This window comes from Panicum virgatum, chromosome 3N, assembly GCF_016808335.1.
Source record: "Panicum virgatum strain AP13 chromosome 3N, P.virgatum_v5, whole genome shotgun sequence".
Lineage (NCBI taxonomy): Eukaryota > Viridiplantae > Streptophyta > Magnoliopsida > Poales > Poaceae > Panicum > Panicum virgatum.
Genome location: NC_053147.1, coordinates 38,571,181 through 38,641,603, shown reverse-complemented (window position 1 = coordinate 38,641,603; position 70,423 = coordinate 38,571,181). Strand labels below are relative to the sequence as shown.

The 70,423-nt window shown below is 47.6% G+C and overlaps 4 protein-coding genes, 3 long non-coding RNA genes and 1 pseudogene across 10 annotated transcripts; 4 read left to right on the top strand and 4 right to left on the bottom strand.

Moving 5' to 3' along the window:
• Positions 1–27,953: 27,953 nt before the first annotated feature.
• Positions 27,954–30,444, bottom strand: LOC120665920. Of its 2 annotated transcripts, XR_005671439.1 has the most exons (3): positions 30,171–30,436; positions 29,416–29,553; positions 27,954–28,232 (listed from the first exon to the last, which is right to left on the bottom strand). It is a non-coding gene; the product is annotated as an uncharacterized LOC120665920 (long non-coding RNA). The 2 variants fall into 2 exon arrangements; XR_005671438.1 differs by having other exon boundaries at positions 29,416–30,444.
• Positions 30,445–31,389: 945 nt separating this feature from the next.
• On the top strand, positions 31,390–33,180 carry LOC120665918. Its single transcript, XM_039945639.1, has 3 exons — positions 31,390–31,944; positions 32,050–32,061; positions 32,888–33,180. The coding sequence occupies exons 1-3, from the start codon at positions 31,422–31,424 to the stop codon at positions 32,941–32,943; spliced, it is 591 nt and encodes a 196-aa protein (XP_039801573.1). The 5' UTR covers positions 31,390–31,421; the 3' UTR covers positions 32,944–33,180.
• Positions 33,181–34,849: 1,669 nt separating this feature from the next.
• LOC120665919 lies at positions 34,850–37,781 on the top strand. The gene is made up of 4 exons (XM_039945640.1): positions 34,850–35,287; positions 36,400–36,614; positions 36,693–36,753; positions 37,351–37,781. Exons 2-4 carry the CDS (start codon positions 36,402–36,404, stop codon positions 37,623–37,625), a joined length of 549 nt encoding a protein of 182 aa, XP_039801574.1. The 5' UTR covers positions 34,850–35,287; positions 36,400–36,401; the 3' UTR covers positions 37,626–37,781.
• Positions 37,782–38,466: 685 nt separating this feature from the next.
• LOC120665917 lies at positions 38,467–41,297 on the bottom strand. The gene is made up of 4 exons (XR_005671437.1): positions 40,850–41,297; positions 40,633–40,777; positions 38,994–39,145; positions 38,467–38,870 (listed from the first exon to the last, which is right to left on the bottom strand). It is a non-coding gene; the product is annotated as an uncharacterized LOC120665917 (long non-coding RNA).
• A 1,589-nt stretch (positions 41,298–42,886) lies between these two features.
• LOC120665915 (anthocyanin 3'-O-beta-glucosyltransferase-like) lies at positions 42,887–56,904 on the top strand. Of its 2 annotated transcripts, XM_039945637.1 has the most exons (3): positions 42,888–43,048; positions 43,125–43,135; positions 56,158–56,904. In XM_039945637.1, exon 3 carries the CDS (start codon positions 56,260–56,262, stop codon positions 56,770–56,772), a length of 513 nt encoding a protein of 170 aa, XP_039801571.1. In that variant the 5' UTR covers positions 42,888–43,048; positions 43,125–43,135; positions 56,158–56,259; the 3' UTR covers positions 56,773–56,904. The 2 variants fall into 2 exon arrangements, with proteins under 2 accessions (XP_039801572.1, XP_039801571.1); XM_039945638.1 differs by having other exon boundaries at positions 42,887–43,135.
• Positions 43,592–44,983, bottom strand: LOC120665916. Of its 2 annotated transcripts, none has more exons than XR_005671435.1 (5): positions 44,928–44,983; positions 44,778–44,852; positions 44,158–44,707; positions 43,841–44,080; positions 43,592–43,763 (listed from the first exon to the last, which is right to left on the bottom strand). It is a non-coding gene; the product is annotated as an uncharacterized LOC120665916 (long non-coding RNA). The 2 variants fall into 2 exon arrangements; XR_005671436.1 differs by having other exon boundaries at positions 44,778–44,849; positions 44,928–44,976.
• Positions 51,036–53,442, bottom strand: LOC120665914. The gene is made up of 5 exons (XM_039945636.1): positions 52,810–53,442; positions 52,403–52,723; positions 52,222–52,327; positions 51,439–52,150; positions 51,036–51,339 (listed from the first exon to the last, which is right to left on the bottom strand). Exons 1-4 carry the CDS (start codon positions 53,409–53,411, stop codon positions 51,458–51,460), a joined length of 1,722 nt encoding a protein of 573 aa, XP_039801570.1. The 5' UTR covers positions 53,412–53,442; the 3' UTR covers positions 51,036–51,339; positions 51,439–51,457.
• Positions 56,905–64,648: 7,744 nt separating the features above from the next.
• On the top strand, positions 64,649–65,712 carry LOC120667801 (annotated as a pseudogene).
• The last annotated feature ends 4,711 nt before the right edge of the window (positions 65,713–70,423 follow it).

Sequence of the window (70,423 nt, the reverse complement as noted above, 5' to 3'; positions counted from 1 at the left end):
TTCCGGAACGTTGCACAAACTGAACAACAACTGAAGAAGCTCAAAAAGAATTCCAGATCAACGTGATGAAAATACATCAATCTATTATGCCAAAATTAGGCCATATAATGGGCAATTGTAAGCAAACAAATTTGCCTCCACCCTATGGTAAATTCAAAATACAACATTGTAAGCTTGACTGAACAATATTCATGGGACTACACAGGCATCTCACTAGCATATTATCACAAATAATAATGCACATTATTGTACTTCAAACTTGCATGATTGATAAGCTTGCTTTTACAACTTGCCATACAATAAAAAAAGAAGACCAAATCATTATGCATAACAAAAGTTGGCTAGCCACATGTAATACATGATAGGAGAGAGAGTAGTATAGTTAATTTTTTTTCTCTCAGCTAAGCTAATAGCTTGTTGGGGACGCCCAAAGCATTTTCGATCAAACCAGGAAAAGAAAATAACAGAACTGGTAGTACTCTCGTTCATTGGATGGAAGTAGGAACTAAGGGTAGCAACTTTTCAGCACAAACAAATTAGGGTTCCCAGCCACCCTAACAAGAACATTAGACAGCTAGAGAGCTATCTTGTGTATCCTAATAATCAACAGAGGCACTCCAAAAACAAAAGGTCATCAGAAATTGGCTAAGCAAATGCATTATTTTGCTTATTTGTAACAAAAATTTTGGTAGTACTAACAGCAAATTTAACAGTTATTATCTAAGAATGATACTTTGACTTATTGAGAACAGAACCTTGCTTGACAAAGAATAGCATTTTTCCAAAAATGAGAGCAAGACTTTTGCTTAGCTAGAAATAACATCATTAACTAAAGAAAATAAAGTTATTGCCTAACATGAATTGTAAAATACTCAAATAAAAATTCTAATAAAATATATTGCTATGCCTAGATAGAACAATATTATTGCTTATTGGGAACTAATAATACTGCCCCTATTGGACAATTTTATTGGGAATCAACATTACTGCCTATATAGAACAACATTATTGCCTGATTCCTCCTATATTATTTCTTAGTTTAGAGTTATTGCCTAATGAAAAATGGAATGGAAAGATATCCATTGTTGTTCAATTTCTCCAACCGAAGTCAAGCTGATTTGAGAAGCCCAAACAAACAAGCCCTAAAAGAAGAGCTACAATGATCCGTGCACTTGCAGTTCGAAATTGGTGTGCGTTTGCGCCGCCAATAGACGCCGCCGGACAGGAGCACGGGCGGATGCATGCGATGCACCCAAACGCGAGGGCATCTAGGAGGTTCGAGCCGCAGGGGCACCGCCACAAGCACTATGACAGGCTTAGGGATAGGCATAGCACTATGATCGAGCCGGCATCCATGGCCAGGCAAACGTGGGATGCCGCTATGAACATCGCACCAGATTGTGTTGGTGGACGGCAAGTAGGAAGAAGGGGAGGAGAGGAAGGTGAAGGGTGGTGGGCTCCATAAGGACAAAAGTATCTTTTCACATGGCATTTAGCAGTTCTCAGAGGGAAAATCTAACTGGATGTCATGTGGGGAACAAAATTTAAACTCAGGTGCCAAATATGGTAAAAAATATAACGCCAAAATAGGAACCACGCATTTTTCTAGAGTCAAATAGAATTTAAACTAAAATATATGCATGTCTCTTCATATTTTGAAAACCTATTTATAAGGACAACGATTCAATGGGATTTTTATTTGAACATGGGCGAGAAATAGCATTTTAAATTTAATATGATGTCGCATGAAGTCCTGTCGTTTTCAATCTTTTTTTTTAGAAAAATTTCATTTTCAGTTTTAAGTAAGCTAGCCTACCAGACAGCCTCCATCAGTAACAAAGCCGCAGCCGAACTCGGGCGATGGAGTATTTGGGCTGGACCCGAAGTGAAATGGAAAAGTGCGAAAGAGATGGGCCGGGTCAGAGGATATCATGCGTTTGGGCCTTTTCTGTACAGCCCACCCGTGGCTTTATCATCATCCGTCGAATCGAATGAAGATGAGTAAACCCTACCATTCTCGATTCCCCTAGTCCCTAGCCATTACTAAGGATGAAAACGGACGGGAACAGCGGGGAAAACCCTTCAATCATTTCCGTTTTTGTATTTTATTATATGAAATGGGAGCGGTAGCGGAAATGAGATATACAGGTTACGAAAGCGGGCGAGAACTGAAAAATTTACCAGAATATATTATTTAATCATCATTCACTTTGCATGAATACGACACTAGACACTCTTTTACACAAGCTATTTTTAAAAAATATGATCAAAATTTCTTATTTTCTACTATTAAAACTTTAAAGTACACCTATTGATGATGAGGAACATAAGAGGTTATATGGTGTGCCTATTATTTATTCTCCGGATTTTATAAATGCGGGACAAATATGGGATCATCCCGACTAAAAACGGGATCCCCAAATACAGATAGGATATACCTCTTCCCACTTCCGTCCTATTTTTATATTTTTTCTATAAATACGGAAACGAGCGGAATATATATAGAAATACGGATGGAACGGGACAAGATTTTTTCCGTCGTTTTCATCCTTAGCCATTACCCCCTCCCCTTCCGGCGGCGCCGCCATCTGCTCTTCCTTCTGAGGGGATCCCCGCACATAGCCACAGCGGGCTGGGGCAGGCTGCCTATTCTCATCGAAACCATGTATACGAACACTACTGTCATGCAGCCATCATCCCGACGGTGTCCGCATCGAGGATCCTGACATCCCGCGCGTGAGCCCATCCTGGTATCGTTATGCCTCAAGTGCCCGCCTCAGCCGTCTACACTCTTCGTGCACAGCTCAGATCTGAACCACAATGTGCTCCCGGACATCGTCTGTTCACTGGTGTTGGATATATGTCGAATATGTGTACAGTTCGGTTATGATTGGAGTTGAGTTGTAATTTTGGTAGGTTAAGAATAGAGTTTGGGTCGTACTGTGTATCCCTAGGGCCCATAAATATGAGGGCACTACCGTTGTCGGTGCCCTGACCGGGGTGGTCCGGATCCCAACTAGTAAATGTTGCGTATTTCCTCGTCCTAAATGTTGACGCAAGAGGCAACACAGTAACGCACGGGTTTATCCTGGTTCCGGCCGCGGGGCTGTACATCTAGCAAAGGGGGTGTGCGAGGGCACTGTATTATCTTGCACCCTGAGTGCTTGTAGTAGGGGGTACAAGCGTGGCGAGAGAGGGAGGGAGGCTCCCATGTCTCTGCTAGAAAGGGAGTTGTGCGTAGCGAGTAGCGATGTCGGAGTTAGAAGCGAGTGCGTGCGCTCTGTGTGCGGTGTAATGCCTAGAGAGCCGACCGACCCCCTTAAGGGAAGCCCGCTTCCTCCTTTTTATAGACTCAAGGAGGGACGGGTACATGTACAGGGGATCGCGGAAGTCGTCGTGTTCTCCTCGAGCTGTGGGGATACGACAGTCGAGTACTGTGGGAAGTACACTATGGGGTAAGGCATCGGGCGTGGTGGTCGTCCTTGTCCTCGCGGAGATTGCGCCGACGTCTTGCCAACCCCAGTAGGCGGTGTGGTCCTCGCTGTAGGATGTTCAGTCCTCCAGATGTGGCGTTCCGTGGATCCTGCAGGTCTGGATCCTGCGTGCTCCAGTGGTGGCGGGGCACGCGGTGGTCCCGGACCCTCCTTAAGGGAAGCCCGAGGGTTGCGTGGAGGTCCCGGATCCCTCGAGGGGCAGGTCCGGGACTCCGGCTGCGTGTGCTATGCGTCCCTCTTGGAGGGACACATGGCGTCGCCGAATCCCTTCCCAAGCAGGAGGCGGGTCCGGGGCCATACGTGTGATGAGGTGGAGTCTGGACGGCCGGAGTTGCAGAATAGTACGAGAGCAGTGCCGAGCACGCTGCGTCATGCGTCGTAGGTCCCACAGTGCTGCCACAGCGCCCGGGATGGCGGAACAGTGACCGGAGTTGGCGGATGGGACTCCGGTCACATCCACTGTGGGGAATGGCGGCCTGACGCCGTCTGTCCTGAGTGCTGTGGAGGAGTGGTTGGCATTCAATGCCTCCGTACGACGGGTGGTTGAGCGGCAGGGCTGTTTGTCCCTTATGCCGAGGGGTGGCCTCGAGTGAGGCGGAGATGAGTTACCTGCTCGAGGGAGGTTCGCTGCCCTCGAGTGAGGCGGAGATGATTTGCTCGCTCGAGGGTAGATTCGCTACCCTCAAGCGAGGCGGAGATGCGGGGCGCAGTCGAGGGTCCCGATGGGAGCCCTCGAGCGAGGCGAAGATCGTCCCGCGGGCCCGAGAGGGGTGCGAATGGGCCGCATGCTGGGCTTCTTTGAGGCCTTTCCTTTCTTCCAGATTGGAAGGAGGCCGTGGGTCTTCGTGGGCCCAGTTGCCTTAACACTTGTTTGCATTTTTTAAAGTGATCTTAGTACCTCGATTAGGGTGTCCCTAATCGTGGTACCCGACAGTAGCCCCAGAGGCTTTGGTCCAGTCAAGGGATTCGACCAAAGGGTAATTCGGCAATTTCCCCCATGACGTGATCGATCAATGCCGTGCACCCGCCAGGCGCGCCTGAGCGCCAGCCCAGCGGATGTGACAACTTGTCGGTCGGGGTAGTGCGCCTGCGGGGAGAGTACTTTGAGGCGCGTGCCTTTTTTGTTTTGTTTGTTCCAGGAACAAGACGTGTTAGTGTGCTGAGCGGGCTAGGGCGATGATGGCGCCTGCTGCTCAGCAGCTGGTGCTTTCGTCATGTTGTCCCGCGCTCAGGGTTTTGGCCCCGCTTTCCCTAGTTGTCTTGTGGTGCGCCGTTCGAGGGCGGTCAGCCTGGGCTGATGCTGTGCCGCTTAGCGTCCAGGGACTCGGCTTTATTTCATCGCGTCGCGTCTCGGCACAGTGACCGAGGATATCTTTCGCTCGTGAAGGGTAGCGCCATCATGGGAGGTCCAAGCCCTTGTCCTTCGACAGGCTTGAAGCTTGGCGCCTGACGCAACTATAAATAGAGATCGTGGGGTTCCCTTTCCTTTCCAACTTCCCTGCTCTTTCTTCCAGCATTGCCTAAGTCTTGTAATCTTTTCCTTTGCCTTTCATGACCTGCCCCCAGATGGGGTGGCCTGGCTTTTTTAGGTTTTGGTGCTAGAAGAATGCTTGTGAGCGGCGGGGGAAAGCTGGAGATGGCATGCGCACCATCCCTCAGTTTCAGTGGGATCAGCAGAAGAGCATTGGGCCCAAGGGGTCCTGCTCCTGCGATGCCCCCTAGCTTGAAGGGGATGGAGACGCGTCGTTAATGCCAGGTTTGGTGGCTGTTCTTCGCATCGTCCCCTCCCCGGCAACAAAGTTGCCCTCGGGGAGACAGTGTGGAGGGTGCTGTCCGCCAGCTAGACCCCCCCGCATAGTCTTCGGTGGAGGGGATGCTAGAAGAAAGCTTGCGAGGAGAACACCCCGCTGGACCCGTGCGGCCTGGGGGCTGTTCCTCGCATCCCTAGCAGCCTGGCCGTCGTGTCAGCCAGGGGCTCGGTGCTTTTCTTCATTACTCGCTCCTCCCCAAGACAGGGAAAATTGCCACACAGGTGGCAACGTGTTTGTACTTTTCGACGGCTTCACGCTGGTAAACCTTTGTAATCTTTATTTGAATGGAGCAATAAAGTCCCCTTTCTCCTTTACGGGGAGGATGTCCGAGGATATGGGGATATACAGAGGGTTACAGGCCTCAAATATGTGTGAAGTTTCCTCCGTGGGGGCGCGTCAGCGCACCCGCGGGTGTAGCCCCCGAGGCCTTGGAGGAGTGTTTGTACTCGTCCAAGGGATATAAACGTCGCCCCGCTGGGTTGCTTCACTAGGGTGGCCGTTCAGCGTCTTTTTCAGCCGGCATCGGCATTCTCAGTGCTGGTACAGGGTGCGCGTTAATAGTGGGTGGCCGTTCAACGTCTTTTTCAGCCGCCCTCGGCATTCTCAGTGCTGGTATAGGGTGCGCGTTAATAGTGGGTGGCCGTTCAGCGTCTTTTTCAGCCGCCCACAACATTCTCAGTGCTGGTACAGGGTGCGCGCTAATAGTGGGGGACTTGGTTAGACACGCGGACCTTCACAATTGACGGTCGTCGACTTATTCGAGGGTGCGGTCTGAACCGTGGTGTGCGAGGAGCCCCAAAGCCTAGGCCTATGTGAAGGCGGTCAGGGGAACCCTCATCTTTGATTACGACCCTCGTCGCCCTTTCGCAGGGAGGAGGGGTGAAGCGCACCATGCTACCCATGCCCGGGCCGCGAGCTATGGCTGCTTCTGTGAGCTATTAGCGGGTAGTTCAAGCGGACGTCCGTGCCCCGTTCGATAAGGGTCGGCTCGTGGTCCATGGACACGTCTCATAGAGCGCTCACGAGGGTTCGCTAGGCGGGGCTCGGATCCATTCGATAGGATCCGAGGGCTCGATGCTCTCCCTCGATGGGATCCCCCTTCTATGCACCCTCGACTGGCCTTGAACACTGTGTAGGATGTCTCGAACTCCGCGTTCGAGGGTAGCTTGTATGGCACATCCAGGCAGTCCCTGACTCTGGCGATCTGGGGTGCCTGTCGAACCCCCGACGGGCCAGGCTTCGAAACCCTAATCAGTAAGGCCTCGGAATGCGATTCCTTCAAGGGTAAAGAGCCCCCGGGAGGAATATTCTATCACGATTCGAAAATGATGCGGAGTCACGAGTCACGCGCGCGGGTCTTCCGTTGGTTGTGGGCGACGTGGCCCGATTCGTTTGGTGCGGTGCGGGTGCGCCTTTTCAGGCAGCACCCTTGGGCAGACGAAGCGGCGTGGGCGGCGGGTAACGGATGGGACAGTGCAACAGTCGCGCCACACCCGCCGGTTACCGTGCCGCAGTTATTGCTACGTGCGCGCGTGGGAGACTCATCGGTCGTGGTGCCTAGCCGCCAGCGACAGCGAAATCTACCGCATTCAATGCGGTAGATTCGGGCTGTGGTGGTGGACCCGTTCGTCGTGGTGAATAAAAACAAAGAGAAAGGGGTTGTTTTGGGCTCACCTGGCTATTTGCCTTCGTCTCACTTTGCCTTCTCCGCTTCCACTGCATCCTGAGCCCGCAGCCAAGAGCGAAAGGAGGAAGAGGAAGGAGAGTGAGAGTGCACCTTAACCATCCCGGAGCCCATATTCCCACATCCCCCCGCGACTCGAAGAGATGTCGGATGTCTAGGAGCCATTGCCGTGGGGGAGGTCCTTCGCCACCGTGGCGGTTCTGGAGCAGTTGGTCGCCGACCGGCTGTTGCCACTGAACCCCAATTCGGGGGCGCCGGCGTGGATCTCCCCGCGGCCAGAGGAGACCAAGCTGAAGCCCCCCAGGGCTACGTTGTGAATTTCATGCGTCTTCATGAGCGGGGCTTCGGCGTCCCCGTCTGCAGGTTGATGCGGGCGTTGTGCGAGTACTATGGAGCGGAGCTCAATAACTTCAACCCCAACTCCATCTCGCAGGCGGCGGTCTTTGTCGCCGTCTGCGAGGGGTACCTCGGGATCGAAGGTCACTGGGATCTATGGATCCACCTATTCCACGGCAAGCTCTTCGTCGAGAATGCACGGGGCCAGTCGAAGCGGTTCGCGCGCGCCGGTGGCCTAATGCTCCATGTGCGCCCGTACCGGAAGAACTTGTACATCCCGAGTAAGATGACGACGAACAACGCCGGGTGGTGTCGACGGTGGTTCTACCTACGGAACTACAGCGGCATGCTCCCGGCGTTCACCAACAGGGTACTCCGGGAGCGACCACCGAAGTGGGACTGGGGGGTATCGCCCCCAGCGCAACAAGCCAAGCTCGGAGTCCTCACCGATGCGCTGACGCACCTGGCGAAGAAGGGGTTGACGGCAGCGGCCGTCATCGCAAACTTTCACCGGCAGAGGGTGATCCCTCTCATGGAGAGGGCCCTGCCGATCTTCAAGCTCACCCCCGGGACCCAGGCTTCGGGTTCGAGGACGGCGGTTGAACTGCTTCCCCACAACATCGCTGCCCGGAGGGCGAGGTACGTGGTGGCGGAGTTCCCCAACGACCCCACGGATCTTTGGAGGATCAAGATGCGCCCCGAGCCGGGGTACATTTCTCTGGTGAGTCTCGATTCCGGATTCATTGTGTGTCTTGTGCGGCCCCTTTCCCCGCCCCTGACTTCAACTTGGTTATGTTTGCAGGGGTTGAAGTGCCACCCCTCGAGGCCTCCGATCCTGGAAGAACGCCAAATCAACCGCCTGCACGCAGAGAAGTTGAAGAGGCGAAAAGACGCGGTGGAGGCGACGGCCGAGAGGAAGAGGAAGAGGAAAGCGAAGCGCGACAAGGCGTGCAAAATCGCTCGCGCGGAGGGAAGCCGCGGCCTTCCTCGCCCGAGTCCACAGACGAGGAGGAAGAGGACACCTCGGATGCCGAGGGCCACCTTCTGTGGGACGATGGGGCGGCGGCGGGTGCGAGTTCCCCACCGACCTATCAGTGGGATGCCGACGAGGGGACGCCGTCAGCGCTGGAAGAAACAAGGACCGTGGCGGAGTCGTTGGCGGATCCGTCCCCCGAGGGGGCGGAGCGGGAGTCGCCCCCGCCGACGGAGGGGGAGGAGACGCCCGCGCCTCGGGTGCTGATTTGCGTCGATGAGTCTGCGGCGGGCGCCCTCGGGACAGTCTTCGAGGGGCGGCGTGGTGCCGCGGGCCCGAAGGAGCGGTACGGGAAAGCGGAGCATGAGCGCTCGATCCGGGTAAGTGGACTTGGATTTTGTTTCTGTTGTCTATTCGATCGATTTCCCGATCCTGTTGTCCTCAACTTTCGTTCCCCGATTTCCAGGCCCGGGGCCGTTGCCAAGGATGTGGTCCCACTCGCCCCAATCAAGGCCCTCAAGACCGGGGCACCGCAGTACGCCGCACACGGCGCCGCAGCCCCTGCCTGTCATGGACCTCGTGGCATGTAACACCCGGTTTATAAAAGGACATAAACCAAGCAATCATATACGTGCCAAGATCAAGTCACACATATATACAATAGAATGAACAATATATCACAGCACATATCACATATAAAGATATAATAAAGCGAATATGAATGTTATTTATTACATTAATGACAAAATGTCTGATACAGAGTATGCGGAAGCGTAAAACATATACGAAGTCTCTCGGAAGCTGGGCGCCACAGGGACATCGACTGGGTGATGAACGCCTAGAAGTCCTCATACTCCTGGTAGCTCCGGGTGAACTCCCTCGCATCGGCAGGAACTGAGCAGCAGTAGAGTATCCCCAAGAGGAAAAAGAGTAGAGTAGGCAAGAGTGAGTACACAACTTGTACTCAACAAGTATAACACAAACTACGAGGCTCTAAGGTTGGCTGACTCAACTGCATTAGCTTTTAATCTTGGCAAAATTTTATTAAAGCTATTTACTACAAGTGGATAGATTACCATAAACCCAGTTACATAATAATTAATCAGAATTAATTATGATCTACTGAGAACCAAACCAAACCAAGCCACCCAGGGAAACCCTCCTAACCAAAGGAAGATAACCCCACTAATCAAAAGGAGGATCTGGGCCGCTCATGACCGTGAGCACGGCTAGTATACCAGTTTTACACTCTGCAGAGGTTGCACATCTTTACCCACAAGTCATGAGCTATGCTAGTTGTTCATCACACTTCCTTAGGTGAGATAGCTAGCAAACTCACTACGAGGCCTTTACAAAGAATCTCGTTGGTAAGGAATAACCGCGAGGGTTGGATCGGCGACTATGGAATAGGTCTAGTGGGTGACAAGAATACCACAGACGAGGCCACTCAGTACGAGGGCCATAGAAGCTTACCACCCTTGCCCCGCAGGTAAGTTACTCCAAACCAAAAAAACCTAATTATTACGCCAAGACTGTCCCATTCCAGTCTTGTGGTAGCGTTGTTGTCCCAGGTTGTCGCTCTATGAACTGATCCTTATGGAGAGTGGCCAACCCAGCAGTATGCACCGTGCTGGCCCCCTAAATCATGTTTCTAACAAAAACCAATTTTAACGAGACGTGAGCCCCTCAAACGGGCCACTCTCAGAATTAAGTTGCAAATACCATTAATCAAATTAATTAAAAAGTACCCAGTGTGTTATAGCGCGGCACCTAGCACAACTAACCAAAATGCAACCCAAGGGATATATGTAAGATAATAAAGTGGCTAGGAAAATCCTTATAGGCATACAATATTAAAATGCAGTATGAAAATGCATTTAAAAGTGATAGGTGGTGGTCATGTTATACTTGCCTTCCTCAAAATGTTCCTGCTGCTCAAACTGCTCAGAAGATGGTGGCTGCTCTGGGTACTGGTACTGGGGCTCCTCAGATGGATCAACGTTTATTCACGAACACATGGCCAAAACAATACACAACATAAACATACATGCAAACAATAGCAAAAACTAAGAAACAGTACAACAATACATGAAAACAGCAAACAAAACTATGCTAGAACTATTCTACGCGTTACAACGATCGCGTGGACATAAAGAACGCCTAAAACGGAGCTAGAACGCGAAAACTAGGCCTAAAACAAGATCCAAGGGCTTAACTGTAAGAAAAACAGAGTTTCTGGGGGTTTTCTGCAAAAACAAGGGACCTATACGTAATTAAACATTAGTTTCGGGGTCTAACTCACAAAATCTACCATGTTGGATTGCGGGTTCAAAAACCAGGAAACTCAAGGGTTAAAACGCTAAAAACTGGGCCTAACTGTAAATACTTTTGAACGTGGGTGTACTGCGGGTTGATTCAGGGAAAAGCCAGGGGCTCTTTAGCAAATATGCCAGAGCAAACCGGTATGGACAGATCTGATCCGTTGGATCTAGATCTAAAGGTCCAGGATGAAGGGGTAAGTTGGATCTAATCTGGGCCGCTATCTCAGGATCGGGCGATTCATGGGGGTTTGGGTGCGCGGGCGTCGGCGCTGAGCGCCGGAATAGGGGTTCCGCGGTGGCGTTGCGCCGGAGAAGACCGAACTCGGTCTTCCCGGGGCGGATTCGAGCGGGGCTTGGGTCGAGAAGCATCTACGCGGCATGGGTAAGCCACTGGAGGCAATAGCTGGGCACGGCCGGGCTTGGGGACGCGAAAACGGCTGCAGCGGCGTGTTGGCGCAGCGAATCACGCCGGCAAGCGGCGTTCCGGCCTCGGGTGCGAGCTACAGGCCTAGCCAACAAGCGCAAAGTGACCAGGGGGCGAGCTGGTGCTTACCGAAGGCGTGGGTTGGTCGAGGTCGTAGCGCAGACGTGCCGACGGCGAGGACTGGCGGCGGCGCGGGGCGGAGCTCGCGGAGGAGGGTGCTGGAGGGGTGCGCCGGGCTCCGGACCTCCACTAGTCCACGCGGGGTTGCGCTGCGAAGCCGAACAAGGGGTCAGGGAGGGCCGAGGACCAGTGGCGGCACGGCGGCGAAACTCACCCGCGGTGGAGTCAGGACCCGATTCCGGTGATGCAGGGGTCTAGGCTGGGGAAAGAGGGCCCGGGGAGGTTCACTGGGCCGCGGCGAATCTACTGGGGGGCACGAGGTGGCTGGTGCTGCAGCGGAGCGGCGTGGCCGCGGTGGTGCAGCGCGGCGGCATGGCGGACCTGTCCTGGCGCGGCGGCTAGGGTTGGTGGCGGCACTTGGCGTGGGGGGTGTGGGCTCTGGGGGTCCGCAGGGGCCCAAATAAAGGCGGGCGCCGGGGATCGCGGGGCGCGGATGAGGAAGAAATCCCCGGCCGCTGTGCCGGTGATGTCGGGCGGGGTCGTTACGTGGAGCAGAGGATGCGGGGGAGGAAGGAAGGTGACCCTGACCTATGGGTCCGGCTTGGCAGCGAGCGCGGCCGCGGCTTAGTAGCTTGCGGTTGCGGGGCGAGCGCGCGATTGCGGGCGCCGACAGGTGGGGCCGGGAAGCGGGGAGCGGGCGTGGGAGCGGGGTGCGACCATGCGCGGCGCTGGCATGATGTGGCTGGGCCGCACGGTGTTGGCGCTGGGCCGCGAGCGGGGGTGAGTGGGCCGAGGGGAGAGAACGACGCGCAACGCGGGCTGAGGGTGGTGCTAGGCCTTGCGGGAGAGGAGTTGGGCCGTGGTGTGGGCCTCATGCTGGGGAGGGAAGGAGAGGAGGGTTGGGCTGAGAGAAGTTTTAGGCCCGGTTGGGTTTTCTAATTTCTTCTCCTTTCCTTATCTATTTCTATTTCCACACCACTCAATCTATTGAATTCAAATTCAAATTTGAATTCAACCCTAGCACTCAAATAAAAAGAACAATGCACCAGCTTGAATGCAACAACAAAAGTTGAACTTAGACAAATTTTAATTACTTGAGGATCCAAATTAGATTAAATGCAAGTCTAAACAGAATAAACCTTAGAAATTTAATTAAATCCAATTAAATTTATTATTAAATAGAAAAATTAAATTAGGGTGTTACATGGCAGAGGCCGCGAAACTGCGGGAGGCAATGGCTCGAGGGGCCTAGGCGGCCCAGCAAGCTCGAGCACAGGAGGATGGAGGCGACATCGGTCAAAGCAGTGCTGAAGCAACTGCTCAGGCTGACGATGAGGGGGAGACCGGCCGGGGCGGTGCGGACGGCGCCGCCCAGCCGGACATCGAAGTTGAGGCCGGTCAGGGCGACGCGGCTAGCACCGCCCGGCCGGTTACAGGAGGAGAAACTGGTGGGGGTGCGGAGGAGCGCCCCGTCGGTCATGTGGAGGTGGAGACCCTCGTCCTCGAGCCCCCGAGGGCTGTGGTCGAGAGCATTGCAGAGGAGGGGATGGCGTTAAGGGCGCCGGGGATGGAAGGAGCCCCTGTCTCGGAGCCCACCGAGGCCCGGGACGAGGGTATCGTCACGGCGGTGCCGGTGCAGATGGCGCAGGGGAGCATGGTGCCGGTGGTGCAGCTGTCGGACAGCAGCGAGGAATACGAGGATTCGATGGACATCGACCTTGCTGCTGCGGCAAGCGCCGATGAACACATCGCCGGGTTTGCGTCGGCCAGCGCGGATGTGCTCAACGCGGGGACGTCCTAGGGGCCCCATCACGGGGCGATCATCCTGTCCGGGATCCCCTCGGAGTTTCTCCGCAACAAGCAAGAGGAGGAGGAGGCCTGGAATGCGCAGTTCGACGTCGGCCGCGAGATCCTGCAAGCCCTCGACCGTGCCTTCCAACTCCATCAGAAGACGGATTACCAGGTCAGCAAGGTAAATACTTTCCCCTAAAAATTGCTCGGATTTTATTTGTCTTTAACGTGCTTTTACCCACGCCCTTCCACTTGCAGCGGCTGAGGGAAATCTCGCATGAAAAGAGCGCCGAGATGACCCGGCTGTACTCCCAAGTGAGCTGGCTCGGGCAGCACAACGCCGAGCTAGTGCTCAAGAACATTGAAGCCAACACTAAAATGGCGGATCTGGGAGCCCGTCAGCAGGCGCTAGAGGAGGGTTTGGCACGGGTTACCGGCGAGCGCGACGCCCAGAGGGCCGCAGTAGAGCAGAAGGCTCGGGAGGCCGAGGCGCAGACTGCCGAGCTGCAACACCTTCGGACGGCGCTTGAGGAGAAGGCTCGGGAAGCCGAGGCACAGAGCGCCGAACTGCGGCGCCTTAGAATATCGCTTGAGCAGCAGGAGACCAAGCTTCTCCACAAGGAGGTGACCGTTGTCACGCTCACCGGGACCCTCCAGGAAAAGGGCGAAGCCCTCGAGGAGAAGGAGGTGGCCATCCAGAACGAGGAGGCCGCCCTCAAGGAGAAGGAAAACTCCTTGTCTTCGCTCGAAGAGGCCACCCGAGTCCAGAGGGACGAGGCGCAGAAGAGCATCATGGGTAAGTACCTTCGAGTTTTCATTGGTTTGTTTCTTTTCGCAACTTATGTTGATTTCCTTTGCTCAGAGCTGAGGCAGAAGGTGGCGGATGAGTCCGCGGCGAAGGAAGCAGTCCACACCGCACTCACGGCGGCGCAGGTGGAATTCGCTGAGCTGGAGCAAACCGCCGTGAGCGTGTGCCAAGGGCTCGAGGGGGAGGGTGCCGTCTCGGGTAGTTCGGTGATCAGCCACCTGTGAGTGCTAGGCGGTCGGATTGCCGAACACGCCAAGAGGACCTTCCGCCTCGGTGTCCTACGGGCCCTCGCCGTGGCCTCGACACACTACCTCATGGATCTCCAGATGGTGTCGTCGGGGTACGTCGTTCCCGATGACGCTGATGCGGACGCCGCGTCGGCCATTATGGACGACGCCGACGCAGCTATGGAGGAGTTCGCCACAGTCCTCGCCGGGAAGCTCGAAGCTGACATCCCTCCCATAGCCGAATTCGACGCCGCTGAAGACCCACAAGGGGGGGATGGTAGCCTGTAGGAAGTCTGGGCCTCGAAGGCCATGTAATAGATTAGTGTTCGTTGTAATTACACTTTGTAATCGTGTCTATGAATATAAGAAATTCATTTTTGTTAAATCGACTGTGTGGCCCATCGATGCCTTGTGCGTTCGAGCCCGCGTTTTCTTTACTCCACTTCCGTGTTCTTGTACTCAACTTAGATAAACTTCTGCGAGGAATTTCGCGTTCATAAGCAACGTAGGTGTAGGGTGGTGAGGGGGGTGCCATATCCCGGAGGCGTAGGCGACCCCACGACTTGGCCGGCCCCATACCGTAGTTGCCTACGCCTCACGTCTGTTTTTTCCAAATGTACGAGAAGCTTAGAGGCGAGACGGAAGTTTTTCGAAAAAACATTGGTGATTTTTGGGGACGTTCGGGGGTTCCCTCCGTAATAGCCCCCGAGGGAGGCCTGGCTTTGCCGAGGGTAAAGCCAGGTGTGCCTCAGTGTTCGTGCGCATCCGAGCCTTCGAGGGTCCGGAAGGTTCCCAAAAATAAACAAGTAAAGCGTACTTCTTTATTATTTCGGGAAATAAAAAATGCGAGTACAAACGATGTACAAATAGCTCGGAATTCTAAGGATAGAAGCGACGTAGCTGTTGTATATTCCAAGCGTTGGTAAGGACTTCGCCTTTTTCATTCGCCAGCTTGTACGTGCTGGGTTTGAGCACCTCGGCGATTATGTACGGTCCTTCCCATGGCGGTGAGAGCTTGTGGCGGCCCCTGTTGTCCTGTCGAAGCCTTAGCACCAAGTCCCCTTTGTCGAGGTCTCGGTGCCGGACTCTCTGCGCCTGATACCTTCGTAAAGACTGCTGGTAGCGCGCAGAGTGTAGGAGCGCCACATCTCGAGCCTCGTCCACTTGATCCAACGAGTCTTCGCGGGCTCGCTGGTTTTTGCTGCTCTTGATATGCCTTGAGCCTTGGCGACCCGTACTCCAAGTCCGTGGGGAGTATGGCCTCGGCACCATAGACGAGGAAGAACAGGGTAAAGCCCGTGGCTCTACTTGGGATCATCCTCAGGCTCCAAATGACTGAGGGTAGCTCCGTGAGCCACTTCCGGCCAAATCTGTTCAGCTTGTTGAAGATTCTTGGCTTCAGTCCCTGGAGGATCATGCCATTGGCACGCTCCACTTGCCCGTTCGTCTGTGGGTGCGCCATAGCCGACCAGTCCACACGTATGTGGAAATTGTCGCAGAACGCCAAGAACTTCTTGCCTGTGAATTGGGTGCCGTTGTCGGTGATGATCGAGTTCGGGACCCCGAACCTGAAGACGATGTCGGTGAAGAATAGAACCGCTTGCTCGGATTTGATCTTGCCGATGGGTCGAGCCTCGATCCACTTGGAGAATTTGTCGACTGCCACCAGCAAGTGGGTGAAGCCCCCGGGCGCCTTCTGCAGCGGACCGACGAGGTCTAGTCCCGACACAGCGAAAGGCCATGTAATGGGGATGGTCTGCAGAACGTGCGTGGGGAGGTGCGTTTTTCGAGCATAAAATTGGCAACCCTCGCAGGTCCGCAGGACGTCAGCGGTGTCGGCAACTGCGGTGGGCCAGTAAAAACCTTTCCAAAACATGTTTCCCACAAGGGTACGTGGCGCAGTATGGTGGCCGCAGACGCCAGCGTGGATGTCGCGAATCAGCTCCTTGCCCTCAGGGATGGGAATGCATCGCTGCAAGACACCCGAGGGACTGCGCTTGTATAGCTCGCTATCGATTAGAACGAAGGACTTGGCCCGCCTAGCGAGGTGCCACGCCTGAGCGCGCTTCGAGGGTAGGACCCATCGAATCATCCAATCAAGGTACTGGACGCGCCAATCTTGCGAAGTGGGGGCCTCGTCGACTTCCATTGCTTCGGCCTCGTCCGCGGAGGTGGTCCCTAAGTCAATGTCCATGGGCTCGGCCTCATCTGCCGGGGGGTTCCCGTCGGAGGGCCCGGCGGTCGAGGGGCCCGTCTCCGCCGGATCCTTGAATTCATGGAGGGCTTAATGATGTCGCGAGCGAAGATGTTCGGGGGGACGGTGGTCCATCCCGATGCGATCTTGGCTAGTTCATCGGCATCCTCGTTGTATTTGCGCGGGCCATGACTGAGTTCTAGGCCATCAAACTTGTCTTCGAGGCGGCGCACTGCATTGCAGTATGCCTCCATCTTCGGGTCGTGGCAGCTAGACTCCTTCATTACTTGGTCGATGATGAGTTGAGAGTCACCGCGCACGTCGAGGCGCTTGATGCCGAGCTCAATGGCGATGCGGAGGCCACTGAGGAGGGCCTCGTACTCCGCAATATTGTTAGACGTAGGGAAGTACAAGCGTATCACGTACCGCATGTGGTCTCCGAGTGGTGAGATGAAAAGGAGGCCGGCACCGGCGCCGGTTTTCATCACCGACCCGTCGAAGTACATAGTCCAGCATTCGGCCTGGATTTGCGGTGGGGGTAGCTGAGTGTCCGTCCACTCAGCCAGGAAGTCAGCCAAGATTTGGGACTTGATCGCTTTGCGGGGGGCGTAGGTGAGAGTTTCTCCCATCAGCTCCACAGACCATTTGGCAATTCTACCCTCGGCTTCCCGGTTGCGTACTATCTCTTCCAAAGGGAAAGACGAGACCACGGTGATGGGATGGGCCTCGAAGTAGTGGTGTAGCTTGCGCCGAGCCAAAACCACTGCGTAGAGCAGCTTCTGAATCTGCGGATAGCGTGTCTTAGTTTCAGACAACACCTCGCTGATGTAGTACACTGGCCGTTGGACGGACAGGGCATGGCCCTCCTCTTGTCTTTCGACAACGACCACCGCGCTGACCACTTGGGTCGTCGCAGCTACGTACAGAAAGAGGGGCTCACCGTCCGTGGGTGGTGTGAGAATGGGAGCGTGAGTAAGCGACGTCTTCAGCCTGTCGAGGGCTCCTTGGGCTTAGGGGTTCCACGTGAAGCGCTCGGTTTTCCTCAAGAGTCGATACAGGGGTAAGCCTTTTTCGCCGAGACACGAGATGAACCGGCTGAGGGACGCTAGGCATCCCATGACCCTCTATACCCCCTTTAGGTCTCGGATTGGTCCCATCTGAGTGATGGCCGAGACTTTCTCAGGGTTGGGTTCGATGCCCCGCTGGGAGACAATGAAGCCCAAGAGCATGCCTCGAGGCACCCTGAACACGCACTTCTCGGGGTTGAGTTTTACCCCTTTGGCCCGTAGGCAATCGAATGCGATCTTGAGATCGGCAACTAGGTCGTCTGCCTTCCTGGATTTTACAACAATATCGTCGACATATGCCTCTACGTTCCACCCGAGATGGTCTCCGAAAACGTAGAGCATACACCGCTGATATGTAGCTCCAGCATTTCTGAGGCCAAAGGGCATCGTGGTGTAGTAGTACATGCCGAAAGGTGTGATAAAAGAAGTCGTGAGCTGGTCGGACTCTTTCATATTGATTTGGTGGTAACTGGAGTAAGCATCAAGAAAGGATAAAAGTTCACACCCCGCAGTAGAATCTACAATCTGATCAATTCGTGGCAAAGGAAAGGGAACCTTCGGACATGCTTTATTTAAACTAGTGTAATCTACACACATCCTCCAGTTTCTGCTCTTTTTCTTCACTAATACAGGATTAGCTAGCCACTCGGGATGGAATACCTCCTTGATGAACCCGGCCGCCAAAAGCTTCTGCAACTCCTCGCCAATCGCCCGGCGCTTGAGGTCGTCAAAGCATCGCAGGCGTTGCTTCACCGGCTTGGAGCTGGGTCGGATATCAAGGGAGTGCTCGGCGACCTCCCTCGGTATGCCAGGCATATCCGAGGGGATCCACGCAAAGATGTCTGCGTTGGTGCGGAGAAAGTCGACGAGCACCACTTCCTATTTGCTGTCGAGGGTGGCGCTAATCTGTAACGCCTTGTCGTCGGGGTGGCTCGGGTCAAGGGGCACCTTCTTGATACCCTCGGCGGGTTCGAAGCTCCCGGTGTGTCGGTGCATGGAGTCCAAGGCCTCGCCTGCCATTTTATCGAGGGTGGCTGCGAGGGCCTCGTCCTCTGCTTGAGCCTCCGCGTGCTCAATGCACTCGACGTCGCACTCGTAGGCGTGCTCGAACGAAGAGCCAATGGTGATGACGCCCTTCGGACCCGGCATCTTCAGCTTGAGGTAGGTGTAGTTGGGGATGGCCATGAACTTGGCGTAGCAGGGACGACCAAGAATGGCATGATAGGATCCCCAAAACCCCACCACCTCAAAGGTGAGTACTTCCTTGCGGAAGTTAGCTGCCGTGCCGAAGCAGACAGGCAGATCGATCTGGCCGAGGGGTTGGACGCGCTTCCCCGGTGCAATGCCATGAAATGGCAACTTGCTGGGACGAAGCATGTTCAATCCAATCCCCATGAGCTCCAAGGTGTGGGCGTACATGATGTTCAGGCTGCTGCCGCCGTCCATGAGTACCTTTGAGAAGCAGGTGTTGCCGATGATGGGGTCGACAACGAGCGGATACCGTCCTGGATGCGGGATGTAGTCGGGGTGGTCCTCGCGGCCAAAGGAGATGGTATCCTTTGACCAATCGAGGTAGGATGGCGTGGCCTTGGTGACAAAGAAGACTTCCCGGCGCTCACGCTTGCGCTACCGAGAGGTCATGTTTGTCGTTGGTCCTCCAAAGATGAAGAAAGTGTTCTCCACTGGGGGGAACTCGTCAGCTTCACCTTTGTCGCCAGCATCCTTCTTCTTGTCTTCGTCGTGATGTGCGATGTGGTTGTAGTATTTCTTGAGCATTTCGCACTGCTCGAGGGTGTGGTTGACCGAGCCCTTGTGGTAAGGACACGGCTTCTTAAGCATGTCGTCGAACAGGCCACCGCCGCCTCGAGGGGGGCCTCGAGGTCCTTTGCGGTCCGGGGCGGCAGCGAAGGCCTCCTCGGAGTCCATTGCCTGCCCTGATCCGTGCTGGTTCGGTGGGACCGGCTTCTTTCCCTTCCTCCCCCGCTTCTGTTTCTTGGCGGGGGTGTTGGGCTTGACGTTGCTGCCCTCCGCGGGCGCGTCGTCCTTGCACTTGTTCGGCTTGTCATCGAAGATGGCACCAACAGCCTCCTCGCCGGCGGCTTAGTTGGTGGCGGCGTCGAACAACTCGTTGGTGTTAGCGGGTCGGCTTCTCGCGAGCTCGTGCACCAGGTTCCTGCACGTCGTACCCTCGAGGAAGGCGTTGATGACCTCGACGTGGGTGACGTTGGGGAGCTCGGTGCATTGCTTGGAGAAGCGTCGCACGTAGTCGCGCAGGGACTCGTTGGGCTTCTGACGACACCCTTTGAGGTCCCAGGAGTTCCCAGGGCGCACGTATGTGCCCTGGAAGTTGCCCACGAAGATCTTGACTAAGTCAGCCCAGTTGTGGATCTGGTCCGCGGGCAGGTGCTCGAGCCACGTTCGTGTGGCATCAGCAAGGTGAAGAGGAAGGTTGCGGATGATGACTGCGTCTTCCGTCGCACCGCCTAGCTGGCACGCTAGGTGGTAATCGTTGAGCCAGAGTGCAGGATTGGTCTCGCCCGAGTACTTGACGAGGGTGGTGAGTTGTCGAAAGCGCGGGGGAAAAGAAGCGGTTCGAATCTCCCGGCTGAACACCCGGGTGCCCGGAGGCTCCGGTACTCACCCCTGTCGTGCTCGGGGTCGAAACGTCCACCCCGTCGAGGGGTGTACTTCCTACAGCCGACGATGTAGCGGGCGTCGTCGTCTTCGGCGTGACCGCGTGTGTCGTGGAGCCACTCCCTCGCGGGAGGCCTTCCGATGCGGTCGTGCACCGAGGGTGCCTTCGCACCAGGCACTACGGCTACCTTGCCCTTCTCTGCTGGTGGAACATGCACAGAAGCCTCGTGGTCCTGGCGTGCAGTCCCACCGGGCTGCTCCGGGGCTTTCGAGCGCATACGAGACGCAAAGCTCTCGATTTGCTGCACGGCAGCTTGCTCGATGAGCGCCTATGCCTCGCGGCGCAGGTTGCGGCCCGAAGGCGTCGATGGCTCGAGAATGGCTTGGAGTAGGTAGGCCGCAGCGACGAGTTTTTCGCCGGCCGTCTTCAGTTCCGAAGGTTTGTCGACGTTGCCGTCGGCCAGGATGCGTTCCCGGGCAACGCGCGCCGCCGGCTGGGCATGTGCACCACGTGCGGTGCGCTGTTGCTCGAGCGCAGTGCGCAGCTCCTGGGTCTGCCGGTGTTGCTCGTCGAGCTTGGCTTGAAGCTCTTTGAGCTGTGCCAGCTGGGCTTGCCGCGCTGCCGAACTTGATGAAGAAGAAGGGGCCGCAGGCGACACCACCCGTTGGTTCGCCTGTGTGTCCGCCCTGCCGTCCCCGTCGTCGTCCGGGGCGTTGTCGTTTTGCTCATCCGCGAGGTCAGCCATGAAGCACTCCCGAGTGGGATTGTACTCCCCCTCACTAGAGTCCTCAGAGCAGGTGAGGCAATAAGCCGTCGCAAGCTGGAACGAGCGAAATGCGTCGGTGTCGCGGACCCCGGAGTAGTCCTCGACCTCCTCGGCCGTGAAGTTGTTCATGAAGAAGTTGACGTCGTCGGCGATTGAACTCGCCGTTTCGGGGTAGGATTCGTCAGGAGACGACGCGATGAGGTTGCGGATCGACAGAAGATGATGACCCGGTAGATCCTCATACTCGGTGAGGTTGGTACTGATTGAAAAGGCATAGGTGGCAACGTTGCACATCCCGAAGGGGAAGGGCGATGGCGAGGTCGAGCCCCCTCTGGGAGGCACTGGTGCTGCAGTAAATGATGGTGCCGGCGCAGATGACGCCGAGGCATGTGACAGCGAAGTGGTGGCCCCGTTGGCCGCGATGCTGAGTTGCGACATGCTAGCCTCAACCCACGTGGGGGAGCTGTGGCGCGCCGCACGGCGCCGCTCCGCACGTGCTTGTCTTGAATGCTGGCCCGAGCGCCTGTTGCGCCGGGCTGGTGAAGTCGGAGCGATGGGGTTGTGTCTGGGCGGGAGGATCTCCATGAGGTAACCGTTGCCAGTTGCTCTGAACTCGAGACTACCGAACCAGATCACGTACCCCACTGGGAGCGGATCCGAGATGCCCATGGGGTATGGGTTGGATCTGCCCGCCATCCCTGAAGATCAAAATGGGAACAAAAGAGAATGTCACGCAGCGTGCCCCTACCTGGCACTCCAACTGTCGGTGCCCTGACGGGGGGGGGGGGGGGTTCGGATCCCAAATAGTAAATGCTGCGTGTTTCCTCGTCCCAAATGTTGATGCAAGAGGCAACACAGTAATGCACGGGTTTATCCTAGTTCCGGCCGCGGGGCCGTACGTCCAGCAAAGGGGGCGTGCGAGGGCACTATTTTATCTTGCACCCTGAGTGCTTGTAGTAGGGGGTACAAGCGTGGCGAGAGAGGGAGGGAGGCTCCCAAGTCTCTGCTAGAAAGGGAGTTGTGCGTAGCGAGTAGCGATGTCGGAGTTAGAAGCGAGTGCGTGCGCTCTATGTGCGGTGTAATGCCTAGAGAGCCGACCGACCCCCTTAAGGGAAGCCCGCTTCCTCCTTTTATAGACTCAAGGAGGGACGGGTACATGTACAGGGGATCGCGGAAGTCGTCGTGTTCTCCCCGAACTGTGGGGATACGACAGTCGAGTACTGTGGGAAGTACACTGTGGGGTATGGCGTCGGGCGTGGTGGTCGTCCTTGTCCTCGCGGAGATTGCGCCGACGTCCTGCCAACCCCAGCTGGCGGCGTGGTCCTCGCTGTAGGATGTTCAGTCCTCCAAATGTGGCGTTCTGTGGATCCTGCAGGTCAGGATCCTGTGTGCTCCAGTGGTGGTGGGGCACGCGGTGGTCCCGGACCCCCCTTAAGGGAAGCCCGAGGGTTGCGTGGAGGTTTCGGATCCCTCGAGGGGGCAGGTCTGGGACTCCGGCTGCGTGTGCTATAAGTCCCTCCTGGAGGGACACATGGCGTCGCCGGACCCCTTCCCAAGCAGGAGGCGGGTCCGGGGCCATACGTGTGATGAGGTGGAGTCCGGACGGCCGGAGTTGGCAGAATAGTACGAGAGCAGTGCCGAGCACGCTGCGTCCCTCGTCGTAGGTCCCACAGTGCCTGGGATGGCGGAGCAGTGACCGGAGTTGGCGGATGGGACTCCGGTCACAGCCACTGTGGGGAATGGCGGCCTGACGCCGTCTGTCCTGAGCACTGTGGATGAGTGGTTGGCATTCAATGCCTCCGTACGACGGGTGGTTGAGCGACAGGGCCGTTTGTCCCTTACGCCGAGGGGTGGCCTCGAGCGAGGCGGAGATGAGTTACCTGCTCGAGGGAGGTTCGCTGCCCTCGAGCGTGGCGGAGATGATATGCCCGCTCGAGGGTAGATTCGCTACCCTCGAGCGAGGCGGAGATGCGGGGCGCAGTCGAGGGTCCCGATGGGAGCCCTCGAGCGAGGCGGAGATCGTCCCGCGGGCCCGAGAGGGGTGCGAATGGGCCGCATGCCGGGCTTCTTTGAGTCCTTTCCTTTCTTCCAGATTGGAAGGAGGCCATGGGACTTCGTGGGCCCAGTTGGCTTAACACGTGTTTGCGTTTTTTAGAGTAATCTTAGTACCCCAATTAGGGTGTCCCTAATCGTGGTACCCGACAATCGTGTAACTGGGAGACGACTTGGCGGCTGGTGTGGGCGGCGGCATTGCCGCGGTGGTGCCCGGATGCCGGTATAGCTGCTGTTTATGGGGAGGAACGCCCGTAGTTATGCCCCAAGGATGTAGGCACATCGTCGAACCTCGTTAAAAAATATCGTGCCTCGGTGTCGTTCTCGTTCGTGTGATCTTGTGATTTGGTTTTGTGTTCTTGGGATTATCTCTTCCGTACAATTATTCTAACAAGTGGTACTAGAGCCAGATTCAGGGAGAAGACGCACGAGGAGGCGTGATGGGCATGTTTCACGCCATGCATGGTCGCACAGACTGTTCGGGAGGGACAGGGCGCAAGGTGGAGCATGACGGCGATAGACGATTTGATCGGTGGTGTTGGACACTTCGAGCGGGTGGCTCGAACCGTCCATTGAGCTGCAATCAAAAGGTATGTGTCTAGACGTGGAGATCGGGTTGATAACGGCAGATGGTTGCTGTTCGATAGGATCCGGTCAGACGTGATGGCCAAGTTTCAATGGTGCGGTCCGAAGACGTCGCTGTTGACGGCGATGATTTTGGCTCACGATGAGATCGATGCGTGGTCGATCTGACATCATAGCGGCTATTGTTGGCTCGAGCGGAGCAGCAGTAGCGATGACGAAAGTCACAGTGGACTCGGTTTGTTGGAGGTGAGTTGTTCTAGGATTGTACGACGGTGGTGAACCGGTGATGTGGCGTGATGCTGATGATGGGTCGGACCATGTCGCAGGAGCAAGCTGGTGTGCCGGTGGGTATGTCGTACGCGGGGCCGGTCATGAGGATCGGAGGTGGGCAGGTGGCGCACTGCAAAGGCAGGTCGCGACGTGCAGAGTACAAGGCAAGGTTCATTCATGATGGGAAGTCTGTGGAGGTGCCGATGATCTTGCAGGAAAAGGATGGAAATAGCACGTATATATGCATGCAAGTATCGGATCGCAAGCATGTGGATTTGTTATTATTCCTTAATTTGCTTGGTCAACGTTGGTTTCCTATTGGAATTCTGTCTCGTGAGATTGGAAATTGGTGGACCCAAGATGCACACGGCTGCAAAATCGAATATGCATCGGGATGTCTCCGTATGGAAAATTTACGGAACCAAAAAAGAAAGGACCTACAGGTGGAGTTCGATTCGGAAGGAACTCTTGGTTGTTCCGATCCTGTTCACCCTCCATAAAACAAGGAGTGGAGACCACGGGATTTTTCATCAGAAGGTAATTGGAGCTGTTCGTGAACTGCAGCTTGCGGCAGTTGCTAGGAACGACAGATGGCGCTCAGATGGGTCGGCAACGTCATGTGCGACGGCGTGGAGGTCGACGGGTTCGTGAGCTGCGGGCTGTGCACAGGCAGTGCACGGTAGAGCGTCCAGGCGAGGACGCGAGGAAGGAGCGCGCGGGCGGCGTGCTCATCGACGAGTGTGCAAGGAGTGCGTAGGCGGCGTACGGTGCATATAGTCGAAGATTCTATCGACAATCTGTGGCAACAGATAGATGGCGTCGATGGCTTCCAAATTTGAGGTGGCAAGATTTGAGGCACCGGAAACTTCATGATGTGGCAGACGAGAGTGAAGGATCTGTTGGCTCAGCAGTGTATCTCGAGGGCCCTTAGCGAGAAGAAGCTGACGAAGATAGATGATGATAAGTGGGAGGAGATGCAGGCGCAAGCATGTGCTACTATAAAGCTGTGTCTCTCAGATCAGATCATGTACCATGTCATGGATAAGACATTGCCAAAGGAAATTTGGGACATGTTGGAAGAGTAGTTTATGTTCAAGACATTGACCCGGAAGCTGCACCTGAAGCAGAAATTGTATGGGCTTAAGATGCAGGAGGGGTCAGATCTTACAGAGCATATTAATGTCTTCAATCAATTAATTGCTGATTTTGGGAAGATCGATGTGAAAATTGATGATGAAGATAGGGCTATTATTCTTTTGTGTTCGTTGTCGGGGTCTTATGAGCACTTGGTTACTACACTGACATATGGCAAGGAGGATATTAAGGTGGATGAAATTGTTACTGCTTTACTCGGTCATGAGCAAAAGAGGAACAATATTTTATCTGAAGATCCTTTTGGAGGTGCTTTTGTAGTCAGAGGCAGGGTTAACCATTTCGTTTTCCGATGAAATCCCGGTGTTTAGTTCCGAAATTTCGGTAAATTTCGGTGAATTTTGGATGAAATTTGTTGAATTTTGAAACGAAATATATCGAAAAATACCGAAATTTCTTTTCCCGGTAACTAGCGGAAACGAAAAAAAACCGAAATTTCGGCGAAATTCTGCCGAAAAGTTAAACCCTGGTCAGAGGTGATCACAATGCTGAAGATAAGAAGAGCAACTGGAAGAAAAAGGGGCCGCAGTGCTATAAGTGCAAGGGTTGGGGACATAAAAAGGCTGAGTGTCCAGAACTAAAGAAGGGCGAAGGAACCGCAAGTGTGGTGATTGCCAAGAATCAGGATGACTCGAATAGCGATGGTGATGTTCTCACAATATAAAGTGAAAAGTCTTGTGAAGCATGGTTGTTGGATTCAGCTAGCTCGTTCCATACAACACCTGAGAAGGAGTAGTTTTCTTCATACATTGAGAAGGATGGTGGTCTTACTCACTTGGGAGATGATTCGGGTTATCGTATTATAGGAGTGAGTGATATCAAATTCAAGATGTGTGATGGACGTGAGATGCTACTAAAGGGTGTGAAGCATGTGCCGGGGCTACGGAGGAATCTAATTTCGCTTGGGTTATTGCATGATGAAGGATGACTGTATCAGCCGGCGCCTGATAAGAAAACCTTGAGAGTCATGCGGTAAAGCAAGACAGTCATGGTTGGTGGGAAGTCAAGTGCACACCAATACAAACTGATGGGAAGCGTTGTTGAAAGCGGAGTCATGGATGGCATTGCAATGGTGACGGTCTTCTGTCCAAAGGTCGACAAGGCGATGTTCTAAGTGAGCAGCAGAGGGAGACAACTCAAGTCCGGTACATAGAGGTTCGAGCATGGACGGCTTCAAGGTGGCGTGCATATTCGCCAAGGTGGAGTTTGTTGGATATGTGTCGAATATGTGTACAGTTCGGTTACGATTAGAGTTGTGTTGTAATTTTGGTAGGTTAGGGATAGAGTTTGGGTCGTACTTTGTATCCCTAGGGCCTATAAATATGAGGGCACTACCGTGTAACCGGGATATGATTTGGTGGCTGGTGTGGGCGGCGCGTTGCCGTGTTGGTGCCCGAATACCGGTGCAGCTGTTGTTTATGGGCAGTGGTGGAACTAGGATTGAAATTTAAGGTATACTATATTAAAATTTTAACGTACAATTTGGTATTCGGTACCATCTAAAAAAAGTCGGTACACAATTAAAATTTCCCTTTTAGTATCTTTTTCTCTTCGCCACACCAAATGCAGCACTACCCACCAATACACATGAACCGGATCATGCAAGAATCAACAAACATCCAGACTTTCACGACTTGTGTAAATAAGAAACAAATATCAAGTCACGATATGGAATAATCCTCTCGCCTATCAGCGTGTGTTTATGTTTTGAATATGCAGTGCACAAGATCAAACTTTCTAATACAGTGATTGCCATTCGTAATCCACACAATTTAACCCCCAGCAGACAACTATCAAATCGATTACTGCTAGCTCCTTGATATAAAAATATGAGCACTCACTAAATTCGTCTTGGCTTTAGCCGCCGGCGAGTGCCATCCGTCCGTGGCTGCACTCTAGGATCGCATCACGGAAACGCTGTCGTCGCTTGACGCCCGCTGCCCACCGTCGCGTCGAGAAGGTGCGCCGAAAAAAAAAAGAAAGAAGAGGCATCAGCGGGGAAGGCCGAAGGCCGCCCGTGAAAGGGAGGAGCGCTGGCAATGCCCACCCGGTCGCCGTCTGGCCGGGAGAGGCTGCGCCTGGCCGTCGAATGAGCGTAGATGGGGCACTGGGGAAGGGGACGGCGCTGCGCGGGCGAGCGTCCGGACGGGGACGCCAGCTCCCTGCTGCAGCGGGGGAGGGGGGACGTGCAGCTGGCCGGCGCCTGCCTGTTGCCTGGGCGAGATGCGATGCAAGAGCCGAGGAGAGGGATTCGGGGGCAGAGGTGGCGCCCGGGTGAGGAGGCGGCGAGGCCGAGCCAGCAGCCGCGCAGTCTGACTCCAGGGTGGAGCGGATCTTAGGGTATGCCATAGCATACTTGGACCACCATGTAGGTCCGCCAGTGTTTATGGGAAAGAGCGTCAGTAGGCATGTCTCGAGAATGTAGGCACATCGTTAGTAAATATCGTGCCTCGGTGTTGTTTTCGTTCGTGTGATCTTGTGATTTGGTTTGTGTTCTTGGGATTATCACTTATACATAATTATTCTAACAGGTGGACTACCTCCTCCTCCTACGCGTCAACATGGGGCGCGACCGCTACGATGTCTTCGCCAAGGACTTCGACTATTTGGTCTACCAGGCCAACTCCAGCAGCCCGTCGCTCAAGCTTCTGGAGCAACCGCATCTTTGCTTTCACGCCAGTGATGTTGGTATCCTTCCTCGTTCAGATGGCCACTGCACCATCGCTGCGTTGAATTCCACAAGGACCGTTCACCAGTACGAGGGCTCGTTCGGTTATTTTGGATTCGATCCGGGCTGGGAATAATATATAGAATAAAAGATTCATGATAAATACAACAAGTGACTAGGATTTATTCCGGGTCAACAACCAATTGCAATAAAATAGATTCAACAAAAAACCCGAATTGATTCTACACCTCTCTACTCATGAATTAATTTCGTCTCTTGTTGTTGTAATTAATTCTCAATCCAGAATAAATTTCGGTCTCTTATAATATTTATCATAATTTATTTGTTCTACATATCCTTTTCGACTCGGATTGATTCCAAAACAACCGAACAAGCCTGAACTGCATTTATTCCATTCTCGTACTTCGATCTGGAGTAGCAGTATGGTGTCGCTGCAGGCACCAAGGAATGACATCCCGAATGGTCGGATTCTTCATAAGAATACAAGCATTGTGATCACAATCGGAGATGAAGATGGAGCCATGAAGCATCCCCACATAAATAGAGACTAAATGTGATACAAATATCAGTTCCAGAAGGTTGATAACACATTTATTCAATTGATGGTACAGTCATCGTACAAACCTCCGAGGAGACGGACACTCGATGCAAACGATAATAAGTAATAAAACAGCTATAGTGATACACCAAAGCACGACCTAGACAGTCTCCAGCTCGGGCTCAGAGTGATGCGCTAGCAGAATCATCTTGCAGAGGGCCAACACCACAGGCAAGGTTGGGGTTCGGACGCGACCTCTACTCGACGTCTTCAACAACAAAGTCCGGATCTTCTTCTGGAAAAAAAAACCCACAAATATATATCGGTTGAGTACAAAAGTACTCAACAAGTCCAACCCCATCCACGGAGGGGGTATCACAGATATGCACAGGATAAATCAAGGATAAGGCTGAGTTTTATTTACAGTAAAGCTAGATTTTACACGTGCATGGGTTTATTTTTGAAAAAGATTTTCTCAAAGCGACTCATTACTAACTGAGTAATAAGCGGGGTTGATCATACACAAAGGATCCAAGTTTTAATGCTACCGAACTCCTCATCCGCAGTAGCTCACGGCATAACTGCCGGACACTTTTTCCAAAACACTCACGCCAACCCAACCCAACCCAATCCCAGAAAAAGTGCTAGTTGTATGACCAAACCGTAACTCCCCCAATACTGTGGGCACGGCTATTCGAATAGATTTTACACTCTACAGAGGTGTGCAACTTTACCCACAAATGGGGTACCACAGCACGATCACCTTAGTGTCGGTGCAGATCCCATCAAAGTCATTACCCACCTTAGCTAGATCTGACTAGCCAACACGGGCTCCACCAAGGGGCCATTGACCTGACACCGAGGTTTAACCGGGGCATAAGTCACCACGACCTTATCCCTTCTCCTTGGTCACCCGTTGCTCTCAGCTCTCTTAATGGCTATCAGACTAACTTGTGGGGTTTATACTAAGCCGTTGCCGCATACAACGGTCGAGTGGTTTGCACGATAGTTGAGTCAGGCAAGATGACACATCAACTCGGTCCTTAATTGTGACAGGATGGCTATCTCCCAACCTCCTTGCTCTACCACAATGGTACGAGCCTCCAACACATGACAATCCACCCGGAGAATGCCATTCATCCATCCCATCTTAACATTTTATTCTTTATAACCCAATTTTCCTTTTCTCAATACTCACGCATTTTCCTTTTTATAGAGCATGTTGCAACAATTTTAGAGTGTAATAAAACGAGTACCGGGTCCTAAGCGGCGCTCTAGCAGCGATCAACATCCAAATAGAATAAATCATATTTAGACATTAATCTAGGTGGTCAAGGAATAGTTATAACAAATCAAGGGGCGGCTATCCAACCATGTTTTCAGCAGTAGAAACATATGCAATTTTATAAAACAGGTCAATAGGTTGTGTTTACAAAACTGGGTCGAAATATGCAATCAAAGGATGAGATTGAACTTACCATTCCCAAAGCCTTCCGGGAACTCCTACTCGCGGTACAGGTCCTCGGACTCTGGCTCACGGTACTGGCCTTCGTACTTCGGCTCGCGGTACTGCTCGGCAAACTCCTCGACGGGCTCTCCCTCGGTCACACCGTGATCTACGGCGCACACAAACAAGCACACAATAAAGAAAAGGAAAATAAAGATTTTATCGTTGAGTTCGAATTAAGAAACATATGTAGTAAGAATATTTTTGGGAGATTCTTTAATGGCATGGCCAAAATAATATTAGAATTGGCGTGGTCAAATTTAGGGATGAATGGAGAATTTTTTGCGCATGAAATGATGAGTTAAAGAGGGGTTTAGGGGGCTAAACCGGGGTTCAAGGGCTTCTTTGTAATTATTTTTTAGAGTGGAAGGACTTGATTATAATTTCTAAAAATATTTGTGTTATTCCAGAAAGGGGCAGGGGTCTATTTGAAATTATGTTTATATGGTGGACGGGCTAATTCTTGATATGGAATTAGGGAGGGGCTTCTTTGTAAATTCTCTGGGAGAGAAAAGGACTTAGTTGGAATTTCGGAAAATATCCGAAATATTCTAAAAAGGGGCAGGGGCTTATCCATAATTATTTTGTGTAGTGGAAGGGTTCATTTTCTAAATAGAGAGAACATGGGGGGTTTATTTGAAAAAAATAACATAGAGAGGGGGGCTCTTAATTAAATACAAAAGAAGGGAGGGGGTTTTGGGCAAAACCGCCCTCACCTTCTTCTACCTCGAGACAAAACAGGGGAGGGAGGGGGGAGCTCGACGGCGCCCTGGCCGGCGGCAGCTCGGGCCATGGTGGCGGCCGGGGTGTGGGGCAAAACGGAGAGGAGGTCGAGGGGGTTTGATTCCCCTACTCAGATCGAGCTGGGATGGAGCGAGGAGGCATGCCCACGGTGGCCGGTGGGAACGGGCAGCAATGGTGGTGGCGGCGGTGCTGCGGGCGTGGGCAGGGGCTGGCGGTGGGGAGCGGGGTTGTGGAGGCGGGGAGCAGCGCGAGGGAGCCCTTTTATAGGCGGTGGGGGCGGAGCTGTACAAACGCTCACTTGCTCACCATCAATGGTGGCGCTGTGGCCGTGCGGCCACTTGCCGTGGCGCGCTCGACGAGGGCTGCAACTTGCGGGTGTCGTCGAGCGGCGCGAGCGACGAGGGCGGGCAGGCCGGCAAGCAAGGCTGCAGCGACGTGGGGGCACGGCGTGGCGCGGTCCCGTCGCGGGGCCGGCGGCAGTGCGCGGTCCCGTCGCGGGGCCGGCGTGTCGTGCGTGCGTCGCGTGGAGGAAGCTCGGCGAGGGGGACCTGGCTTGGCGAGGGTGCACGTGGCGTGGAGCAGCAGCGCTACTGGAGCATGCTGTTGCCGCGGCCTGCGCTCATGGAGAGCTTGCGCGTGGTGGTGTTGCACCTACTAGGAAGCAACTGAACTTTGTGTGATGCTTGCTTATTGGCTTGTATGTGCAACGATACAACATGGAGATAGAGAAAGAAGAGATTAGAAAAAAAAAATTGATTAGCTAGAGTGCATGCGGGGAAGAAGAAATTTATGAGGATTAATGTAGAGATGGATTGGATGCAAGGGGAGAAAAAGAAAAGGGGAAAGAAAAGAGAAAAAAAGAGATGCCGGCGGGATTCGCGGCACCGGTTGCGCGGCGACGGTCGCGAGCGGCTTCGGCGCGAAGCAACGTGCACACGGAACTAGGAAAAGGAACGGCGATGGATCCTGGTGTTGGACGGCGGATGGTTGGGAAGAGATTTCGGGAGATTGGAAGCTCGGACGGAAAAAGATATTGAATGATTTGAGCTCAGCGACGAAAAAGATTTTGAAACAATTTTTAGCGAGTAATTTATTTGGGTGAATTTTACGGATATTACAAACCATGGGCTGGGTCGATCTTTGGCATGGCGTCCTTCTCTGTGATCTGCTCGAAACCGAGCCCTCCCTCCGTGGTGTGCCACTTCCCTCTCCGTCTGTGGAGAGAGAGATAATATGTGGGGAATAGGCGACCCAGTGCAACGCCGTTGCATTGCCTTCATCAGAGGCAAGGGTTGTCTCAAGTTTGTTCACTTGGAAATCACTGATATTCGCCTCCCTGACCTGGATGATGAAGCAGGGGCCCCTTCCTTCTGTGTGGATGGCTGGGCCCTCACCACGTGGAGCAACAATGTGATGAGCAATTCCGTGGAGGATTGGCACAAGGAATGTGTGGTCCAGGCTTCCAACATCACCATTGCTGACATGGCAATTTCACGGTTTCTGGAGGACTCTGGGTTGCTGTGTAGATCATTGAGCAATGAGCCCAAAGCAGAGCAGATAAACCTGCAGAACCTCTCCATGTATCAGCCCTCTCCTTGCCTCACTGAGCAATTAGCCCAAAGCAGAGCAGTGAAACCTGCAGAACCTCTCCATGTATCAGCCCTCTCCTTGCCTTACTTGGTGGCCAGGGTGAAAAATAGGCACCCGAAGGCATGGATTCTTGCCATTGATATGAACAATGGAGGCAGACTGAAAGGTGCGGCGTACTTTAGTATTCAATCCGAATACAGTGGCTATTCTGTCATCTATTGCCCTAGTGAGATCTCAAAATACATGAATCTGACAAAGTACATGAATCCAGCTACTACCCTAGGTAATTTCCTTCTCATGTTAGCTGCAGATGCCTACTCATGTGACCTTTATCACTGTTTTGTTGTTAATTGTCTATTATAGTTACCACTGCTGTGACTTGTACTTAACAATTGGTAAAATTTGGCCATGGCATTTGTCACAAATGCTTTTGCTATCTAGCGTTTTTATATATAGTTACCTATTGCATTTTGTTTGGTTGTAATGACATCTGCTTCTATTGTAGATGATTGTTTTAGCTATAGCTTTCCAAGAACTGCCTGTCTCTCGGACACTTTATCACTCATTTTATCATTTCAGTTAGTAATCCTACAAATGGTTGAACAAATTAGGTGTTAATAAGAAGTAGCAAAAAGATGGACGTAGCTGAAAGTATGGATAGCGTTGTTGGTTAGTGGACAAGATGACCTAACAGGTTCATGAGGTGCATGTTTTAAAGAATTATGCTTCCTTGCACCCAATGGTGTTTGTTATGAATGTTAAGATATCAACACAAGTATAAGTGTGGTAGCACAGGTCCAACAAAATCATAGGAAGGCTTTGTCATTTCCTAATTCATTTGATGTTTCCATGCAAATTGAAAATATTTTACTGTATGTACTTCTATTTCTCTTACCCAGATGAGAATTGAGATTGTGTTTCCTCTGTTCCCAGTTGAGTTACTGCATATGTGTTGAAACCATAATAAGTGCATAATGGAAATGAAACTCCTTTTGGGAAATGATATGTTACATCTCAATCAAATTGTCATTTCCTTTAGGAAGAGAAAAATACTCCATATGCTGCTGCTTCACCAAGTATTTATGATGTTTCATTCTATTCTATGACAGTTAGCAAGGGTGCTGGCCAGGATGCTGAAGGATCACATGAAGCTGGTGCGGTGTAGTCGATGCCAGTGATGTTTTAGTAATCTTTACTAGTGTTCACAGTGATCTCACCATGTCACCTATATTTGAGTCTGCAGGTGCAGGACTTGTGCTTGTGGATTTCCATTTTACTTTCTATGCCGAAACAACTTATTTGTTATGAAATGACTTATTAAGGGTATGTCTTGAGTTTTAGAGAAGTTTTTGACTGCTACTCAAATACTTCTATCTATACATAATCACATATTCTCTAGAAATTTTCACATTAATCGGAAAAAAAACACAATTTTTCTGACCATTGATCTATTATGGACCAAGTTGTAGATGGTCTTGATCGCGTCTGATTTTCTTTAGAAAACAGGAAGTGATGTGGACGTAAACTCTAGCTATGATTAATTAGGAAACGCTACTTCCCTGTCATATTTTTACGAATACACTATCATACTTGGGTGTTTATGCAGCAAACCATCCGAGTGGATGAAGCGGGCAAGCTACACTTGCAACTATGCGCATATGCACATACATGGCCTACAAATTTGAGTGGAACATCTACATTTTGAATCCCAATTTTCTTTGAGGAACTATAAAATGTTAAATATACCTATGGCATATACCGGTGAATTTTTCATTTATTCTTATAATTTTTTATATGCCAAACAATACTAAGTTAATCTTACTATATTTTTACAAAATAGAAGTACTGGATAAAGAATGTATTAATAGTATTATACATTAGTCCGTGCATTAGCATGAGTTTACGACTAGTGCTATTAATAAGCCAACATATGATGTTATATATTTTGTCAACTAGCAAAATTTGGGGCTTATTTGGTTTGAGACCTCTTAACAACCAAGGAAACCTGCAGCCTATTCTCTTTCTTTTTGCTTTGTTGGAAATGTGTCAAACTTTGAATCAAATATGTCAGTGCCTTGCTAAGGGCGAAAGCCACAATGTATTATCATACTATAATGCAAAGTAGTAATGTTGTTTTATAAAACGCTGTTGTTATTTTACATCTTTTGCTCAAACAAGTCAGCTGTTTTCTTAGAACAAAACTAAGAGCCACATATCAATATATAGTAGAGTGCACATGTCACATGCATGTGTATTTAAAAAATACATAAAAAAATTATGCCTGATGTAAATAGAAATAATTATATATGATAAAAACCTTCTGAAGATGTTTTATAAATAGATAATATAAAGTTACAATAAGCTAAGATTACATAATGGTCATGCAACGCAATGCTATTCATTTAATTTGATTACAGTGAGTCACGTGATCGTTAATTCTGACGTTACCTGCCTTGATATTTTGTTGGTGTATATGGGAGATGCGGCGTTTGGCAGCAAATGGATTGCTCATCTTTGTCTAATTTTTTGTGACAAAGTTTATGCAATATGTATGGCACAATCTCATATGCAAAATTTGTTTAGGATTATGATATTATCTTCAATAGGAGTAGGACTCATCAATTCTTGACTGGCTACTCTTGCAGTGAACTTATTTGAGCTAGCTTACAGTGTCCCTGCTTGTGAGTTTAAACTAGGGATTAATCCAATCTGGCTTGTTCTGCATGTGATTCGACCTATAAACTTGGTCTTTGTTCTGAGGTTGATATTTGGATCCATTTCTGTCAAAGATCAATGACAGGGCAATAGTTTTTTTATAGTAATGACAAGGCATCTTTCCTTTTTTTTTTCTTGAACTTCTTTGTACACGAATGTTTTGGTTTTGTTTTTTAGTTATACTAGTAAAATGTACCGCACGTAGAGAAATTTTACAATGCTTGGAGAGACATTGAGAGGCATTTTATGTGTCTATAATTTGTGGGCCCATATGACGAAAGGTATTGGGAGATGTCAATGATGAGGCGTCGGGAGGCGTTAGTTGTGTTTATGGTCGGTGGGCCCATAGGCACCGTAACGCCTCCCAATGCCTCCCAATACGTCTTAAATTAATGGGATTAGAAACTCATGGCAATTCCTTTTTCGTAGTTATTTTTTGATATCAAGGGTAGAGAGGTAATTTAGTATTAAGATGAATATTTGTTTTAATGCTAAAGATGTTCATCCTTATTAGGGTACTGTTCGTTCAGTCGAGTTCACCACGCCAGATTGGATCTGCGGCGCCTCGCTGTCCGACCGGCGGCGATTCTTCACACGGAGAGGCCCCCTCGGGCGGGGGCGGCCAGGATCCCCTGCCGGATCAGCGCCGCGGACGAGCAGCGGCTTCCGGCGGCAACGCGGTGCGGGAGGCCAGGATCCAAGCGCCCCCCCCCCCCCCCCCCCTGCCGGATCAGCGCCGCGGACGAGCAGCGGCTTCCGGCGGCAAGGCGGTGCACCAGTGGTGGGCGACGCAGGTACAAGGCGCGCCCTCCTCCCTCATCCTCTCTGTCCAGTAGGTGCCACAACCTTTCGAATGTCTGTTAGATCCGGAGTATATCATGAGCACTCTGAAATCAACACTTTATTGTTCATATAAACGAGCACCCGATTGTTGATAGTCCTTTCCCCCATTTGCATGACACATTGCATAGATGTGTAGCTTCGTGGGACAGGTGCATGATAAACCCAAAAGCCTAGTTGCACATTAGAAAAGCGAAGAGCTAGACAAGATTGGTTCAGACGATATGAGGATGCGCCTGGCCTTGTGTTGTGCATGTGCCTGACTGCTCACCAGCTTCGGTGTTCCATCTGCGTTTCATCTCCGAATCAGTCTTATCAAAATAATCTTTGTATGAGATAGGCACTGTTAGGTAAGGATGGGATTCCTCTGAATTTTTGTTCCTATGCCGTCTTGGAACTTCATGTATGGGCGATTGGGTGATTTGAGTGCTGAGGTTTGGCTTCTTGGCGCTCGTCAGCCCTCGTGAATCTGTTTTCATTAGTGGTCTTTTTTTTTTGTTGCAGGAGCTTGCATCATTGTTCAAAAAATCAAAATCCTGATCACCTCAGCATAAGTGGAAACAAATCATTTGTCTTAGAACAGGAATGAAATCTAGTAAACGGCAATACTTCAGATGACAATGCTATGATCTATGGATTTCAGAGTGCTCATAATATACTCTGGATTTCAGAGTGCTCATAATATACTCTGGATTTCAGAGTTCTCATGATATTCTCTGGATCTAACTGACCTTCAAAAGGTGTTGTAAAAAGTTGTATAATGAAGTTCTTGTTAATACATGCTAATTGAAGTTGTATGGGAGCGCCCCCATGTTTTGCAAGCATGGGAACTAAATACCTCAACTGAATTTATGATATTCTTTCAATTTGGCACCAATTTCTTTATGCTGTTTGGTACGCTTGTGATTGTCTCATGTTACTAACTTAGATGGGCCAATAGAGCAGTTTATAGCAATAGCCAATATGATGGTCCAGATATGAAATCAAATATAATTGGATGCATTCCTTTTGTTACGGTAGCTTTGAAAACTCATCAGGTCCTTATATCTTTTGATTTCTGGTGTAGGCATGGCAGACTCGAGCTCACAAGGTTCCAGGATAAGTGCAAGTGGTCGTGGTGGCCGTGGGCTTCTGAGGTCGCGACCACCGGTGCCGTACAGAGAAGGTCCTCTAGTTTATGAGCCCACCGTGGTGTGTATGTGCAATAGAAAGGTACCACAATGGATTTCTTGGAGTGATGATTATCCAGGTCGGAGGTACTACAGATGCAATCGAGCAAGGGTAAGAAATTAGCTTATTTTGCTTTGGTGCATGTCCGATTTGACTTGGCATCTGATTTGTTTGTTGTCTGCTGTATAGACTGTTGGGGATTGTGGCTTCTATGTGTGGTATGATTCTGAGCACACAACATTTATGAAGATGTTAGGCATAGAATTTCAGCTGGCTGGTTGAAATGGCGGTAAGCTTCTGGCATCCTTTGTGACAAGAGGGTGCCACAAAAGCTAAAAGTCAAATTCTATAGGACAGCAATTCGTCCGGCGATGTTATACGATGCTGAATGTTGGCCTACAAAAAAGCGACATGTCCAGCAACTGAGTGTAGCAGAGATGCGGATGTTGCGGTGGTTTTGCGGGCACACAAGGAGGGATAGAGTCCGGAACGAAGTTATTCGGGATAGGGTCGGGGTGGCACCAATTGAGGAGAAACTTACCCAGCATCGGCTGAGATAGTTTGGACATGTCCAACGAATGCCTCCTGAGGCGCCGGTGCGTAATGGGGTTCTTGAGCGGGTCGATAATGTAAAGAGGGGTAGAGGTAGACCTAAACTGACGTGGGATGAGTCGGTTAAGAGAGACCTTAAGGATTGGAATATCTCTAAAGAGATAGCTTTGTATAGGAGCGCTTGGAGACTAGCTATCAATGTGCCTGAACCTTGAACTTATTTTTTTCGGGTTTCATCTCTAGCCTACCCTAATTTGCTTGGGAAAAAAAGCTATGTTGTTGTTGTTGTTGTTGTTGTTACTTGTTGATCTTCGTAATGCTGTTTGGGAGTTGAGGAGCAAAGTGGAGGAGGTTGCTGACCTGAAGCAAATCAATGAACTGGTGTCTAGTGAGAATGAAGAGAAGGGCTTAGTCCTAAAGGCACAAGAGCAGGAGCTGGAGGAGAAGAATAAGCAATTGGTAGTACTGGCTAACTGGATCAGTTCAGGGAGTAGGTGTAGTTTATTCTGTTGTGGCTTTGTAATGTTGCTTGTTGGCTTGTTCCTTGGCATGATGTTAGTTGCCATGTGACGTATCCATGTAATGTGTCTCATCATTATATGGCACGTGTTCGAGGAGAAGGTTTTGGATGTCCTGCGATAATTAAGTTAAATATTTGATGTATGGCAATAGATCATAATATCATAATGTCCTTCGAGATATACAGAAGATAATTTTCTCTTTGCATGTCAGAAATGTTGTTCGATACCATATAAATTTTAGAAAAAAAGGTGTTTCTTTTACCAAGCCATGTATGTCATACAGTTGATACGCTGCTTGATTTGAACTAGAACCTGCAATTCATGGTTCAGAACTTGCAGCAGTTCCTTCTGCTATGTGATTTTTTTTTCTTATATTCTTATGGAACCATAAATAACTGCCGAAATGAACTGTAGGTTTATCTGCTGACTAGGATGTTGCAATGCATGAAAGGGGCCTTTTTTGAAACAGAGATTTCAATTATTTGGTAGCTGTGAATTCACATACCGAAGTGTCATTTGTCCTTCAATTTTCAGGGGCCCAAAGCCAGCTTGTCTACACCGGGTGCATCTGAACATTGAGCTACGTTTGTGCAGAAATTTTGTCATACTACCCATTCTTTGTGTTCTTTTATTTGGATAAGTGCCATTTGCTGTATATAAAGTTTTGCAGCTTGCAAACTGTATATGATAGGGGATGAAAGTTTTATTCAGTACAGAGATCTAGTTGCAGGTTTCATGTAGTTTAGGGAGATCAAACGGAAAACCTTTGCCCATTGAAGCTTTGCAGTTTTCTGAAAATTTTCTGATGCAGTAATAACATTTGGCTGCTGGCCTCAAATACATCTTTTGTGGAGTAATAAGATAACACCAACACATAACGCAATGTGCGCTAGGCTTTAGGCAACAAAATATTTCATTTCCTTTCATGTCAAATTCAAATATGTGATGGTGCAGCATATCACAGCAAACACATGGTACTCTTCTGAACAAGAGTAAAACAACCATTGTTCATACAGATTACAACATCTTACTACTACAAAAGCTACAGCTATACCAGCCTCTAGCAACTCCCATCCCTCACTTAACTTGGCAATGATGGTGAGCTGCAAATCAGCTTGAATGAATCTCAAACATATATATACCATCTTCTCTTCCACATTTGGTCATACTTGTGTGTGGACACTCCTTCAGCGATAAAAGCTAGCTTTTGGGCAAAGCTTTTCTACAGATCCATCAGCTGGACCATCCAAAAGCTTTTCTCGAAAAGGTCCTTGGGACTCAAAATTGGTGTTGCCTACAAAACATCCATAATTGTGAGAGAGCATCAGACAGAAGGGATGTTTCTTGCATGATTACAAGAATTGTAATTTAAGCATAGCCACTGTGGTAGTGCAAAAATATAGGTAAAATGAAATACCTCAGGGTGCTACCTTCACCGTGGTTTTCTTCTCATCACCACTGTGGCGCATTATAAAATTAGCGCAGCACTGTTGTGCGGGCTTCACTTGTACCTCACATATCAACATCAGGCAATGGCATTTTCCAGTAATTCCAGGTATTGTAGTACTCCTGAATTGGATTCACTACCGGACTGGCCTTGTTTGCCGAGTGTCGAATACACTCGGTAAAGGCCCTTTTGCACTTGGCAAAGGGTTTGCCGAGTGTGGCACTCGGCAAACCGCACTCGGTAAAAAAAGTGACGGCGAAGGCACCTTTGCTGAGTGTCTTTTTTCAGGCATTCGGCAAAGTCTTTGCCGAGTGTCAAAAAGCACTCGGCAAACTTTTCGAAACCAGATTAGAAAAACAGCGTTGAAAAATAGCAAAACATTTTATTTTCACTCGGTAATCACACCAATCATCGAATGTCACAAGTCACAAGTCTCGCTATTATTTCGCGTTAAATCGCGTGCTACGCGGCTGCCTTGATTCGAACCCGTGACCTCTTGCTTCGCGTGTAGCCTCCTCTACCACTCCAACCCTGTATTACTTATGTCTAGATTCTGTTTTGATTCTCCACATATTATACTAATTCGAGATAAAATTGCTTGTTTGAGGCCCTAAACGTATTCAAATAAAAAACTTTTGAACTACAAAGTTCCATAACTTTTCGAGATCTACAACTTTGATGTTGTAAGTTTTTTGATCCGAGGTCGTTTGCAAAATTTGAATTTCAAATTTGAGAAATTCAAACACATATTTGAAATCCTAAATGCATTCAAATAAAAAAGTTGTGAACTACAAAGTTTCTTAACTTTTCGAGATCTACAACTTTGCTGTTGTGAGTTTCTTCATCCAAGGTCATTTGAAATACTCCAAAAATTCTAATTCAAAATTCATCCGAGACGCTTTGCCGAGTGTATTTTTATGGCACTCGGCAAAGCCTCTTTTTGCCGAGTGCCAATAAAATACACTCGGCAAAAAAATTAAGTAAAAAAAATTTAAAAATACCAAATGGACTTGAAAAATTACCAAAATTTTACGTTAAGCAATCTATGTTATCTATTGCCTATACAAAAAGTTTTGAACTCAAACAACAATTCGACCATCAATTTGACTCCAATTCTTATCGGATCATTCTCAACTCTATTATTTTTCTTTGGAGATGTATCGGTTTGTAAGCACGTACATGACAAAAGTGTGCAAAACCTCCTCAACTTTTTCTCACAACCTACACATATGATATTATGACATCTTGTCAAATCTCATAATTTTTAGACTTTGTTTGCTATTTTTAAAATTTTTAGAAAATTCAGAAATGGGATGTTTGCCGAGTGCCCACCCATTGGCACTCGGCAAACACCTCTTTGCCGAGTGCCAACCTCTAGGCACTCGGCAAACAACCTTGTTTGTCGAGTGCCTTTTTTGCCGAGTGTTTTCTCGATGGCACTTGGCAAATAGATTGTTTGCCGAGTGCCCAAAAAATTGTACTCGGCAAACCCCTTGGCACTCGGCAATGTTCGGGTTTCCGGTAGTGATTTAGAACTTGCCAGAATAAGCAGCACTAAAAGTAGTAACTAGAGTTGAACTACTAACAAATACTAGGTGGGAATGCTGACCTGCTCTGAAGATGATGATATTGGTGGGGACATTCCATGGACAAGAGCATGCAGGGACGTGTATGACTTTGTATCAACTCGCCGATTTACTGCAACTTGACCTCTAGGAATGAAATCTTGAATTCATGAGGAGCTCTTCTGATAACTACAAACCAATGTCAAAAAACATCAGGATCACTCAAACTTATAGCAAATATAAAGAAGTGAACAGAGATACCTTTACAGTAAAAGTGCGGCTCCTCCCTGATGGAGGAAACAATTCCATTCAGGTTAGCAGAAAAAGAAAACTGCTCATGGCATCAGCTTATCACTAGTATATCAGAACTTTGACCAAAAGTAAACTAACATTAGCAAGTACTACCAGATCGTTTATCAGAATTATGGCCAATGACAAACTAATACTAGCAAGAACCGATAGATAATAAATAATATGGTCGCATGATATGTTTCCCAAAAATGCTGCGGCTTCTGGAGGCCGGCAACAGCTTGGAGGGAGGCGCCGTCCTCGACGCCGGCCGGAGCAGCCCGGAGGGAGGGACGCGTGTTGGAGGCCGCCGGGAGCCCGGAGGGACGCGGCGTCCACGAGGCCGGCCGAAGAAGCCCGGAGGGAGCTAGGAACCCGTGCTGGAGGAGACCGCTCGGGAGCGCGGAGGGAGCCAGGCGAGGTGAGGCCGCGAGGGCACGGCGTCGGCGGCGGGCTGAGCGGCGTCACAGGGCGGCGGGGCGAGCGGCCAGGCCTCCAGGCGAGGGCACGGCGGCGGCGGCCTGAGCGGTGTCACAGGCTAGGGCGGCGGGGCGAGGGTCAGGCCTCCAGGACGCCGGACGTTTGTGCCTTTTTTTATTTGAGGATGCACAATGACAACAATGCCCTTTCAATGATAAAATTAACAAAAGTTATTATTTTGCATAGATATTGGGAGGCATCCAAAAGTATTGGAAAGTATTTCCAAGCATGGTAAAATGGCTCTTTGGGAAATCTTGGAGACTGGTGGATCCATCGTACCTATAATTAATTACGTCCATTTCGGCAGAACATGAGCTATTGGTCAAACCTATAATTTGATTATTGTGATTAAAAAACTTTAATCAGATAACAAGTCTCCTACACTAAAGTATACAAAGATTAGTAGTTTAAATCTTTCTTACCCCAAAGTAGAACCTCACTCATATCGCAAACCTGTACAAGTAGAATATGGGCCCTGAGCATGATCACTAAATGACTTTTTTGAAGGATGGATTTTTTGTTCCTACTGGCATTATGTAAGAACTATAAGGAAAAAAAAGGCCACGAGACTTATTATTAGCAGGTAGAAAAAAATCAACAAATTCGGACTATTCAATTGTTATTTGCAGCTTTGTATTTGATCTAATATGAAGGTAATAGTGGCCTTTTCTTACTCATCTTCCCAACTCCAATCCTGAAAATTCTCATGGTCTTTCGGAGAGAAGATATCAAATATAGAGAATGACATATTAACCGCAGATGTAGCATTCCGTTTCCATGGATGACTATAGCGACATGAGGCAGGAGCTCCAGCATGGGTTGACCTCAGCAGTTCAGGCTGCTTCCTCCGCCGGCCCGGGAGGCTTGAGGGCCCGGACGGCTTGACGCGGCAGCGTGCCCCTCCGCAGCCTCCCCGCCGCTGGCGATGGCCGGTCAGGGGTCTGCCGTCGAGCGCACCCGGCAGCCTCGGGGAAGCGAGCTGTGGTGGCATCCTAAGAGGCCGGGCGGACGGGCACGGACGCCGCGGAAACAGCATTGCGGGCGGCAGAGCCGGAGAGGATGCAAAGAGAGCCACGGAGCGCGGTGGGAGGGGAGGGCCACGGAGCGCGGTGCACCCATCCCGGTCGCGAATGGCGAGCGCGGCGAGGACGTGGATGGCGGGATCCTCGTGCCCCCCGGCTGTCGCAAGCCGAGAAAGATGGAGGACGGGGTTTTCGCGGGCGGAGGTGACCGGGTGGGCCGATGAGCGGGTACGCGGGCGGGTATCCAATATCAGGTGAGAAAAAAATTATTTTTTGGCACAAACATTTCCTAACATTCTGTTTTTATGGGTCTCTACCCCTTCCACCTCCTTGGACCCTGATAGGTGGGTCCAGCGTGAGGACTGAGGAGTAAGTTGGACCCGATCTGACTAAGAAATATTTTCAATTATTTTAGATCTTTATAGTATAGATAGATAATCAGTAGGAAAATACCCCTCCTATTTCTTCAAAAAAAACTATGCGTGCGGTTGGTTAGCAATCACATCACCAGTCCTCTAGACTGGAGAGGCGCAATTCTGTCCACCCAAATGCTCCATCTGAAGGCTAGCCGGACTGCCACTGGTTAACCTATTCGGCAGATCCCCAACAACCCAGGCTTCTTCAGCTCTCTGTTCTGCAAAGTACTGTACGTACGAAGCTATTGTCCATGGTACGTTTTCTTCGATTCCTGTTCTGTTCAGATTTTCGTTTCGATTTCTTCAGATTCGTGTAAAATCTTGCACCAGATGATTCATATCACTACAAATTGACACCCCCTTTTGCAACGCAAATATGCGTTGCTAAAAGTTCATATATACGTTGGTAGGGTCTATACCAACGCATCTTGTATGCGTTGCCTAAAATGGCGTTGCAAGGATCTATTGCAACACTTATTTATGTGTTGATAACATGTAGTAATAACCGTTGCAAAGTTGCAACGCATAATATTTGATCATGGCAACACTTATATGTGTTTGTACAGACCATGTGTGAATAGCCTCTATGGTTTGTTGTAACGTATAGATTTAGTTTATTGCAACACTTATATGCGTTGTATGGATTAAACCATTCGTTCATTAATATTATATAATTATTTATTTATGAGACAACAATAGATATTATATTGTACAATTTAATAAAAAATGCAATACCATCCAACATAAAAATAAGCACACTGAGCCATATATATATATTATAAATAATTTGTCGCATTACAAAGTACCATCTAAATTCATGACACATTTTTTTTACAGAGCACATGTTACTATGTGAGCAAATATGAAACATATAAAAGATCCCTCTTAGCATACTAGTTGTCCTCCTTTCTCCTTCCTTCACCTCAGTCAAGCGTTCCTCTGCTGTGATCATATATCTATCTTCTCGATCTGCAAATGAAAATTAAATTAAATAATATGACACACATGAGAATTGAAATCTCAATGGGTTATAGAAAAGACCGTACAAAAGTTGAAGGCCATGCAACATGGGCTCCTCCTTCTACATCTCTAAGAACCTTGTAGTTTTTGTATGGTCGTATCAATGGTTCATCTTCTACCATTACAAAACTAACAGAAACCATCCAAAATTCTTTGCCTAGCTGAACACCATCAAGTTTCTGTTTTGGATCACAACTCACTAGTTTACCCATTGCAACAGTCTTGTTTCGATTTTTCCATCTCTGTAAGTATACTTTGGTGCCAACCTGGTTCACAAATATATGCATACAACAAATAAGCACATAATAGATCATAGTCTGTCTAAGAAATTGAATAATCATACCTTCATTGTATTGCCAGTTGACAAACTTGCTGTACCACGATGATTCTTCTACAAAAGTATATATGGGGATTCTTAGACTCCAGTTGTAAGAACAATTAAGAAAAGGATAAAATGAAGTTTTAAGCGATGTGTCTTATACACTAGCAGGTACCGATGCACTAGGCCTTTTTGAGATCTTGTTCAGCTGGTAACAAGTCAAAATCGATAACTTAGTTGTGGAAAATAAGCTAACAAAAATATCAATGCTAGAAAGATATTTATTTGGTACTGAGATGCTTCAAAAATTGAGGGAGTAGCATATGTTTCCTTTGAGACAACCTGTAATATGTGCTTGTTTAATACAACAATTTGATAAAGTTCATAGAACAGTATACTGCCATTCTATTAGAAAACTCAGAAAGCAGTGGCAATAACGGTATTTAGCAACATGAACAGAATATATTGCTTTGCATCCATGTGTTAAGTTTGGTGTGCAAACCTTATCGTTACTACAATTATCTCTGTAATATGCTGGCAGATCCTCATTCTCCACATAATCATCTTGCTCCGTCTATAGTGAATAAGAATAAATTAATATATTCTTTCACCAACAAAATCTACAGGCAGTGCTTCATGAATACCTGTAAGCTAATATTTATTGTGGCTGGGGTAGATGAGTCCGAATTTGTGGTTCCATATGAGTGCTCAGCCACCTTCTTTACAGAGGAACCAAAAGAATATTTAACCAAAATACCTTATAATGATTCATCACTGAAAAATAGCTTCCTTACCTGTTTCTTTGAGCTAAGAACATCTATTTTTCTCTGCATCATAAGATTTTACCTCTGCAAGCATAAGTCACAAGTCACAGTTAAAGGACAACATAAAATTCTAGTTAAAGCTGGCAACCATTACTAGCTTTCCAGTGCCAAACATAGTAAAACACTCTCATCCATACCTTCTGTACATGACTAAGGTATTCGTAATCTGGCTGCAGATCATCATCCTCCACATTGTCAGCATGCCCATTCTGCGATGAAATAAAACAAATAAATCTTTGACATAAATCTGGTATGCAAAATCCAACTCAATTGTACCATTGTATCATTCAGTGGTTCATCCATGCTGAAATCCTGGAAATTTTGAGGGTCACTATATACTCGCTGTCCATCCATGCTAGAATCTTGATTTTGAGGGTCACTATATACTCGCTGTTGATAGACAAATAACTACAAATTAGAACCAACTATTAAAAAAATTTATAGTATATTGTTTTTCTTGTCAATTTTTAAAGGGGTACGTACCTTTCGTTTCGTATTTGGCACATCAGCACAATAGCCATCTTTAGGTGCATAGACAGGATCAACTAAACATCCCTATGTCAAGGAATCAGAAGGTTAGTGTAGGAAATGCTTAGAATTGAACTTTTTAAAATTTACCTGTTGGGTATGTTTTTGCAGCTGTAGTATATTGGCATCTTGATTCCGGACACGCTGCCCAAGCTTCTCCATTTCAAGTCTCAAAGATACTACATCTTCACTTGATATTTCATCTAGTGAAGTCAAATTTATACTCTTAAGGCGCTTTGAAGCAGATGCGCCAAACACTTGATTAGGATTTGGAACAAGTCCCAAGCCATGCACGTGGCCAGGCTTTTCTTCTCCTAATATTTTACTAAGTGCATCTCCTTTCCATGCAACCTTTCCTTGACTAGTCTCCGCTAAACATGGCTGCTGCTCTATAAGTTCCTTCAAAGCCCCCTATGCATACCACCAATAAGAATTAAAATAACATGAAAAATTACTGATGTAAACAATCAAAGACGAAGCATTCACAAACAACTTACCACATGTGCATTTGTGTCCTTCTCACTTTTAGTCTGGTGCGTATGGAGATACAAAACAGCCCTATGAGGGTTTTTCTTTTCAGGATCTTTTTCCCTCTGTGAAAATGAAAAATAGATATAAAGAACTTCATAATCATTAGCATATAGATGTAGCAAGAGTACAGTTTGAGTTATAAAAGAATTTACCAACTCCTCTCTGTTTCGAGCAAAACTCTTTGTTCCAGCTGTATGTGTTGACTTCTTCTTTGTACAGTTTACTCTGTTTTTCTTACTCATATCCTACCATATAATGATGAGATAGAGAAAAGCATTTAGGTTCCATAAATGTTTATTAAATCTACTGGGCATGGAAAGCAAACAAATATGAACCCAACAAATCCATGTACCAATGCTTTTTGTGTCGTCCAATAATCAACAAGCGCAATCCACTGATCATCAAATACACCATTAGGAACATTACTATGGTTATCTTTTGTGCTCTTATGCTCATCAAAATATATTGATTTCAGATTAGACTTGTGCTGCCTCCATCTCTCTCCAATGGTTCGAAGTATCCATTTTTCCATGCGAGAAGGGTACATGAATCTCATCTGTATATGCCAAAAACAAAATACATCAGTAAAAAATGAAAGTGAAATATCAAAAATTACCAACAAGGTTACACAGTGCCTAGCTGAACTACGTACCTTCACTTGCTTAAGTATATCCTTTTTATTTTTTTGTTCATCAGTGTTTTTCTCTTTCTTTCCTATTAGAAGTCTCCAATCCTTGTAGCTCAAGCTACACAAGCAACCATTCCTAGCAACCATGCCAAGAAATTTTCCTAGAAACCCAGCCTCTACTCCAATTGGTTGATCCAGCTCATTGCATCTAACCACGATTCTATGACCTTTTGGAAGGTTCCAAATATCTTTCAGTTTTGTCTTTCCACGCTTTACTCTGTCTTCACTTTCATCTATGCAGTGTTACGGAGCACAAAATATTCAATGATAAATAGATAACACATTCTGGTAGTAATAAAAAAGTTGGAGTAGGTTAGTAAGTACCGTGGAAATTAACCTCAATATCACCATCACCATCGATCTGATCTCCTCTAGCACTTGAATGGAGTTCAGATGCCTCAGTATTTTGCCCATGGCTCTCTTGTCCAATATGCTCTTCTGACAAATATTCTTCATGACTCTGAATTATCTGTTTCCTTCTACCCCTTGCCATAGCCACTGCAGAGCCAAAATAGTATAGTATATATAGGTCAAACCATGATACCCTGGTCTGAAATTTTTTTACTTTGCCTAAACTAATATTTTCAGTACAGAACACCGGATCTATGGAAGAACAGATGACTAAAACTAAATACATGCTGATGTATTTGTGATGCCAGATTCAATCAGAGCCAATTTCGTATGGATGCAGCGTGGTAAAATATCATTTTCTGTTACCTAGAGCATGGGCACCGGGCACCTTGACTGCAAGTATGGAAATAATAAATTAAAACAAAAGGAAGGCTTCCATTGTAACTACAACTCGTATATAGAGATTAAAGGTACAAATCTTATCATAGACTTTACTGTTTATAGTAAAATTAGAGGAGTAAATTATATGATCATTATAATACCTTTGGTTTTATTTGATTTAGATTTGGATGGTTCTTTGTTGGAATTGGTAGGCGCTAATGTGGCCAGTCTTTGCTTTGTCACAAACAAGCTAACCATCTTTTGGCTCTCACACTCAGCAAGCATGTCCATGACCTGAGGATCTTGTTCTATTGCAACAAGGCCATCTTTTCTTCTGTAGTATATATAGTCAACTGATGTGTACCCATAATGCTCGATCATTTCCATCAAGTTGAAGTAGCATATCTCATCTTTATCCATTTCCTTTTGCACACGTTTCTGTCCTTCATCAGCCCCATCGCATACAAGATTTATGGTCCACATATCCTCCGCCATGGTATCACAATGCACAATCTAAATAAAATTTAGCACCAATAGAAAAATAAGAATAAAGCATAGGTTATTCTCAAATAAACAACAAGTGTAGTAGAATAATCTAGTAATCTTTGGAGAAAGATAGAGGTGAACAATTGAATATATCAACAGTCATCAGTTTATAGTGTCTTTGGAGAATGCAAAGCAATATAAGGCTTGGTTAATTAGTGCATCCTATATCACATTCCTGCATTTTGTGGCCATCGACTAAGTGCAGACAAGACCGGAAGTTTCACATTTGCCACAGATGATTAAAACTAAATACATGCTGATGTATTTGTGATGCCACAGATTCAATCAGAGCCAATTACGTATGGATGCAGCATGGTAAAAAATCATTTTCTGTTACCTGAAGCACGGGCACCAGAAACCTTGACTACAAGAATGGAAATAATAAATTAAAACAAAAGTAAGACTTCTATTTTAACTACAACTAGTATATAGAGATTAAAGGTACAAGTCTTATTGTAGAGATTAACAAACGAACAAATGTCAGTGAAACAGAGAAAGATCAAGCAGGGCCGGTCCTGAGATTTTAGCAGCCCAGGGCGAACTAAAAATCTTGGGGCCCTTCTCTTAATACTAATAATAATGATGATGATGATGTTGATAAGCACTTAAGGTATACGAATATCAAATAACCTCCTCAATCATAGATAAATAGTATAAAGTAGATTCATCATTATATTTCTTCCTTTTATCACTGGCAGATGGATATTTAACCTCCTAGTTATTTTATTTCTTCCTTTTCTCACTGCCAGATGGATATTTTCTAGATAACGTGCTTGTGTGCTGTAATTAAAGGAACAAACAATTGCATAATTAGTGGAGTAGGCACTAAAGGAAACCTCAATCAGTACCTGGTCCTAATTGTCTGATTCCTGACCAGCAGATTAGTTCGCTAAAATAGATGACCTTATCTACTCTCCTCGTCTCCTTGATGTGTTCTGTTGTGACAAAAATTAACTAAATAACATAGTAGGATAGTCAGGATTGAATTGATCAACTGATTAGCAAAAGAAGGGTCTGAGACGGGTGATGGAAACATGGCGATCACCTGATCTGTGATGCATGCAAAGAGGTAAAGTCGAAGAACACTCACGCAGTCACGATCTCACAGCCTGAGGGAGGCGCCTTGAATCGTTGAATTCGATCCACATGGCGTGATGGCGTACGGGCGTCGGATGTCCGTGACGGCAGCCGCCCCTCCCGCCACCCCCCCCCTTGGGGCCGGGCCTGAGATCAAGCAGCAGTACTCAGGGATGGGCAGACGCGCCCGCCCGCCTACCGGATTCACCGCGATGGGCAGTCTCGGCGGCGGAGCGGACTGGATCTGGGTCGAGCGACGGTGACTCTTGAGGCGGCGACAGGGACCGGTGTTGGTGCGGCCGTGCGCGCGGTGCCGCGGTGCGTTGCTACGTCGCCCTGGTTGCAGCAGGAAGAGGAGAGGTATGGACTATGGAGTGCTTGTGCGATGGCAAAGAATAGAAAATGGACCATGTTTCAGCTGGGATAACTGACGAGATCCACAAATCAGGGGGCGGTTCCCAGGCTGTTTTCACACAGTCCACTCCAGTTAGTCTCTATGAACGGTGGGGCCATTGTTAGACCTCTCAATAATTAGATTACAAGTGTGCGGGAAAAAGGTACCAAATAAAAAAAGAGGGAAACAATGGCGGGAGAAGGTTACAGATCCAAATATATTATAGGCCTTGGAAAAGGTGGCGGGAGCCACAAAAAAACAAAAAAGTGATTACGCTGAGTTTAAATTAAAAATATGGTTATTAGTGTTAGATCCAAATTAAATGAATATTTGGGATTGTAAACAGATTCAAATGAAAAAGTTATCAATAGTTTATAACTTTTCGAAATCTACAACTTTACTTTTGGTCAATTACCCATCCGAGGTCGTACGAAAAAATGGAATTTCAAATGTGAAGAATCTGGCCATAATTTCATTAGATAAATGATTTCAAATGAAAACGTTGTCAAATACAAAGTTTCTCAACTTTTTGAGATCTACATTTGTTGTTTCCGGGTGTTGGGGGGAATGATCCATCAGACGACCCCGGCCAGCTCCGCCCAAAGCCCTAACCCCGCAAGACCTCAACTAAGTCGCAGCGGCATGGTCATCCCCGCTAGGGTCAGCACTTTAGCGAGGGTTGTGACACCCCTGGTGTCTGTGCACTAAAATTCAGATCAATTCACTCAATTAAATTATAGAAGGTTTGGAAATTAAATTCAGAAAGAAAAGGTCAAATAAAAGTCAAACTATACATTTGGAAAATAATATGTGAGAGTAAAGGGGTTAAAGACATATTCAAATCCTATTCAAAAATATGAACCAAAATAAGTTTGGGTAGTAAATGGTACCTTAAATGACATGTGCTCATTTCAACTTTCAGCAAAATCCCACAAAAAATCAGATAAAAATCAAAGCCCGTTAGTGCAAGTTTGAAATTTTAAATTAGTTCAAAATGTGGACTTCAAATGAAAATTTACCTAAAACAAAAGTTGTAGATCTTGAAAAGTTACACAAGTTTTGTATTCAGCACTTTTTCATTTGAGCCCCGAAAAATATAGAAAATTTTAGTTTACCGAGAGGTCCCTAAGATTTCATAAATTACAGAAAGGCCCCTATCTTCATCTCGCTCTCTGTTTCTGCCGCCGCTCGCCCGTACCTCGCCGGTGGACCTCATCCACGGCGCGTCCGCGGCCAACTGGACCCAGGAGGGCCCGCTGAGGACACCTAGATGGCCCCTTGGTCTCTCCTCGCGCCTACACGCGTCCCTGGCCACTTGGGAATTTTTGTTTTATTATTTTAAAAATCAAATTTTGAAAGACACATTTATTTTGTTAATTACAAATCAAATATTTATAGATTTTTTTTGTTTTTTAGAAATCGCACCTAAACTGGTGATTTATTTTTATTTTAGAAATCAAATCTTGAAAGGCGCATTTGTGATTAACATATAAACAATTATATTCTGAAATCTAAAATTTCCAATGTGATCTCTGTTTTGCCGGCACCGTACAACCTGTGACCCCGTGTCATTATATTGTGAATTCTCAAATCTTTATTTTTAGAAAAAAAGGTTTCCCCTTCTTTATTTACAAAGCAACCATACATCATCCAGGTTCAGAGTGCACAAAACACACGCAAGCCATATGGCATACATTAAAGCTGGGCAACCAAAGAAACTGAGAACTACTACAACATCCAAAGCCGCATCACTCAAGCCTCTGATAGTTGATGGTGCCGACTCTGATGAAACCATAGACCACAAGATTCTTTATATGATAAAGCAAAACAGTTCCCAGCCCAGGATGTGGCCCTCAGCCAACAGAATCAGGCCTGATGACCACGACCTGAATAATACAAACCATGTAAAAGAAACTTGTCAGCTATTACATAATCTTAGTACAGCTATACAATATTGAGCAGTACAAAAATCAAACATATCTAACCTTTAATTTTGATGGGCTATCAATCTTCTTCATCAGAGCTTCTATTAGGATCTACATCTTTTTCCTGTACAGTTGTACCCTCTACATCTCTTCTAGTCCATGAACAACTATTATGTGAATTAGCAAAAAGGTCCTCAAGAGTACTAACATGATAAGGTTCACATTCTACATCATTCCATTCTTCTCCCATTTCAAATACATCTCTTGGCTTCATCTTCAATGCAACTGACCATCCTGGGTTGTTATAGTCATCATCAACATAGAACACCTGGTCAACTTGATTGGCAAATACAAAAGGCTCGTGTTCAATCCTATCACCCTTGTGAATTTGCTGTGAGAAATTCACAAGTGTACATCCAAATTTGTCTATTTTCACTCCCTTTCCTCGAGTGACATCAACCCATTCACATTTAAATAACACCACTGAGAATCTTCCATAATAGTCCAACTCAACTATATTAAGTATCCTGCCATAGTAGGTAATATCTCCAAGGATAGGGTTAGTATCTCCTCTAGAAGAATAACTTGATGTTTTTGCAGTCACAACAACCCCACTATTTTGTGTCGTCTTGTCATAACATTTGGCTCTAAATCTGAAACCACGGATGCTAAAGGCTCTATGTCTTCTTGCTGCATCCAATGGGCCGCGAGCCAGCCATCTAATGTCCTCATCGATGCTATCGCTACCATGTTTTTGCTCCAACTGCATGATCTGTATCATCACAAAATATACTTAGGTCAATTTTTCCTCTTTTTGAAAATAAAATAAACCATGATACCTACATGTTCTCTGAACCAGTTCGGAAACTCTCTATTCTGTATATTCTCAATGTGTTTCAAAGATAGACGACGTTGACGATTTCTTCTTTTGAGATCAGCAGCATGCTCTCTAAAAGAAATTAACACGGATTCAGTTTTAAAGCAACATATGTAAAATATGCTGATAGATGTCAGTAACACTTACTTCAAGTACGGAATGACAGCTTCACAATTGTATAGTACATATCTATGTGCTTGCAGTTTCTCTAGATCAGTTAAAATAAAACTGGATGGTCTTCCCAATGGTTTTCCTACAGGAGGAAACAAAGAGGAAACTTCTCCATATAAGTCAGATTCATGATGATCCTGGTTCTCCTCATTCCTTGATGATTTGTTATGCTTTGTGGAGAAACCTTCCAGGTACCTAGAACAAAACACCATACACTCATCTGCCAAAAATGAATTCGCTATTGAAGCCTCTGGATGAGCTTTATTGCGAACATATGATTTCAATTTGCATAGGTACCTGTAACATATGGAAAAGCATCAATTTAGTATCTTATATATAATAAATAACACAAACAATGAAGTGGTATTATTAAGAATTAGTACCTTTCGATGAAGTACATCCATCGATAACAAACTGGTCCACCCAACTTACATTCAGTTGCTAAATGTACTGCTAAGTGAACCATAACTGTAAAAAATCCAAGAGGAAATATCATCTCCATTTTGCATAGTGTAACTTTAATTGATTGTTCCAAGCGGTCAAGGTCATCTAAACGGAGCACTTTTGAACATATTCCTCTAAAATAAGCTGACAACTCAAACATTACTGCTGTGATATCATCTGGAATAATGCCCCTTAGAGCAATAGGCATGAGCTGTTGAAGTAGAACATGGCAGTCCTGTGTTTTGAGACCAATAAGTTTCCCTTCAGCACAATTTATAGATTTCGATATGTTTCCAGAGTAGCCATCAGGAACTTTTATGCCCTGAAGCACTTTACAAAATGCATGTCTCTCAGTTTTAGACATAGCAAACCTTGCAGGTGGCAAATAGAACTTGCCTGAAGGTTTTTCTTGTGGGTGCAGGTCCTCCCTAATGTTCATCTCTTTGAGGTCTTTACGAGCTTCTAAATTATCTTTTGATTTTCCATCTAAACCAGATAGTGTACCATAACAATTTTCAAACAAATTCTTCTCTATATGCATCACGTCAAGATTATATCGAAGAATATTATCATCCCAGTAAGTCAATATGAAAAGACTACTTAGTGACTTGTAAGTTTTTGAGTCCTTGAAATTACCTAATGCAGTGATTTCATCCAAAATTGGACGGTCATAATAAGTTTGTGGCTCTGCTTGAAGCTCCATTGTTCCATCAAATGCATCCTTGTCCAAACGAAAAGGATGCTCAAGAGGAAGAAATCGACGATGACCCATAAAACAAGATTTCTTACCATGCTTCAGACGTTTGTACCATACATTTTCACCACAAGGTAGACATGCAAAATTTCCATGAACCATATGAGAAGCAAGCATTCCCAAGCCAGGTAGGTCACTAATGGTCATTAGCACTGCTGCTCTCAAATCAAAAGTTTCATTTCTTGATGCATCATATGTTGGCATACCATTTACAAATAAATCTTTCAGATCCTCCAAAAGTGGTTTAAGGTACACATGAAGTTTATCCCCAGGACTTTTAGAACCAGGAATTATTAAAGACAACATTAGATAATGCTCTTTCATGCAAAACCACGGAGGTAAGTTATATATTACCAAAACAACTGGCCAACAACTATATTTGGAACTCAACATCCCATATGGATTAAATCCATCGGTGGCTAAGCCAAATCGGATATTCCGTGGATCTGACTTAATTTGTGGAAACTTTTCATCAAAGTCTATCCATGCTCGGGAGTCAGCTGGATGTCGTAGTGCACCATCCTTGATGCGCTCTTCATCATGCCATCTTAGGAGAGGTGCTGTTTCTTTGCACATAAACAACCTTTTCAGCCTGTCTTTAACAGGAAAGTATCTTAACACTTTACAAGGCGTTGCTTTCCTTCTTTGCTTCTTTGTTAGTTTGGTCTCAGGCTCCATACCTTTCCACCTAGAAGCCTTGCACTTTGAGCAAAAATCATCATTTGCCTTGTCTTTCCAAAACAGTTCACAATCATTTGGGCACGCATGAATACTTTCATAGCCCAAGCCAAATTTGGAAATAATTTTCTTAGCCTCATAAAATTTTTTGGGCAGTTCCTTTCCATTTGGAATAGCCTTCTGCAAAATACCAAGTAGATCACCTAATGATTTATCTGACCATTTGTTCATGGATTTTACATTGAACAAAAGCACAAGTAAAGTTAGCAGCGTTAAATCACATCCTTCCCATAAAGGCTTTTGTGAATCTTCAACCAGTTTATAGAACTCTTCTACTTCTAAATTTGGCCCACTAACAGGTGGATTTGGAAGATTTCCAACATCTGTCATAGGTATGTCATCATACATGTGATAAAATGCCTCACGAAGCATCTGATTCATGTTGCCATACCTTTCTTCATTCTGAGATTGTGGCTGTTGATCAACGGTGTGCTGCACTGAAGGGTCACCATGAAAATCCCATCCTTGATGCACTGAAGGGTCACTATGAAAATCCCATTGCTCATAATTCTCAAGTATCCCATTGCAGACCAAATGTTCATATATTTCATCCCTGGATAAGAGACTAGTATGCACGCATTCATGACATGGACAATAAATCTTGGTATCTTGGGGCTTGTTTTTGAATGCAAATTCAACAAATCCTTCTACACCAGCTAAGTACCGAGCAGAACCTTTAGGACAGCCTAGGACAGCCCAAAAGAACCTTGATGATCTTTAAATCCATTGTGAAACCATAAAAGGCTCTTGCTGTATAAATAGATAAATAGCATCTGTAAGTTCATATTTATTTGTCAACATTTAATTTGGATCCCTTTAGGTTACATCCAAGCTAGGTATTCTATTTGATTTGAATGCTAAAAATCCCATATAGCAACTTGAGCATTACAAACACTGTGGTATGCTGTGACTGAATATTAACATTAATGCTTCAGTAAATAGCTAGCAGGACACAATAGTCAAGCTAGTGCGGGCAAGCATGACACTTGATATCGATTTAATTAATTGAACGGGGTACTCGCAACTACTGATTGAGGGTCAAACTGCACGATATCAACAAAGAGATGTTGATTGGCTTAATTGGTTGGAGAATTCAAGACATACCTATTGGCCTGCTGCTCGGCGCTCGCAGTCGCTGTCTCTCCAATGGCTGCGTCCTGCGCTACTGCTTTTGTGGTGTTGCCCAGCCACACTTGCACGGAGCTACGAAGAACACGGAACCGGATGGGGCGATGCAGAGGGGATTAGGAGCGCGGGCGTGGTACCACCACGCAGAGTGGTGGCGGCGTGATTAGGGTGCGTACAGTATAGGATGTGCGGCGGCGTGATTAGGGTGCGAAGTGTTATATCATATATAACTTATATGTTCTGGATCCGGCATTATTATTCTTATAACTAAAATTTAGTGAGACAATAAACAAAACCCAGTGATAGTTCGACTGGTTACGGGGTATAATGTCTTCCTGTAGGGAGGGGTCGCAGGTTCGAACCTTTGTCTTGCCCCTTTTTTGTCGACAGCACCTGTGTATATTATTTTATTAATCATCAACCTCATACACAGCGCATCAAAAGAGCTTGCTTGTTGTAAAATAAATTAAAAAAAACACTAAGTCCCGCATAGCTGACAAAGGCACATAGGAGCGCGGATATGCTTCCAACGGTTTAGTAAACGTTGTTGTCTTAGCGGATATGCTTCCAATGGTTTAGTAAACATTGATGTCTTATTCCTTGCAACAAATAAATTATGTGTTGCCATCTATCCGTTGCAAAAGGGGGTGTCAATTTGTAGTGTATGGGGGCGGTAACTTGTTCGACATCCCGGGCAAATAAAGGAATCGATCCAATTTTGTCGCCAAAGACGCTTCCAGAGAAGAAGGGTGCTGCCAAGCAAGCATCCATGGCTTACAACGACGAGCAGCAGCCACTACATCTACATGTTCTCTTCTTCCCGTTTGTCGCGCCGGGCCACCTCATTCCGGTCGCTGACATGGCCGCCCTCTTCGCCTCTCACGGCATCAAGTGCACCATCCTCACCACCCACGTGAACGCCGCAGTCATCCGCTCGGTTGTCGACCGAGCCAACGACGCCGTCCGCGGCACCGGCGCCCCGACGATCGACATCTCCACCGTCCCCTTCCCCGACGTCGGGCTGCCGCCGGGCGTCGAGAGCGTCGTCGGAATTTGCTCAGAGGCCGACAGGTCCAAGTTGCTGGAAGTGGTCCAGCTGCTCCGCGAGCCTTTCGACCGCTTCCTGGCTGACCACCGCCCCGACGCCGTCGTGGCCGACAGCTTCTACCCGTGGACCACGGATGCCGCCGCTGAGCATGGCATCCCACGGCTATGTTTCCTTGGGACCAGCATGTTCGCCCGGGCCTGCAACGCCTCCTTTGCGGCACAACAACCCTTTTGAGGGGCTCCCTCCAGACGACCCTGACGCCGTCGTGTCCCTGCCTGGTCTGCCGCACCGCGTCGCGCTGAGGAGGGGCAGGTGTGGACCCGAGGAAGAACGAGCTGGAGTGGAAGTAAGGGAAGCTCGTGGAGGCTGCGGTGTAGGGAAACGGATAGTCTACGCTAGCATCACTACCGTATATATCTAAGATACTTACGAGTAGAAGATCATAGATCGTTACCACTAGACGCGCAGCGCAGCGGAAGAAGTCGCGCGTCGATGTAGAGGAAGTAGTCGATCACGTCCCACGAACCGAGCTTCTCGTACTTGATCCCAGCGGCCGATCAGCGCAGCAGTTGCAGCAGCGCCTCCACGGAGTCCACACGTACGGGGATGAAACGCCAGGCGTCGGTGTGCTAGCACTGCACGCACGGCATGGGCAGCGGCCGAGAGAGAGAGGGAGCGGCGGCGGCTAGGAGGTGGCGCGGCTCACCGGGTTTCCGCCCCCCTAGCCCCTCCCTCGTATATATAGGGCGTACTAATGGGCTTCTATCTCATAGGCCCATTAGTAACTCTAATCCCTCTTGGATCAATATCCTCTTGGGCCTATAAACCGTATTGTGATGATGGGCTCTTGGGCATATCACCAACAATCTCCCACTTGCACTAGAGACAATCATACAGGCAAGCTTTCAAACATTCCAAACCCCTTAAGTGTGTGACCCGTTAGGTTCATGTGTAGGTGGTCGTGATCGGAAATCATTTTCGAATCACAAGTCAATAGCGGCACCTAACAGGGCATAGTGACTCACAAATACACATAAAGATCATATCGGCCGAACCTTAGATATACTGATACAACGATCCCTTTGCCACACGATACCAGTCAAGCTCAAAGCGAGATGCGTGCCACCTTTGTGATAGCTCGACCATTTTCTCGATCTAATAGTGGATTCTATTCATAACTAACCTTTAGCCATCATGATTAACTCTTTAATCACTTTGGCATGGCCATGCACTTTCAAATCCAACTATCTCGAGGGGCCCAGAGATATCTCTCCTGTTATCTAGGAGGGGCAAATTCCATCTTGATCCGCTCACATCCCATTCCATGTTTCATGACACACCTATAAGCTACTTTTGTAACTACCCAGTCACGGAGTAGCGTTTAGCAGCCCCAAGATGCACCACTACACACAGTGAGAAACAATGGCGATCTCAGGTCTAAGGATCCAGTAGGTATAACACTCAAGAACAACTGATGGCACATACAAAATAACAATCCCAACATTGTCTTGGAGTGGGTCAATCCAACATCATGTTCACCAACATGTGTCCACATCATTAATCCGATATCTCCATATCCATGATCCGTGAAACATGATCATTAATTAATGCATGTGCTAGTCTCAACGTCGTTGTTGTCCCACACAACGACATAAACTAGGGATAATTTAGAATCATATCATTGTCAACAAAGAGTTTCACGAACAAGTCACATACTTGATAATCAATGTAAAAAATAATCATCCATGGAACAAATAACAATTATTTATCATTACATAAACATATTCATGACACAAAAATCTCCCACGCACACTAGAATCACTGATGTAAGTATCTAATACCCATAGATCTCATGTGTGCCTCATGCTTTGGTTGTGGGAGAGGCTTCGTCAACGGATCAGCAACGTTTGAATCCGTGTGCACCTTGCAAACCTTCACATCACCTCTCTCAACAAAGTTACGGATGAGGTGATACTTCCGCAGTATATGTCTGGACTTTTTAGTTGTTCTAGGCTCATTTGCTAGTGCAACGGCACCACTATTGTCACAATAGAGGTCCACTAGACTGGACACACTAGGAACAACACCCAAGTCAGAAACAAACTTTCTGATCCAAACAGCTTCTTTTGCAGCTTCGGAAGCTTTTCCAGCTCACTGCCCCACCATTGAGGCAGAAAACAAAACCGGATTGCGATTTGGAGTCATCTTTGTTTGTTTGAAAACTAGCATCGGTGTAACCCTTTACAAGGAGCTCATCTTCACCTCCAAATATTAGGAACATATCCTTAGTTCTTCTCAAGTACTTAAGGATACTCTTTACAATTGTCCAGTGAGCTTCACCGAAATCTGACTGATACCTGCTCGTAACACTTAGAGCAAAGGAAACATCTGGGCGCGTGCAAAGCATAGCATACATGATCGACCCTATGGCTGAAGCATAAGGAATCATACTCATCCTCTTTTACTCATCAGGTGTCGTAGCACACTGACTCTTGCTTAGAGTAATGCCATGTGACATTGGCAAGAAGCCTTTCTTGGAATCTTGCATATTGAACCGATTCAATATCTTGTCAATGTATGTGTCTTGGTTTAATCCAATTAGCCTTTTTGATCTATCTCTATAGATCCTAATACCCAGAATATAAGCCGCCTCTCCTAAATCCTTCATCGAATAACTCTTTTTCAATGAGGTTTTAATGGCTTCAAGCATTGGAATATCATTTCCGATCAGTAATATGTCATCCACATATAGGACCAGAAACACAAGTGCGCTCCCACTAGCCTTTTTGTAAACACAAGGCTCATCTTCATTCTTGATGAAGCCAAACCCTTTGACTACTTCATCAAAACGAATATTCCAACTCCGAGATGCTTGCTTCAATCCATAGATGGACCTCTGAAGCTTACATATTTTCCCAGCATTTTTAGGATCGACAAAATCTTCAGGCTGTGTCATATACACATCCTTACTTAGATGTCCATTAAGGAAAGCAGTTTTGACATCCATTTGCCATATCTCATAGTCATAATATGCGGCAATTGCTAGGAGAATCCGAACAGACTTTAGCATTGCGACGGGCGAAAAGGTTTCCTCATAGTCAACACCTTGAATTTGTCGGAAACCTTTCGCCACCAATCGTGCCTTATAGATGTGAACATTTCCATCCATGTCTAATTTTTTCTAAAAATCCAGTTACAGTCGACAGGTCTTACACTGTCAATTTGATCGACCAAGTTCCAAACTTGGTTACCATGCATGGATTTTAACTCGGATTCCATGGCTTCAAGCCATTTTTCGGAGTCGGGTCCCATCATTGCTTCTTTGTATGTCAAGGGCTCATCATTTTCCATCAATAATACGTGGCGCTCCTCCGTAACAAGGAGGTTGAACTTGTCAGTAGCGCGATGTGCCCTTATAGACCTTCGTGGGGCTGGTGCCTCAACTACGGGTTGTGCAACATCTTGCACATCCCGTGGATCTTCAGTGGGTGCTGAAACAATTTCGGGTGTTTCCTGAATTTCTTCAAGTTGCACCTTGCTCCCACTAAATCCTTTTGAGAGAAACTCCTTTTCTAAGAAAACACCATTGCGAGTGACAAACACTTTGCCTTCCGCCTTATTGTAAAAATAATATCCTTTGGTTTCCCTAGGATACCCCACAAAAAAGTATTTGTCTGACTTTGGAGTGAGCTTATCTGACATCAAACGTTTGACATAAGCCTCACACCCCCAAACTTTGAGAAAAGATAATCCGGGACGCTTCCCAGTCCATATCTCATATGGTGTTTTCTCAACAGACTTACTTGGAACCCTATTCAGTGTGAACGCAGCAGTTTCAAGAGCATAACCCCAAAATGACAATGGAAAATCAGCTTGGCTCATCATGGACCTAACCATGTCCAACAAGGTTCGGTTCCTCCGTTCGGATACCCCATTCCATTGAGGCGTTCCGGGCGGAGTTAGCTGCGGAATAATTCCACATTGCTTCAAATGATCACCAAATTCAAGGCTCAAATATTCTCCTCCACGATCAGATCACAGAAATTTAATTGTCTTGCCTAATTGATTTTGTACTTCATTCTGAAATTCTTTGAACTTTTCAAACGATTCAGACTTGTGCCTCATTAAGTAGATATAGCCATATCTACTAAAGTCATCAGTGAAAGTAATGAAGTACTGAAAACCACCTCTGGCTATTGAGCTCATTGGTCCACATACATCGGTATGTACAAGTCCCAACAAGTCACTCGCCCTCTCACTCTGACCAGTGAAAGGCGCTTTGGTCATCTTTCCAAGCAAACAAGACTCACATGTGTCAAATGATTCAAAAGCAAATGAGCTTAACAATCCATCTTTATGGAGTTGTTCAATGCACTTCTCATTTATATGACCTAAGCGACAATGCCAAATAAAAGTGGGATTCCAATCATTTGGTCTAAGCCTCTTAGTATTAATGTTACAGACAGATTTATCCTCAAGATCAAGAACATATAATCCATTCACCAATGGACAATGAGCATAAAAAATACCATTGCAAAAGATAGAACAACGTTTGTTCTCTATTACAATCTTAAAATCACCAACTTCTTCCAAACATGAAGAAGAAATAATGTTCTTGCTCAAAGCAGGAATGCAATAACAATTATTTAATTCTAAACCTAATCCGGAGGGTAGAGACAAGTGGTAGGTGCCGACCGCCAACACCGCAACCTTTGCGCCATTGCCGACACGAACGTCCAACTCGCCTCTTGCAAATCTTCTAGTCTCACTTAGACCCTGCAACGATTTGCAAGTGTGAATCATCGATCCAGTATCAAATACCCATGATTCACTGGAAGATAATGCAATATTAATTTCTATAACATTTATACCTGAAGTGGAAGTCTCACTTCCCTTCTTCTTCTTTTCTTCCAAGTACTTCTTGCAGTTCCTAGACCAATGTCCCTTTTCATGACAGTGGAAGCATTCATCCTCAGAAGTAGTGCCAGATTTGGCCTTAGGTGCTGGCTTTAGCTTAGAGCCCGAGGACTCACCACTGGAACTCTTTTCCTTGCCTTTACCTTTGGGATTAGGAGGCGTCCAACGCTTCCTCTTTTTGTTCCCCTTCTGAATCATCATCACATGATTGGGATTCTTCTTAATGCTCTCCTCTGCTGTCTTTAGCATCCCATGCAACTCACTTAATGTTTTATCCAAGCCATTCATCTGAAAGTTCATGATAAAAGGCTCATAGCTCGCCGGGAGCGACTAGAGAATAACATCAGTAGCCAAGTCCTGGTGAAGTTCAGAACCAAGTCTGTCCAAAGTCTCAATGTAACCAATCATTTTGATCACATGAGGACTGACCGGGCTACCTTCTGCCAGCTTGCACGCAAACAAGGACTTTGAGATATTGAACCTCTCAGTCCTGGCTTGGTTCTGAAACATCCCACGCAGCCCCTCGATCATGGTATGAGCATCCGCATGCTCATACTGCTTCTGCAGATCAGGGGACATGGTGGCGAGCATCAGACAGCTGACATCAAGTGAGTCATTGCAGTGCTTCTCATAAGCTCTGTGATCAGCAGCAGTTGCATTGTCAGGGAGATCATCAGGATATGGCTGCTCAAGAACATACTCCTTTTTCTCTTGTTTGAGAACAATTCTCAAGTTGCGGTACCAATCAATAAAGTTTGTTCCATTCAACTTTTCTTTCTCAAGAACAGAACGCAAATTGAAAGTGGAATTGTTACTGGCAGACATGATCTACAACATTAAAGCAAAGCAAGATTTCAGCACTAAGTTTATGTAAAGACTTTCATTAACTGATTTAACAAAAGACAACCTACTATATCAAAGTCATCTTCCCTCTAATGACATATAGTGGTTCAATATCCATAATCACTAAAATTCTAGTGAGCTTTAGCATCACGGCTAGAAAAGTAGTGATACAGGTAAGTAACAAATTACTAATCACATCTCTATGCGACTCTTGTTTGTTGGGTGGCATCCAATGCCCCGGCCCCAACCCTATGCCTTAAAGCCCAAAACTGTTTTGATAGCTTTGCTGAGTAAACCAATACTATGCTTCTGAATGTCCGACATCCACCCTATACAAAAGTGATAGCTGAGGGTACTCTACTTTGGTAAACCTACCACACAACGATCAAAATTTATAGGTGCAGCTATTGGTAAAAGGCATAAAAAACTCAACCTTTTCTGAGGGAAGCTATTCTATCATGATTAAAGCATCCACCATATGTAAAAGCATGAAAGAATAGTATTACAGGAAAATAAACATCACAGGCATATAATCATATTATATTGTGAATAGTATGGCCTCTTGCATCACAATGGGCTCCATCGCCATGGCTCCAAGGTGACCTCCATTGCCATCCGTCCTGTCTTGTGGTGATCATCATCGCCATCATGATTGAAGCCTCCATGAAAAGATACTAAGCTACTACATCTAATAGCTAGTGAAATAATTACATGAGGATTCAAACATCACAAGTCGACACGCAGGTCGTTATACAATAATGGTGCAACCTCAACCTGGTTGTGTTAACTTGCGACACGCAGGCCGCACAAATCATCACATACATCATCACATGACATTGAGGCCATACCATTCACATCACACCCTGCAAAAACAAGTTAGGCGTACGACGTGTTCTACCAAAGTAGCGCTTAGGAAGCCGCTATAGCGAGAAAGCAACGGCGGTCCCGCTGGCCGGTCAGCGGGCGGGGGGTTGAGGGGGGAGCCGCATCTATGGAATCCCTATGAAAATCTCATCAGAGTGATCGCATCACCTCAAATCCGAGCCATTCATAATGCCTCAATTTTCACTAGGTCAATCACATTGACCGTGCAAACTTTGCACTTGAGAAGACTGCATCTACACATGACCTCGATCTGTTGGTCCAATCTGCTGACTTATGCACACAGTTAGTCCCGATGGTGATTCCAGCCGGTAGGGACATGTCCTATGCATAACAGAGAAAGAACACAAACTAATCTTTTGTCACATGCCGCGCAATCAACTCGCTCCAGTTTTAACCCCTTATGACCAATTGATATAATCAAACCGTGCAAAAGTAATAGATCCAATCTACAACAACAACATATCACCTATATGCAAATGATCCAGACTAAAAACTATGCAAGATGGCTCTGGTACCACTGTAGGGAAACGGGTAGGCTACGCTAGCATCACTACCGCATATACCCAAGATACTTGCGAGTAGAAGATCATAGATCGTTACCACTAGACGCGCAGCGCAGCGGAAGAAGTCGCGCGTCGATGTAGAGGAAGTAGTCGATCACGTCCCACGAACCGAGCTTCTCGTACTTGATCCCAGCGGCCGATCAGCGCAGCAGTCGCAGCAACGCCTCCACGGAGTCCACACGTACGGGGATGAAACGCCGGGCGTCGGTGTGCTAGCACCGCACGCACGGCATGGGCAGCGGCCGAGAGAGAGAGGGAGCGGTGGCGGCGGCTAGGAGGTGGCGCGGCTCACCAGGTTTCCGCCCCCCTAGCCCCTCCCTCGTATACATAGGGCGTACTAATGGGCTTCTATCTCATAGGCCCATTAGTAACCCTAATCCCTCTTGGATCAATATCCTCTTGGGCCTTTAAACCGTATTGTGATGATGGGCTCTTGGGCATATCACCAACAATCTCCCACTTGCACTAGAGACAATCATACAGGCAAGTTTTCAAACATTCCAAACCCCTTAAGTGTGTGACCCGTTAGGTTCATGTGTAGGTGGTCGTGATCGGAAATCATTTCCGAATCACAAGTCAATAGCGGCACCTAGCAGGGCATAGTGACTCACAAATACACATAAAGATCATATCAGCCGAACCTTAGATATACTGATACACCGATCCCTTTGCCACACGATACCAGTCAAGCTCAAAGCGAGATGCGTGCCACCTTTGTGATAGCTCGACCATTCTCTCGATCTAATAGTGGATTCTATTCATAACTAAACTTTAGTCATCATGATTAACTCTTTAATCACTTTGGCATGACCATGCACTTTCAAATCCAACTATCTCGAGGGGCCCAGAGATATCTCTCCTGTTATCTAGGAGGGGCAAATTCCATCTTGATCCGCTCACATGCGGACCAGAGGAGCTACGGCGAGGTCTTCAATAGCTTCGCCGAGTTAGAGCCGGACTACGTCGAGCACTACCGCATGACGCTCGGCCGCCGTGTGTGGCTCGTGGGTCCGGTCGGGCACTCTGGCGATGACTTGGCGGCTAGGGGCGGCGCCGGCGAGCTCTCGCCCGAGGCGGAAAGGTGCTTGCGGTGGCTCGACGAGAAGCCGGACGGCTCGGTTGTATTCATCTCATTCGGTACGCTAACTCTAGTTTCACAGTGGCGGAGCTGCGGGAGGTGGCCTGCGGCCTCCAGCAATCCGGAAGGAATTTCGTAAGGATCATGAGTGAATCAGACGCGGAACCATCACAGTGGATGCCCCAAGGCTTTGCCGAACTCATTGATCCCGGAGAGCACGGCATCATTTTTTGGGGTTGGGCTCCACAGAGGCTCATCCTCGACCACTCCGCAGTCGGTGGGTTCGTGACGCACTGTGGGTGGAACTCGGTGCTAGAGGCCATCAGTGCTGGCGTGCCGCTGGTGACGTGGCCTCGGCACGGTGACCAGTTCTACAATGAGAAACTCATATTGGAGGTGCTCAAGATTGGGGTTAGTGTCGGTGCCATGTTCTCCGCGTCAAAGGTGGAGGTTCGTAGTGAGGTGATCAATGGCGAGAAGATCGCAGAAGGCATTGATAGAGTGATGGGTGATGACGAAGAAGCAAAAGTGATAAGGAAGAAGGCTGTAGATCTTCGTGGAAAAGCCATGAGCGCCATAGAGAAGCGAGGCTCTTCGTACGATGATCTCGAACAGTTGATTACTGAGCTGATGGCTCTCCGGAACACTGCAAGTGTTTGAGGACTTCTATGGTGATCAGTTGGCTCGTTGAGTTGCAACGGATGCGACGTTTTATCTTTTATGTATGCCTAGTTTGAAGTTTCGGCACTACTAGCACCCGACATAACATCAAATATATATAAGATTCCAATATCTGATTCGCGGATGGAAAATTTTCGCCGCAACATTAATATCATATTTCATACAATATCCACTACGCAATATAAAGAAGTAATAATTGCAACAACAGTACTTAACTCTTACAACATGTGTCGGAGGGTCCCATTTTTTCTAGCACTACTATTGAAGGTTTGACCAATTGTATCGTACTTCAGGTTCTTATGGCTCTATCCCTTATATGAGTTATTCAAGAAACACTTGATATAGACGGTCACAAGATATAAGCCAAATGTTTTTTTTTTGCGAAGGGATATAATCAAAATGCAAACCTGCTGATGGATCTTACCATAAATAAACAAACTGTCGATATCCAATTCACATTTGCAAGTCACCTATAATACCAACTGCGTGAAAACTTTTATTTCGATACATGCATGCGTACTTATTCTATAAATACATATATGCAATCCACCTCTACGAGCGTCTCTAAGAGACTGAGCCAGCAAATCCTCGAGATTAACGAAATCACCACAGGCACAGCGTCTGTTAAATTTTGGAATAAATTCAGAAAATTCAAGCACCCTTGCTAAGATGAGAGCTCGAATTGGAGTGGACATGTTCAACCAAAAGGAACCTTGCCATCTATGCTACTCTTTCATATCAATATTATAAGAATTCTAAACAATTGAAATACCTTTTGTCAAGATTAGCCTACACATCCTCCTCATAAATCACCTCTTTATAGCCTACATGTAAGGCGAAAAGTTTGACAGCGCTCTGGGCAGACAGATTTTGATCACCCCACGTCCAAGGAATACCGTCCAATCAGCCAATTTTATGTCACCACGGTCTCATTTACCCACCGTGTGTACCTGCCTGCACTTTCCATTTCTCCCTTCCCCTCCCTCTCCTGTGAACACCTCCCCATCGTTCGTCCCTTCAGATCGGGGCTAGGGTTTGGCCGACAGCGCCCCTTGGCGGCGCCGGTAGCTGCCCCCTCCGGCCTCCTCCTCCCAGGCGCACGCGTGTCCGGCGGTAGCCGGCTGAGCCCGTGGCTGGCGGCTCCCTCGTCGCGAGCGTAGGCCCATGCCCGTGGTGGTTATGTTGTAGAGAAATGTTGGGAAATTTAAAATTTGTTGCATGTGTAAACTAAATTGGAGCGTGTTCGATTGGCACTGCTGTAAGTTCAGGGGATTAGCGAGCCCATTTGCTTCAGCAACTGATGTGGTTGGCCATTAGTGATACTGCAACGTTCACAAACTTGTGAGTTGTTTTCAAACATTTTTCACTTGTGAGTTGTTTTCAAATATTTTTCACTTGATACTTTGAAATGTTCACAAACTTGTTCAGAACTTTTTGAATGTTCAGGAACATATAAAAGTTCTATTTCGGAACATTTTAAAAAGTTCTAAAATGTTCTTTTTTCAACATTTTTAGGAATGCTCATGAACACTCTGAATGTTCTTGAACAAATTTGGAATGTTTGACGAACACATTTTTTTAAAAACTTTTTCAATAAACAAGCCCAACGAAACAATATGAAATGTTTCCAAATAAATTTAGAATTTTTAGGAACTTTTAAAATGTTCGCAAAAAAGTTTTGGTAGAACTTTTGGGAAAACATTCCCACAGAACCCTCTGAAATGTTTGCAAGCAAAATTTCAGGTTGGAAACATTTTTGAGAACTTTAAAGTACAAATAATAGAAGTGAACATGTAGATCACGAATTTATTCGCTTCTTTGCTTCTAGCCCTGAAATTGAGAGGCCCTCGATTAATATGTCAGCCCATCAAGATAATGGGCCACCTTCCTGGTCCGTTCCCGCATGCCACGCGCGCGCATCGGGCCCATCTTGACCATGGGCGTGCGCGGCGCAGCACCCGCCCGCCAATCCTATCTATCTTCCACAAAATTTTTTCTTCACCACCTTCCAGTGTTTGAGATTCGTGCAATCAATCACAACCGTTGATTCACCTCAAACCCTACCTCTCTCCCTTCATTCTCCCCGCCGCCGTCACCATCGGCCGCCGGCGCCGCACGCCCGCGGGCCGCGGCTCCCGCTGCCCCTGCGGCCTACGTCCCCTACGCGCAGCATACACCCGCCGGTGTGCGCTGCCTGCCTGCCGTTGCCTGCATGCACACTGCTTGCATGCAGCATGCCTACCACTGCTTGCATGTGCGCTGCGCCGCTACAGTTCGTCGCCCGCACTGCAGGCTATGCTGCCGCCGCCGCTCACACGCTGCTGCACCGCCGCCGCTCAGGTACTGCTGCGTTGCTGCCGCCGCCGCACCCGCGCTGCTGCCCCGCCGCCGCAGCGGCCTGCACGCCGGCGCCTGCGCTGCGTCCAATCACTCGCCGGAGAAGAAGCATGGCCGGTCGCCATTCAATTTTTCGAATCTAATACTTCAACATTTCATGCATTCAATTTCAACATTTCATCTGTACAATTTCAACATTTTATTATCCAATGTTGAACCAGTTCAATAAAATGTTGCATTAATCATACCAAAATGTTAAATAGACTTGCAGAAGTTTATATAGAATAATTGGGCCAAATAGACTTTATAGATGGATGGCTTATGTATCTTTCTGGTTTGTGAAAGTGATCGGATCATGTGCTCTAGCCTAAGAGGGGGGGGGATGAATTAGGCAACTTAAAACCTTAACCTATGACTCCAACTAATTTGTACAATATTAAACTAAAACATGCTATCTATATGTGCAACTATGGTTTATCTAGTGTGAAACCCCTATCCCAAAAGAGTTTAGCAACCTATAGCCTTTCCTATCAAGATACTACTCTATGAAAGTAAAGGCACACAAAGAAGCTAGTATAAATGCGGAAACTGAAAGCATCTAGGCCCCTAATTCGAGTTTTGGTAATTAATGACAACGGTTTGTGGATTAACGATTTCATTTGAGATAATGAGTATAGGTTGATCTATGGATGAAAGAGATTTGGTTGTGAATGTATGGAGTTTTGGAGATGATGAGCAAAGCTCGGGCTCAAGGCAAAGGTATAAAATAAGGCTTTTGCATTTTACCGGTCACAAGGTGTTTAGTGGATGAAAAGTGACCGGATTTGTTGGATAGATAGCCGTACTATCAAGAGGGGTTGTGTACTCATGCTTGACGGGTCTTTAGTGCCATTTTGCTCAAAATGTCTAGTTGCATGCATGAGGGCTAACGGCGTTTTGAAAAGATTTGAAAAAGACTAAGTTTGAGAGCTGACTGAGTAACGGCGGACAGTCCACACCAGAGGGGCGGACAGTCCGCGCCCGTTCCAGAGAGCTTGCAGAGTCTCTGGTGGGCTCGCGGACGGTCCGGCCCAGGTGGGCGGACGGTCCGCCACTGTTTTTCAAATGTGTACCAGAAAGGGTGTCTGTCTGGTGTGAGATTCAAAGTTGAACGGCGGACAGTCCGCCCATGGGGCACGGACGGTCCGCCGGCTAATCTCAGGTTTGTACCAGAGAGGATGTTTCTCTGGTTTGGGCTCAAAAGTTAAACTGCGGACGGTCCGCTGCTGAGGCGCGGACGGTCCGTTGCTGAGGCGCGGACGGTCCGCAGGCTAATCTCAAAGTTGTTCCAGAGACGATGTTAGTCTCTGGTGGTGTGGAACTCTTAACTGCGGACGGTCCTCCACTGGGGCGCGGACAGTCTGCCAGGGCTTAACGGCTAGTTCTGACACGCATTAAATGCACTCTGACTCACTGGTTTTTAGCGGCGGACAGTCCGGTTTTTGAACCGCGGACGGTCCGTGACTTCGCAGAAAAGAGTGTAACGGCTAGTTTTTGAAGGGGTGTCTATATATACCCATTGCCCGGCCATTGGGTGACTCTCTTGGCCATTTGGACAGTATTCTTGACACATTAGAGCTAAGGCATTCCTCTCTCACACACACTTGCTTAGAGATTACATTCTTAAGAGTGTGAGAGCTTCCTAGTGCATTGCATCAAGAGTTTGAGCTTTGTGGCATTAGGGAAACTTCAAGCAAGCGTCATCAACTTGTTACTCTTGGGAGTTGCCGCTCCCTAGACGGCTTGGAGAAGAGGATTTCGTGGAGCACCTCCAAGGAGATTGTCGAGGAGCCCGGATTTCGGTTGTGAGAGGTTTTGTGCTCACCTCACCGGAGTGGTGAAGAGCAACTCTAGTGGAATAGAGGTGTGGAGCGGTTTCTTGATTCTAGCCGGCTCAAGATCAAGAGGTTCTTGATAGAGGAGCGGTTGATTCTTGGAATCCACCTCAACGTGGATTAGGGGTGACCGGCAAGTCATCGACACCACGGGATATATTCTTGTGTCAAGCTTGGTTACTTCTCTTGCTCACTTTTATTCTTGTCTTTACTTTGAGCAAATTTACTTTACTAGAGCTTGATTTGTGTCTTGTCACCCTAGGTTGCAAACCCATCTAGAGTTAGTAATAGCATGACATAGGGCTTTCCTTTGTTACTAATTAAATTTCTCTAGTGTTTTTGGTTTTAGATTTTAAACCGCCTATTCACCCCCCTCTAGTCGGTGTTCTTGATCCTACAGAAACGTAAAGAGCGAGATAGGAGGAAGCAAACTCTCGACGCGGGTGTTTATCCCGTGGTTCGGTTGGCCACAAAGCCACACCTACATCCACGTTGTTGAAGCACTCACTAAGAGTATCGCTTCTCGGCAATCAAGTCTCTTTCGTGATCAAAACTACGGTCACCTTGATCCCGATTTCCACTAAGGAGCTTCTCCACAAAGGATGGGGGTCTCCACGTCCCCCGCACAAGGTCGTCCATGCCGCTCCACACCAAGTCGGAGGGTCGTTGACGTTGCCGGCGAGTCTCAAAGCTCCAAGGTGTCGGCG

Bases quoted from the DNA above. Each gene is read 5' to 3' on its own strand.
- LOC120665919 (XM_039945640.1), top strand. From the start codon at position 36,402: ATGGCAGACTCGAGCTCACAAGGTTCCAGGATAAGTGCAAGTGGTCGT. The intron at 36,615-36,692 runs GTAAGAAATTAG...TCTGCTGTATAG, and splicing joins ACAGATGCAATCGAGCAAGG to ACTGTTGGGGATTGTGGCTT. The intron at 36,754-37,350 runs TGTTAGGCATAG...TGTTGTTGTTGT, and splicing joins GCACACAACATTTATGAAGA to TGTTACTTGTTGATCTTCGT.
- LOC120665918 (XM_039945639.1), top strand. From the start codon at position 31,422: ATGTGGGGAATAGGCGACCCAGTGCAACGCCGTTGCATTGCCTTCATC.
- LOC120665914 (XM_039945636.1), bottom strand. From the start codon at position 53,411: ATGCATATAGAGAAGAATTTGTTTGAAAATTGTTATGGTACACTATCT. The intron at 52,328-52,402 runs GTAAGTGTTACT...AATTTCTTTTAG, and splicing joins GCTGTCATTCCGTACTTGAA to AGAGCATGCTGCTGATCTCA. The intron at 52,151-52,221 runs GTAGGTATCATG...GTGATGATACAG, and splicing joins CGAACTGGTTCAGAGAACAT to ATCATGCAGTTGGAGCAAAA.
- LOC120665915 (XM_039945638.1), top strand. From the start codon at position 56,260: ATGGCTTACAACGACGAGCAGCAGCCACTACATCTACATGTTCTCTTC.